The 72,089-nt window shown below is 36.1% G+C and overlaps 1 pseudogene; it reads left to right on the top strand.

Annotated features, from left to right (window-relative positions):
• The first annotated feature begins 16,370 nt into the window (after window positions 1–16,370).
• LOC136118396 (proteasome activator complex subunit 3-like) lies at window positions 16,371–71,294 on the top strand (annotated as a pseudogene).
• The last annotated feature ends 795 nt before the right edge of the window (window positions 71,295–72,089 follow it).

The following is a 72,089-nucleotide window of genomic DNA, read 5'->3' as shown; positions in this document are numbered from 1 at the left end:
ATCTTTTTTATCCATTCATCTGTCAGTGGACACTTAGATTGCTTTCATGTCCTGGCTATTGTAAATAGAGCTGCAATGAACATTGTGGTACATGACTCTTTGAATTATGGTTTTCTCAGGGTATATGCCCAGGAGTGGGATTGCTGGGTCATATGGTAGTTCTATTTTTAGTTTTCTGAGGAACCTCCGTACTGTTCTCCATAGTGACTGTACCAATTCACATTCCCACCAACAGCGCAGGCGGGTTCCCTTTTCTCCACACCCTCTCCAGCATTTATTGTTTGTAGATTTTTTGATGATGGCCATTCTGACTGGTGTGAGGTGATACCTCATTGTAGTTTTGATTTGCATTTCTGTAATGATTAGTGATGTTGAGCATCCTTTCATGTGTTTGTTGGCAATCTGTATATCATCTTTGGACAATGTCTGTTTAGGTCTTCTGCCCATTTTTGGATTAGGTTGTTTGTCTTTTTGACATTGAGCTGCACGAGCTGCTTGTATATTTTGGAGATTAATCCTTTGTCAGTTGCTTCATTTGCAAATATTTTCTCCTATTCTCAGGGTTGTCTTTTCTTGTTTATGGTTTCCTTTGATGTGCAAAACTTTATTATTTTTAATGAAAGATCTTTTTTAGTCCTCATTTAAATAGTATAGGCAGAGTGAAAGGATTTTTATAACCAGTTATTAGCTTATACATCTTTAATATAAGCTAAAATAAAACAAAAATGATTTATGGACTTTATTGACATCTATTATGATTATGTACTTTTAAATGTCTCATTAGTCTCTCTAAGTACTGACTTTGTAGCTTATAAACATAGAGCCTTGTCTTGTAGGTATCAAAATACAGTACAAGGTGACAGTCCCATACACTGTCCTAGCATCATGGTAGGTCCAGTTGTATAGGTGTGAAGGAAATGCTATAGGAGCAAGATAAGGGAGTCCCATAATTTATTTCATGCAGTTACTTGAGGATTTATTTGAGGAAGGTAAATTTTGAGCTGGATCTTTTTTTTTTTCTTTTCTTCTATACGCGGACCTCTCACTGTTGTGGCCTCTCCCGTGACGGAGCACAAGCTCCGGACGCGCAGGCTCAGCGGCCATGGCTCACAGGCCTAGCTGCTCCGCGGCATGTGGGATCTTCCCAGACTGGGGCACGAACCCGTGTCCCCTGCATCGGACTCTCAACCACTGCGCCACCAGGGAAGCCCCTGAGCTGGATCTTAAAGAACTCAATAAAAATTTTGCCAAATAGGTATAGAGAAGAGACTCCAGGCTTTTAGACACTAAATTGCATGATCCACTTGTGAGGTGATAAGGGGTTTATCAAGTTTAAGCTATGGTAACTGAAGAGAGAGCGATAAACCATATTTTTCTGGGGCATATATATTATGTTAAGGGATAAAACTGAGCTTCATGAAGTATCTGGGTGGCTTCATGTATTTGGGAGCAGATTTTTATTTTCAGAAGATAGTCCTAACAGCAGTGTGAAGCATATTGTGATGTAGGAAGAGAATCATGGTGTCCTTATAACTGCCTCCAAAAGTAAAGTATTTCTCCAGAGAGAAATATCAGCTCTAATCCTTAGAGCCACAGGAGGATATATCTGGAATTTTCAAGTATCACTTTGTCCACATTAGTGGATTAGAAATATAAATGTCTAGCTTCAGAATACCCATTTACTAATATATCATCATCAAACTTGTATGAAACCTTACATGAATATTCCCTTAGCCATCCTAGATTGACTTTCTCTTTGAGGTAATCAAATGGTTTATGCCTGAAATATCCCTCTTATTCCCTTTGCCCATAAAGAATTAAGCCATTTAATTTATAACATTATGTATCATCAACAACAAGTTTTAGAAAATTCACTTTTGTTACACTGGTATTGATGGTACAGTCAATTGTTTATTCAATTTATTTTAAAAAAGTACTTGTGCTTCTAACATAGTCTGGGCACTGTGTTATTTCAAATAAGTGTTTGGTTTACAAATAAAGCTTTTTTTAACTTAAGGAATTTAGAAAGTAATAGATGAGGTACATGAATAAACAGGAAATTACAATACTGTGAAAAATGCCTCATCGGGAATAAGAATCACATGTCTTTCTAATAGTAATTTATGACACTTTCAAACTATCTTTTTAATTTTGATTTCTCTTTAAACCAGTCTATTATTAAAACCAGGTATACAATTAAAAATACTTTATATTCCCTTAACATATGTACCTTGATCTATTGAAATGTGACTTTATTTAGCATTCAAAATATGTCATTGATTTAGAAATAGCAAGAATAATGAACTTTTACTTAATGATACTATGGAAAGAATAGGATTTATTAAAACATTAGGGCACAAGTAATTATCGATGAGCAAAGGTGGACATGCACATAAAATGCTGATTCTCTGACTGAGAAAAATAATATACGGATATAAAATATGTAAGATATTTATTGAACTCTGACCATTGGGTACATTTAAATTCTTTTGAGTAGGGTATGAAAGAGACTTATAGTAATGAATATATCAGTTTCTGCTTTTTAACTAAAGTATAAACTTCTTAAATTTTCTCTAGTTAGGCAAGAAACTGTTAATAAAATCAAGTTCTGAAATAGTTTGCTACAAAAATATCTTCAGACAACGAATAGTCAAGAGAATATCCTACTGGGAATATCGAAGCCTGATGCTGTTTTGTACAATGGCTGTATTTTACAAAAGTAGTTTTGACCAACAATAAACAATGCTTGTGAAATGATTGCTTACATTTTAATTTGCTAGCTAGCACTTTGTTTACAGTCTTCGAAATGGTAGGTTCCAAAGCCCCTTTTCAAAATGCGCCTAATGATCTGAGAGAACACAGATGTGGCTATTGTAACAAGCTGTGTAGCTCTTGATAGTTAGAGGCAAGAGTGATCTTGTGATAATCTGCTATTTACTGTAGACCAAAGTATGTCTTTGAGGAAAACTGCCATTATTGCCTTTACTTACTTCACAGATTAAGTCCAGTATCCTTGAAGCAAAAGTTATATCTGAAGAAGCTATATATGGACCCCATTCAAAGCAAGTAGACAAATAAGATGCCAGATATCAAACACTGGCATTACGAGAAAATTACTTAGTTTTCTAACATTTTTCTTGTGGCTTATGAATTTACAAATAGATTGAAGCAGTCAATCTATGTCATCTAATTGAAAATAAAGATATGTGCCTTAGGTAATAACACGGCTTATTTCAGAAAAACACTTTCAAAGAGGGTTGAATAGAACTGAAGCAAAATACCTTATAGGGAAGAAAGAAAGAACATGGGCTAAAAGAAAAAAAAAAACACAAAACAAATAAAACCAAAATCAAAACAAACAAACCTGCCAAAGGACACTAAGACAAAGAAAAGATAAAGCAATCCTAGGAATAGTAAATTTACTAGAACATGATAGATTAGGAAAATTAGGTTACAGAGATTAAGCAGAAACAAATACACAAAATAACAAAAGCAGGATTAAACATGAACTTCTTATGGATTTTGGGAGCCCAGTCATTTCTGCTACTCTATACCATAATGGCATTGATGGGTGTGCTGAGATGTGGTAGGGAACTGAGATGTTACCACCACTATATTAAAAAGATGATTAATTTTCATCACCAAAACATTGAACAAAAGACCCACATGATTGAAGCAGAAACAAATGAGGAAAAAAAACTGGCTTTTAATTCTTTACATGTATGAGTGGAACAAAGGTAGACTAATACCCTAATTTAGTCTATCTAAACTGAGAGTTCTGCCCAGGGGTGGCCTTTCCTGTGTTCCAGTTTCTGGCCAGGAGAGCAACTGAAGGAGGAGTCTTTCCTCAGTGTGGGCAGCAGTCTGCCTCTAGTAAGTAAAGCTTTTATCCTGACCTTCCAAACAGATTTTTTTCCCTAAGGAAACAACTGGAAATAAAGAATACAGTGTCAATTTTAAGAAATTATCAGTCTTTAATTTGCTATATTAACGTATTCAGTAAATCTTGAAAATGAATAATAATTTATACTAAACGTATCTTTTCATTTGAATAATTCTACTTGCTTGGTTGTTATTTATAAAAGTACAAGAAACTGTATAATGCACTTGATTGAAAAAAAAAAAAAGTACAATAAAAATCGCAATAAATGAGCTCCCTAAGGCTAAAACAATGTTTCAACACAAGAATATTCAGCATGGAAATATTGCTTCTGGCAGACGTGATGGAGCAAAAGTATGTTTTAAACTATATTTAATAATCTGCTTACTAAATTTGTTACATGGTACACACAGCATTTTCCCATTTTGTTTAATAACCTGGATATTTTGAATAAAAGCTTCTAATTTTATTCCCTCTTTTCAAAATATTTCTTTTTTGCTGTTAAGAAGTTTCACATTGAACTGTGTTTATCTTCTAGCATTTTTCTCAATAATGTAGTTTTAGATACATTTACTGAAATGACTTGGTATACTTTATAATATTGATTGTATTGAAAAAATTATTTTCACTATTCTTTTTCTTCAGTTACATCATAAGACTGTATTATAATACATGAAACTTGGTGGTAAAAACTTTATTTTTTTCTTGAAAAACAATCATTGTGTATTTTATTTTTTCAATGCATGGGCTCTTAATTTGATCGTTATCACATATTACTTTTTTTAACTTGAATTTTAATTAATTAATTTTTTTTATATAGCAGGTTCTTATTACTCATCAATTTTATACACATCAGTGTATACATGTCAATCGCAATCGCTCAACTCATCACACCACCACCACCACCCCCTGCCGCTTTCCCCACCTTGGTGTCCATACGTTTGTTCTCTACATCTGCCTCTCAATTTCTGCCCAGCAAACCGGTTCATCTGTACCATTTTTCTAGGTTCCACATATATGCGTTAATATACGAGATTTGTTTTTCTCTTTCTGACTTACTTCACTCTGTATGACAGTCTCTAGATCCATCCACGTCTCAACAAATGACCCAATTTTGTTCCTTTTTATGGCTGAGTAATATTCCATTGTATATATGTACCATATCTTCTTTATCCATTCGTCTGTCAAAGGGCATTTAGATTGCTTCCATGACCTGGCTATTGTAAATAGTGCTGCAATGAACATTGGGGTGCATGCCTCTTTTTGAATTATGGTTTTCTCTGGGTATATAGCCAGTAATGGTATTGCTGGATCATACGGTAATTCTATTTTTAGTTTTCTGAGGAACCGCCATACTGTTCTCCATAGTGGCTGTATCAGTTTACATTCCCACCAACAGTGCAAGAGGGTTCCCTTTTCTCCCCACCCTCTCCAGCATTTGTTGTTTGTAGATTTTCTGATGATGCCCATTCTAACTGGTGTGAGGTGATACCTCATAGTGGTTTTGATTTGCATTTCTCTAATAATTAGTGATGTTGAGCAGCTTTTAATGTGCTTCTCAGCCATCTGTCTGTCTTCCTTGGAGAAATGTCTATTTAGGTGTTCTGCCCATTTTTGGATTGAGTTGTTTATTTTTTAAATTTTGAGCTGCATGAGCTGTTTATATATTTTGAAGATTAATTCTTTGTCCGTTGATTCGTTTGCAAATATTTTCTCCCATTCTGAGGATTGTCTTTTTGTCTGGTTTATGGTTTCCTTTGCTGTGCAAAAGCTTTGAAGTTTCATTAGGTCCCTTTTTTTTTGTTTTGTTTTTACTTCCATTACTCTAGGAGGTGGATCAAAAAAGATCTTGCTGATAAGATTTATGTCAAAGAGTGTTCTTCCGATGTTTTCCTCTAAGAGTTTTATAGTGTCCGGTCTTACATTTAGGTCTCTAATCCATTCTGAGTTTATTTTTGTGTATGGTGTAAAGGACTGTTCTAATTTCATTCTTTTACATGTAACTGTCTAGTTTTCCCAGCACCACTTATTAAAGATACTGTCTTTTCTCCACTGTATATCCTTGCCTCCTTTGTCATAGATTAGTTGACCATAGGTGTGTGGGTTTATCTCTGGGCTTTCTATCTTGTTCCACTGATCTATGTTTCTGTTTTTGTGCCAGTACCATATTGTCTTGATTACTGTAGCTTTGTAATATAGTCTGAAGTCAGGGAGTCTGATTCCTCCAGCTCTGTTTTTTCCCTCAAGACTGCTTTGGCTATCCAGGGTCTTTTCTTTCTCCATACAAATTTTAAGATTTTTTGTTCTAGTTCTGTAAAAAGTGCCATTGGTAATTTGATAGGGATTTCATTGAATCTGTAGATTGCTTTGGGTAGTATAGTCATTTTCACGTTGTTGATTCTTCCAATCCAAGAACATGGTATATCTCTCCATCTGTTGGTATCATCTTTAATTTCTTTCATCAGTGTCTTATAGTTTTCTGCATGCAGGTCTTTTGTCTCCCTAGGTAGGTTTATTCCTAGGTATTTTATTCTTTTTGTTGCAATGGTAAATGGGAGTGTTTCCTTAGTTTCTCTTTCAGATTTTCATCATTAGTGTATAAGAATGCAAGAGATTTCTGTGCATTAATTTTCTATCCGGCAACTTTACCAAATTCATTGATTATCTCTAGTAGTTTTCTGGTGGCATCTTTAGGATTCTCTATGTATAATATCATGTCATCTGCAAACAGTGACAGTTTTACTTCTTCTTTTCCAATTTGTATTCCTTTTATTTCTTTTTCTTCTCTGATTGCCACGGCTAGGACTTCCAAAACTGTGTTGAATAATAGTGGCGAGAGTGGACATCCTTGTCTTGTTCTTGATCTTGGAGGAAATGCTTTCAATTCTTCACCATTGAGAATGATGTTTGCTGTGGGTTTGTCATATATGGCCTTTATTATGTTGAGGTGGGTTGCCTCTATGCCCAGTTTCTGAAGAGTTTTTATCACAAATGGATGTTGAATTTTGTCAAAAGCTTTCTCTGCATCTATTGAGATGATCATATGGTTTTTATTCTTCAATTTGTTAATATGCTGTATCACATTGATTAATTTTAGTATATTGAAGAATCCATGCATCCCCGGGATAAATCCCTCTTGATCTTGGTGTATGATCCTTTTAATGTGTTGTTGGATTCTGTTTGCTAGTATTTTGTTGAGAATTTTTGCATCTATATTCATCAGTGATATTGGTTTATAATTTTCTGTTTTTGTAGTATCTTTGTCTGGTTTTGGTATCAGGGTGAAGGTGGCCTCATAGAATGAGTTAAGGTGTGTTCCTTCTGCTGCAATTTTTTGGCAGAGCTTGAGAAGGATGAGTGTTAGCTCTTCTCTAAGTATTTGATAGAATTCACCTATGAAGCCATCTGGTCCTGGACTTTTGTTTGTTGGAAGATTTTTAATCACAATTTCAATTTCAATACTTGCGATTTATATGTTCATATTTTCTATTTCTTCCTGGTTCTGTCTTGGAAGGTTATACCTTTCTAAGAATTTGTCCATTTCTTCCAGGTTGTCCATTTTATTGGCATAGAGTTGCTTGTAGTAGTCTCTTAGGGTGCTTTGTATATCTGCGGTGTCTGTTGTAACTTCTCCTTTTCCATTTCTAATTTTATTGATTTGAGTCCTCTCCCTCTTTTCCTTAATGAGTCTGGCTAATGGTTTATCAATCTTGTTTATCTTCTCAAAGAACCAGCTTTTAGTTTTATTGATCTTTGCTATTGTTTTCTTTGTTTCTATTTCATTTATTTCCGCTCTGATCTTTATGATTTCTTTCCTTCTGCTAACTTTGGGTTTTGTTTGTGCTTCTTTCTCTAGTTCCTTTAGGTGTAAGGTTAGATTGTTTATTTGAGATTTTTCTTGTTTCTTGAGGTAGGCTTGTATAGCTATAAACTTCCCTCTTAGAACTGCTTTTGCTGCATCCCATAGGGTTTGGATCATCGTGTCTTCATTGTCATTTGTCTCTAGGTATTTTTTGACTTCTTCTTTGATTTCTTCAGTGATCTCTTGGTTATTTAGTACCGTAGCCTCCATTTGTTTGTGTATTTTACGTTTTTTTCCCTGTAATTCATTTCTAATCTCATAGCCTTGTGGTCAGAAAAGATGCTTGATATGATTTCAATTTTCTTAAATTTACTGAAACTTGATTTGTGACCCAAGATGTGATCTATCCTGGAGAATGTTCTGTGCCCACTTGAGAAGAAAGTGTAGTCTGCTGTTTTTCGATGGAATGTCCTATAAATATAAATAAAATCTATCTGGTCTATTGTGTCATTTAAAGCTTGTCTTTCCTTATTTATTTTCATTTTGGATGATCTGTCCATTGGTGTAAGTGAGGTGTTAAAGTCCCCACTATTATTGTTTTACTGTCGATTTCCTCTTTTATAGCTGTTAGTAGTTGCCTTATATATTGAGGTGCTCCTATGTTGGGTGCATATATATTTATAATTGTTATATCTTCTTCTTGGATTGATCCCTTGATCATTATGTAGTGGCCTTCCTTGTCTCTTGTAACATTCTTTAATTTAAAGTCTACTTTGTCTGATATGAGCATTGTTACTCCAGCTTTCTTTTGATTTCCATTTGCATGTACTATCTTTTTCCATCCCCTCACTTTCAGTCTGTATGTGTCCCTAGGTCTGAATTTTGTCTCTTGTAGACAGCATATATATGGGTCTTGTTTTTGTATCCATTCAGCGAGCCTGTGTCTTTTGGTTGGAGCATTTAATCTATTCACGTTTAAGTAATTATTGATATGTATGTTCCTATGACCATTTTCTTAATTGTTTTGGGTTTGTTTTTGTAGGTCCTTTTCTTCTCTTGTGTTTCCCACTGAGAGAAGTTCCTTTAGCATTTGTTGTAGAGCTGGTTTGGTGGTGCTGAATTCTCTTAGCCTTTTCTTGTCTGTAGAGCTTTTGATTTCTCCATTGAATCTGAAGGAGATCCTTGCCAGATAGAGTAAACTTGATTGTAGGTTCTACCCTTTCCTCACTTTAAGTATATCATGCCACTCCCTTCTGTCTTGTAGAATTTCTGCTGAGAAATCAGCTGTTAACCTTATAGGAGTTCCCTTGTATGTTATTTGTCGTTTTTCCCTTGCTGCTTTCAATAATTTTTCTTTGTCTTTAATTTTTGCCAATTTGATTACTATGTGTCTCGATGTGTTTCTCCTTGGAATTATCCTGTATGGGACTCTCTGTGCTTCTTGGACTTGGGTGGCTATTGCCTTTCCCATGTTAGAGAAGTTTTCGACTATAATCTCTTCAAATATTTTCTTGGGTCCTTTCTTTCTCTCTTCTCCTTCTGGGACCCCTATAAAGCAAATGTTGTTGCGTTTAATGTTATCCCAGAGGTCTCTTAGGCTGTCTTCATTTCTTTTCATCCTTTTTTCTTTATTCTGTTCTGCAGCAGTGAATTCCACCATTCTGTCTTCCAGGTCAATTATCCGTTCTTCTGCCTTAGTTATTCTGCTATTGATTCCTTCTAGTGTAGTTTTCATTTCAGTTAATGTATTCTTCATCTCTGTTTGTTTGTTCTTTAATTATTCTAGGTCTTTGTTAAACATTTCTTGCATCTTCTTGATCTTTGCCTCCATTCTTTTTCCGAGGTCCTGGATCATCTTCACTATCATTATTCTGAATTTTTTTTCTGGAAGTTTGCCTATCTCCACTTCATTTAGGTGTTTTTCTGAGGTTTTATCTTGTTCCTTCATCTGGTACATAGCCCTTTGCCTTTTCATCTTGTCTATCTTTCTGTGAATGTGGTTTTTGTTCCACAGGCTGCAGGATTGTAATTCTTGCTTCTGCTGTCTGCCCTCTGGTGGATGAGGCTATCTTAGGGGCTTGTGCAAGTTTCCTGATGGGAAGGACTGGTGGTGGGTAGAGCTGACTGTAGTTCTGGTGGGCATAGCTCAGTAAAGCTTTAATCCACTTGACTGCTGATGGGTGGGGCTGGGTTCCCTCCCTGTTGGTTCTTTGGCCTGAGGCAACCTGACACTGGAGACTACCTGGGCTCTTTGGTGGGGCTAATAACAGACTCCAGGAGGGCTCACACCAAGGAATACTTCCCAGAACTTCTGCTGCCAGTGTCCTTGTCCCTACAGTGAGCCAGAGCCACCCCCTGCCTCTGCAGGAGACCCTCCAACACTAGCAGGTAGGTCTGGTTCAGTCTCTTATGTGGTCACTGCTCCTTCCCCTGTGTCCTGATGCACACACTACTTTGTGTGTGCCCTCCAAGAGTGGAGTCTCTGTTTCCCCCAGTCCTGTCAAAGTCCTGCAATCAAATCCCACCAGCCTTCAAAGTCTGATTCTCTAGGAATTCCTCCTCCTGTTGCCAGACCCCCCAGTTGGGAAGCCTGACGTGGGGCTCAGAACCTTCACTCCAGTGGGTGGACTTCTGTGGTATAAGTGTTCTCCAGTCTGTGAGTCACCCACCCAGCAGTTATGGGATTTGATTTTACTGTGATTGCGCCCCTCCTACCGTCTCACTCTGGCTTCTCCTTTGTCTTTGGATGTGGGGTATCTTTTTTGGTGAGTTCCACTGTCTTCCTGTTGATGACTGTCCATCAGCTAGTTGTGATTCTGGTGTTCTCACATGAGGGAGTGAGAGCACGACCTTCTACTCCGCCATCTTTGTTCAGGGCCTGGTCCACATGTTTGGTGGTAAAAACTTTTCACTCACACTTTGTCATGTCCTAATAGCTGAAGAGACTGTAATCTTACAGTTTTTAAGTTACGTTTCAGCAGTGAATGGAGGTATATATGTGGGACATTGAGAATTACTGAGTGTGATGAGAGGGGCAAATCAAAGATTCTGGAACACATAAAGCCTCTAATGAATGTCAAGATGGATAAAGAATCTCATGGCTGTCCTCAATATCTTCTAGAAAGTTTATAGCTCAACATCAATTACCTTTGAGATGATTTGGACTTGTGTACACATGACTTAACTCCATGCAAATTTTGCTTCTGAACCATACCCTCTAGGAAAAGTATTGAACCCTTATAATCTTAAAGGGGCAAAGTAAAACATGGAGAAAAATAATTCCACTCGTTCTCTTTTCCCATTTACAAATGTTACAACAGCTTTTCATGTGCAATACAAATGGCTAAGAGACCCCACCCACACCCTCAATATGTGTTTTGATTTATCTGAGATACTGACTCATTCAGCCTATCCTCTCAAAGCTTTCCCTGACTCCTAGCTCCCTGATGTGCACCTTGCTTCAAGTTAACCTGTCCTAGGGTAGGGTTATGCAAAAGTGCAGGAAATCTCAGTTCTTATAGGCTAACAGTCTTTTATATTCCATGTTTAACCTGTTGGTGAGGAATAACTTTTATGAACAAGCTGTGTTCTTCCTGGTAAGGAAACAATTTTTCCTGTTTTGACCATCACAATCAACAGGTGTAAATCTTCAGGGCTGTACCCTACAGGCCTGTAAGCCTTATAATTGCCCAGCACTGAAGGGCCCAGAGGCAGCTACAGGGACATCAGTGATTTACTGGGTAGGGGATCTTACAAGTTTGAAAAAAAGGTCCTGAAGAGATACCTCACTGTGGACAGCAGACAGCAGGCAGGACACTGTAGCAATCTTCACTGCTCAGGGAGAAGGAGGCTACCATTTACAGGGGGAATTGATGTCAGGTTGGCTTTTCAGTTACCAGGAAAACCAGAGGCTGGGGCAGGGGGCAAGCATGTAGACAGTTACTAATTAAGCCTTATAATTAAGAGGATTGGATAGTCATGTGAGTGAAGCAGGGACTGGTCAAGCAGGAGATGTACAGAGAGCAGAAGAGCAGCCATCTTGAATATTCTGACCATACAGTAACAAATGAACATCCAAATCCCGGTATTTCTTTATCTCTTACTCCAGGTTTTAAACAATCTCAAAGTGCTATATAACTTTAGTTCTTTATGGAAACTGTTGTGTAGATTTCTTTGTAGCTAAATAATCTCTCTAAATCTAGCTTCTCCACTGACTTTCCTTGTGTAAATTTGGTGAATTGCGTCATTGAATTTGTAAAATTTATTCCATCTGGGGGCAAGCTCTCTAGGGCCCATAGTTGCATAGAGCTCTCACTTTGTTTCTGAATTCAACCACCAAGCTCTGTGCTAGGAATCTTGGCTTCAGGAGAGCTCAAAGCAGAAATTCCCAGCAGGGATTTTATGCCCTTCTAATCTCATAGGCAAGTCAGGCTATCTAAACTCTTATGCTAGATAAAAATCATTAATAAATAAAGTGACCTTGGGGGTTGCCATGGGAATTTCTGATTTCAAAAAGAACACCTTAAATCCCACCGTCCTTATGCTGGCCAAGAGTCAAAACCAGACATCCAGCCCTTCCAGTGAAGACAGAGCTTTTTTTCAATTCAGCTGTCAATCACCTCTATGCTATACAAGTGTTTGTTAGTTTATAAGTTAAGATTTCACCAAATACATTTTATACTTTCTAAAGAAATCTTAGTGTTCTGTCCTACCTTATCAATTTGACAGGGTTACAATTATTTCTATGAGATTATAACATACAGTCATACTCTGAGAACACAAAATTTTATATATATATATATATATATATATATATATATCCAATAATATAGTAATATCCTAACCATAGAACTTAGTTTAGGTTTAAAACGTTTCAGTCGGCTCTTATTTTTCTCTAAATTTTATGAGTTATTAATATAAAGTTAATAATTTAATAATAGAAATAAAATTAGGTCTGTGCTTATTGAAAAAGTGCCAAATGTACAGTAATTTTGCTTTGAAGAGTTTAAATTCCTCATCCAATTTCTTTTTCCTAACTTTTCTGATGGAAAGATGCCAGACTAGATCTGAGCATGGTCAAAACGATTTAACTGCACTGAAATTCTCAGTTTTTTCTTACTATATTATTTTTGCCTTTCTCTCTGAACAAAGCACCCACCATCACAGAATGTCATTGGTAAGCTCAAAAATACATGAAGTGAGGTAAATGCACCCCATATGCAATGCCAAATACTCATTAAACTCAAAATCCATTAAACTCAACTGTGGTGGGAAGCTGTGGAAGTAAAGGTGAAATGTTAGCTATTTCAGTGGAATAAAGCTGAAATGCTGAAAACACAGGAGTCCTTTTATCACAGATGAACTGCCACAAGAGATAATTGGACCTACTCTTATTTAATTGAAAGGCTTTGGAGGTGAGTTTCTTTAAAAGTAAACTGATGACACTGAAAACTGCAGTCTGTGGAGTTGATTGAAGTTTATCAGAAAGAATGCAGTTGGCCCATTTATTAAGTTACACTGGATCACCTTCCAGAGTTTTGTGTGTGTGTGATAGATGATTTTTATGAAAGAAATCTTACTATTTGAATTAATATGTTTGAAAATTCACATATGTCTGCTTAAAGTGATAAATAAGAATGAAAAAAGTGAATTTTAAATTGAACTTCTTTACAAAAATAATGTAGCTAAATTCCATCAATATGAGATGTTAGATGCCAACATGCAGTGTTTTATATCTTCCTATAAAGAGAATAAAATTTTGTATAAATTAAAAAAATACTTTCAATGATGACATTTTATTGCTCAGTCTCCAAAGAATGCTTTGAAATGCATAATTATTTTTAAAACTGAGCTTAATGTCAACCATTTTATTTCCTTTCCATGGAAAGTGAAAGGTCCAAATCTCAAAAGAGTTTTGGAACATTCGAAATGGTTTTGTCCATTTATAGTTCTGTTGCTATTATGTCTATGGAAATGTATTTCAAGTTTAAATAACAAGCCACATGAATGAGTCAGATGCTAAGTGAGGATTACTGCTTGCTCTGACTGTATTTTAACCTAAGTAGAAAAAGTGTCTCTAGAGGAGACTGATGTGGGAAAGCAGGAGTAGGGGTTTTAAATTTATTATTCTACCAATTTGTTTACTGATATTCAAAACATGTTAATCTGCTTTATGACATTTTCATAAGGTAAAATTTTAACAGTTAAGATATTAATTGGTTCAATGAGCATTGAAGTGTGGAAATTACAGTTGTGTTCCTTTATTTTTTTTAAAGTAAATATATCTTTTTATTCTTCAATTATAAGATGAAGTAAGTGACTCTCCCAAGAGAGAGGCCAAAGTATAGATCAAACTACAGTTTTTGTATTTGCTACTTGATTTTACAATTATTTGTGTAATTGCATGTTTTTCAAGCTAATATGTACTTGATTTGGCTTAAGAAACTCGTCATTTGTTCAGTCTTCTCCTATGAATGATTTTTTTCATAAACAGATTACATTTCTTAATGTTTATGTACTTTTTTAGCATAAGACAATGTAATAATACAAAAACTTAAAGGTTGATATTTGTTTTGACAAGGAAATGAATCATGTAAAGGTGTTTCTTATATGGGCAATTGCTGCTTTTTTTTTTTTTTTTTTCGGTACGCGGGCCTCTCACTGTTGTGGCCTCTCCGGTTGCGGAGCACAGGCTCCAGACGCGCAGGCTCAGCGGCCATGGCTCACGGGCCCAGCCGCTCCGCGGCACGTGGGATCTTCCCGGACCGGGGCACGAACCCGTGTCCTCTGCATTAGCAGGCGGACTCTCAACCACTGCGCCACCAGAGAAGCCCAATGTAAATTTTACATGAAAGCTTCCCTCGTCTCCACAAACTCTGCCCTGCCATTTAATCAAATCATTCCTCGGTACGTGATTGCAGACACTGGCGGCTTTGCATATAAACGTAGCAGGGTCCTGATGCAGGGGTTCTGAGCCTGGGATCCTCTCTTCCTCTGTGGTCCTGGCTTTTGTGCCTTATGTGGTCACTGGGCCTTGCTCCATCTACTTTAGAAGCAATAAAAAAAATGGGCAAGATTTGCAGATGCTTCCAAGTTTCCAAGGACCAGCAAAGATAGCAGTCTGTTTAGAAATTTGAATTTTATTCATATGTCTATCGTAGGACTATAGTTATCATTTTCGGGGTTTTTTGTTTCGTTTTCGTTTTCGTTTTGTTTTTTATTGGAGTATAGTTGCTTTACAGTTGTGTTCCTTTAAACAGATCTTCCTTTGCTTTTTTTGAAATTGAGTTTTATTATTCCTCCCAAGAGACATAAATGAAGAATATTTTTTAAAAGTGAACTAAATTGAGAGAAAGAGACTCGCTTTTTTACCCTAAGTATCCTCACAAACTCTATTATTTTTATTACACCCATAAGAAGGAACCCCAGAACTGTGAAGACAACAGCCAAATGCAGTGAATAAAATAGAGTTGTAGTCATATGTGATAATAATAACATGTGCACTGTGCTCAAAACATTACCTCAGTCTTCACAACAACCCTGTTTAAAAACACAAAACAAAACAATGCAGAACAGTTGCTTTTTTATCCCCACTTCAAATGTCAACAAACTGACATTTAGAGAAGTCTTGATATTTTGTCCTATGAGGCATCTCCAGTAAATGATGTTGCATTAGTATTCTGACAACTATTTCAGTGATTTTTAAGTTTCATAATCGCTAAATTAAAAAAATACTTATATAAAAATATAAATTAAAATTTTAAATTATAAAAATATTAAAAATTATAAATTATATATAGGGAGAGGAAGGCTGGGGTTAAGACTTTTGTTATATACACTTTCAATAGAATGGTTTAACTTTAAAATGAATTTTTAAGAGTGAAAAATTAGGAAGTAGCTAATCACTAAATTAAAATTCATCTCTCAAGCCAGAACTCTCCCCTGAATTCAGGGTTTTGAGGTTATATATCTCCCTGAAAATTTAGCACATATAAAATGATTTGTTATAAATGTTGCACAGAAAATAAAACTAGATAATGTGAAAAAGAGTTACCGGAATGGTTTGCGATTTGAGGTAGGATGTTCAGGAAAAACCTTTCTGTGATGTGATTTGAGCCAACACCTGAAGGTGGTGATGGAGCGACCTCTAATGAAAATCTAAAAAAGCATTCCAGAAAGAGTACTTAGCAGGTTCTGAAGCCTGGGGTCAAGAATATGCTCAGCATTATTTAGAAAAAGCAGAGCAGCCAGTGTGGCTGGACACAGCAAATGAGAATTTGTAAGAGTTAGAACTGAAACCTCATGGGAACAGTGTTGTGGTAAGAACCACACGTATGTTGTGGTTAAAAATTTGGGTAATATTCTCAGTGTAATGAAATATTTGGGGGGGGGTTGTTGTGCTGAGAAGAAAAATAATGACTTGATTATTCCAACTGATTGTGAAGAATAAGATATAGAGGAACCAAGAGTGGAAGCAGGAAGGGGAGTTTGGAGGCTTCTGTAGTGCTCGCATTGAGAGATGATGGTGACAAGGTGATTAGCAATGAATGTGGTGATACATGATCCAGGATATATTTTGGGATTAAAGCCAAAGGATAATTCTTGATGATGGTTGAGATGTGACAAAAAGAAAGGATTTAAGGATGATTATAAGATTTTTGGTTCAAGCAACTGGTACAGTTTACTTACATGACGAAGCCAGCAGAGCAGCAGATAGAAGTGGAGTTCAGAAATAAAGACATTGATTTTGGAAATGTTGGGTGTTCATTTGACATACAAATAGAGATGTTAACTAGTCAGTTGGAGGTATGCTTCTAGAATTAAAGAAATATAACTTTGAATTCCTGATTATAGATGGCAGTGAGGCCATGGGTATAGATGAAAGCAAGGAAATTATAAATAGGGAAGAGAAGAGGTCATAGCACTGACCTCTGGGATGTTTCAATAATTTGGATAAATTGAGCAAAAGACAGTGAAAAGCAGGAGACCAATGAGGTAGCAAGAAAACCAGAGTGTGTCAACTCTGAAGCCAAGTGAAGAAAGGTTTCAAGAAACGGGGTAATACACTATGTCAAATGATGCCGCTAACTCAGGTGAGATAATGACTTAGTGACCACTGGATTTAGGGTTTTAGTTTGTTTTCAGAGTTGCCAAGAGGATTACATAAAATGCAAAGATAATTAACAAATAAATAAGGTATTTAATTTTACTCTTTTCAATGTGAGAATAAAATCTAAGATACATGGGGAAGCCATCATTCCTAAGGTACTTATGAGAGCCATCATATAAAATTTAATGTTTGAGAGAGTATTTGAAACAGCCCTCAAGAGACAAGTAAGATTTTAACAGATAGAGTTAGTGTGGAACAAAAGCAAAGGGACAGGGAATAATGAACAGTTTGTGTGGAATAGAGTATAGGAGATAGTGGTTGTGATAGATTGTCTACAAAGACAGCCACCAATAATTCCTTCCTTCTCTAGATCCACTATAGAGAGATGATTCTGTTACCTTCTCCCCTGACTTGCTTTGCTCGTCTTGTGACTTGCTTTAAGCTTTAAGTTAAAGAATGTCTGTGTCCCCTGGGAACCCCGAGCCACCAGGGGAAAAAGTCTCACACCCCACTCCCCACCACACACCTACTGGAGACAGAAGACACATGGACATGTCTTAGAAGATGTGAGATTACAAAGAAATAGAGGACTAGTCAGTGTCCAGACTTTTTGTCACCTCTTACCAACCACCATGCATGTGAGGAAGGCCATCTTGGATTCCTAGTCCCAGTTAAGCTGCCCTAGCTAACATCACAAGGAGAGATGAGGCAACCCAGAGGAAGCCTGCTTCGCTCCTGACCCACAGAATCATGAGCAATAAAATGGTTGATTTAAGCTACTAACTTTTGAGCAGTTTGTTTTGCAGAAGGAGATAATTGATCCAGTAGTTGATTCTAAATTAGATTAAAATATTAATTGTATCATATTTTGTGAGTGTATGAATGAGGCCTAAACTCAAGGTGCATTTCTTATCAAGATGAGCTTTGAAGATATTTTTAATGAAAAATGAGAAAATTAGTCAAGGGAATCAGCTTATACTATATATCTCTGCTTATAAAATAGTGAGTTGAAAAATATCCTGAAAGTTTTTGAAGATAGAAAGGAGGAAAAATCACAATAAAAATCAACATAACTGGGGATGCCCAATTATTTTAAATTTGTGTTAAGTACAATCAGACTTAATTAGGACAATAACATTAAAAAATAGTCCACAAAATTTTGGAAATTGAGGGTGAAGGGTAATCCCTACTTAGCTTATGACAATAAAACTAATTGAAATTTTTAGTATCTGTAAAGTGTTTTAGGTTTCCCATATAAAATAAACTCATTTTATTATGGTCAAATACAGTTATTGCTTTTTGAAAAGCAGAAAATCTATTGAAGATTATTACCTATACAAAAAATGCAAAAATGAGACTTTATGAAAATTTTAGTGTAAATAAATCAGACTTTTAATTTAAGCAGATTTTATTGAACTACATTTGTTGAATGTCACCCTATGAGTAAATTTCACAGAGGATTTCTCTTATTTTCACTTTTCTTCATACAAAATGGCTCTTCTCCAAAACTGAAAAAAATATTTTTTCCTACACAGCATGTTGGACTGATATGCAGCCTTTGCTTCCTGAAAGTATATTATTTCCTACAATTGTACTGCTCTAAAATCTGCAATTTTTATGTGTTATTAAGTCATGCATCTTATAGAACAGCAAGATTAAGCATAATCACAACTTAGGCTTTCATTATTTTTGTAAAGAATCCCAATATGCTATCTCAGAAAAAAGCTTTTATAAAAATAATGTGAAAACTTACACTGAAGTGATCATCTAACCAGAGGGAAGAAATCAATGAGATATGATGAAAACATCATGTTTCATTTTTCCCCCAGACTCAATGCTCCTAACATGTTCTGACAATTGGATTTTTATTTTGAACAAATAATTCAGAGTCTTCATAAAGAAAACAACTCAACTGAATAAGAATAAAAGTTAACTTTAGTGCAATTTTTAAGAATCAATATGATCCTTCTGGCAAAGAGGGAACAACCCACTCACTCTAGCAAGGTGCATCAAACTAGGACACTTTTAAGTAAATTGCCCTTGTCGCTAAGGAAATGGCAACAAAATGATGTCAGGATCTATGGAATCATGGCATTGGCAAGGAGAACAAAATTAGGAGGGTAATTTTTCTTTGCTTTTCTGTAAATGGGCTTAGAGCTGGGTAAAATTGGAGTATTTGGGGGTAAGGGAAAGAGCAGAGGTGTTCTGTCCTGTAAATCATGGCTTTCATTTTCCAGAACAAGAACGATGTCTTCTATGAATGTCCTCCATAGCATCTTCTTCAAAGAGAAAGTTTTTTTTCTACGTTGAAAAATCTGTTGTTTAGTTTAGCCACCCTCATTAATGATCTTAGCTAGATGTTCTGGACAACTTGCTGCAGCTTCCATATCAGCAGTTGCTGCTTCACCATGCATTTCTATGTTATGGAGATGCTTCTTTCCATAAACTTTATGAACCAACATCTGCTATCTTCACACTTTTCATCATCTGCAGCTTCCTTACCTCTTTCAGCCTTCATAAAATTGAAAGAGAATTAGGGTTTTGCTCTGGATTAGGCTTTGGCTTAAGGGAATGTTATGGTTGCTTTGATCTTCTATCCAGACCACTAAAACTTTCTCCACATCAGCAGTAAGAATGTTTTTCTTTCTTATCATTTCTCTATTCACTCACACCCTCATGTGTCATTTGAATCTTGAGCAAAGTGTGTTCTCTTTTCTTATACTTTCAAATGACATAACCTATTCATTGTGAATTATAGATGACAAAGTGATTATATAAAATTATCAACTCACAAAATGAAATCATTTAATGATTTGTAACGGTACCATTTGGATATTTCCCTTTGGTGCATAGCTCATCTACTTTTAAAAATGCCAATCATAGTTTTTTATATATTATCTAAAATCCTCCGTGGGTTGATGTAGAATTTGGATTAAGTCCAAACTGCCAGCTCCCAGGCACTACAAGTCATAATGCCTGCCTCATTTTTCACCCTCAAGCCACTGTCCATCTTGCTCACTATGGTCCAACTATACCAGACTTTATGTTTCTTCAATATACTATGTGTATTTCTAATTAGGACCTTTTGCTCCATAGATCTTTCTGTGGTGAATGCCTCAATTAAAATATTATTTCCTGAGTTGAATTCCTACAGAGAGGATTTCCTACAAATTAATATGCCTCCTCAGACACTTCATTACCATCTTTTATTTTCTTCTTATAACTTATTCCTAACTGAAATTACCTTCATCACTTATTTGATTATATATTTACTATATGTTTCTCTTACAATAAATTGCAGTCTTCACTGGAGCATGGATCTTGTCTGTCTTGTTTCCCTTGCAGTATCAGCAAACTTAATTTTTCCAGACATACAGTTAATGCTAAAAATATGAGTTAAGTAAATTATGCAGAAAGTCAAAATAAGATGATCATTAAGACACAGAGGTGTTAAGAAGTGAAACTGAAAGGTACCAAAAGAAATCTCCCACTATTTATAATTTTTGTTTTTGTTTTTGTTTTTTTCGGTACGCAGGCCTCTCACTGTTGTGGCCTCTCCCGTTGCGGAGCACAGGCTCCAGACGCGCAGGCTCAGTGGCCATGGCTCACGGGCCCAGCCGCTCTGCGGCATGTGGGATCTTCCCGGACCAGGGCACAAACCCGTGTCCCCTGCATCGGCAGGCGGACTCTCAACCACTGTGCCACCAGGGAAGCCCTATAATTTTTGATGAGCCACTCTATGCTACTAGATTTATTTTCTGAGCTTTATATGATGTTATAAGAAATTACATGCTTTCAGATGCTAACAGTGAGTACCACTGAGAGATAAGGATTAATTGTGTATAATAATATCTTATAAGTTGAATTATGGTCAAGTTCTGAGGCTCAAAACTAGAATGAGTTCTATCAAAATAATTGACAATTTAGGACATTGGTCCACTAAGCCTATTGCCCCAAGGATCTCTTGGACTAAACGCATGGGTGACAGATATGATACATCATAATTATTCAGAATAGATATTCACTCATGTGTTTATAATTTTAAGAGTATCTGAGTAGATTACCCTATCAATATTTGGCCCTACGTGAACTGACAGAGGTCTACTATTAGATGTTAACCCCTTATATTTAAAATATTTTCATCTTTAGCAGTAATATTTGAAAACTGTCAGTATTTGTGGATATAGAAACATATTATATTTAGATCTAATATTCATATCATAAGATATGATGAAGAGCACCAGGTTAGCTGAGAGAAGAGCTCCAAGAGAATGAGAACTTGGCAAGGGGAACTGAAAGTAATTTGAGAGTATTGATATTTGGCTTTCTGGTATGGGTGGTTCCAAAAATAAGGTGGTAGCATAAAGGTTCCTGAAAGGTGAGCACACATCTGCTCAAAGATGAGTAGATTATCAGCAGGAGGAGATGAATATTAAAATTTTCAAAATAAGTGATTGCAATAATTCTAATAGGAACAAAATAGGATACATTTAGGGCCAAAAGAGAGAGCATATAATTTATCTTCTGATTTTAGAAGTGAACACATTAAATATATTTATGGAAACTCATAGTTCACAAAATAGTCTATTGTGAATTATAATTATTTCATTGCAGACTCACAATATTCTTTCAAATAATATTATATCCCTGTTATAGAGTTAAAAATATTTAGATTCCTAGATATTAAACACTTGGCCCAATTTACACCATTAATGTCTCTAAACCATATGTTCTATACTACTCTATTTTTTTAGTTTTAGAAAACTATATCTGATGTAACTACAGAAAGAAGAGAAGGAAGCTTTTAGTTCAATTGAGGGAGATAAGGATAATTCCGAATTGTGACTTTTGTCTTTGTATTGGTGCTTACTATCTCTGCTTACTACTTTGAAGAATAATATTCAAAGTAGTTACACTGTAAAAATAAAGATAAGAAATCAATACATATAAGTTTAAAAAAATGAAAGGCTGTGAAAGGAAATTCCATGAAAATGGTTCATTTATTGAGTAACTCCTAGTCCTGTAGGCACACAGAGACAAACTTCATCAGAGAGGCTTCTCTTTTCTTATAAAATAATAAAGGCATCTTAGTGGCACTTTGGGGCTTACCCTCTCATTTGGGATATAGTGATCAAACTAATCATTGTTTTAAAATTATAATATTAAATGATTTTTAGGTGAATTACCTTAATTTATTATTTAAGAGATACATTTCAATTATGTAAATGTATTATTAATATGCTATGTTTGATTATATGTTCTTATTTAGGATATATTAATTTTATATAAAGAAAAATACATAAGGGTATGGAAACAGGAGATAAATCAGCTTGAAAACAGTAAATTAGGACAATTTAATACCTTTTTAACAAAAAAGATCCAAATGTAAAATAGATTATGCTTAAGAGTTGGTCATTTATTTTCTTCATTTCTTTAGGGAAGAGGGAAAACTATAAGGAATTACACACTAACTGTAAAATTAAGCTACAACAAAGAAACAACCACAATTAAACAAATTAAAACAAGGTAAGACACTGGTAAGGATGATTGGTTTATAAACCTTACAGTGTCATAAATAGTGAGAGTTGTCACCATATTAAAAGCCTGTTTGAACAGGTGTGTGTTGTGAGGAGTATTCATTTGACAATGTATTTTGCAAATACACATTTATGGTAATGTCCTGTAACCATCCCGGGATGGAATTAATTATTGAACCATTAAGGCTTACTGTTAATACTATGTGTTGATATTATTAACAAAAGTCTGGTTGTATCATTACAAGATATTTTTTAACAATTTGAAATGTTCCTAAATAGTATATGGTAAATTAAGTTAAAGCTGCAGTCTTGGGCGCTCTTTAACATAAATCATAGCAATATTCTTTTGGATCTGTCTACTAGGCAAAGGAAATGGAAGCAAAAGTAAACAAATGGGACCTTATTAAACTTAAAAGCTTTTGCACAGCAAAGAAACCTTCTTCAAAAAGACAACCTACAGAATGGGAGAAAAATTTTGCAAATTATATGACTGATAAGGGATTAATATCCAAAATATATTAATAGTTCATACAACCCAATATCAAAAAAAAAACCTAAATGAAAAATGGATGGAAGACCTGAATAGACATTTTTCTAAAGAAGACATACAGATGGCTAACAGACTCACAAAAAGATGCTCAACATCACTAATCATCAGAGAAATGCGAATAAAAACCACAATGGGATATCACCTCACACCTGTCAGAATGGCTATCATCAAAAAGACCACAAATAACAAATGTTGGCGAGGATGTGGAGAAAAGGTACCCCTTGTTCGCTGTTGGTGGGACTGTAAATATGTTTAGCTGCTGTGAAAAACAGTATGGAGATTCCTCAAAAACCTAGAAATAAAACTACCATATTACCCAGCAATTCCACAGCTGGGTGTATATCTTAAGAAAATGAGGGCTTTCCTGGTGGCGCAGTGGCTGAGAGTTCGCCTGCTGATGCAGGGGACACGGGTTCGTTCCGCGGTCCGGGAAGATCCCACATGCTGCGGAGCGGCTAGGCCCGTGAGCCATGGCCACTGAGCCTGCGCGTCCGGAGCCTGTGCTCCGCAACGGGAGAAGCCACAACAGTGAGAGGCCCGCGTACCGCAAAAAAAAACCAAACTGCAGTCTTTTTTCTGCTTTAAGGCAAAGTTTATAATAAGGAGAGTTGCCTGATATTTTGTAATATTGCTTAATAGAAAAATCATACTACATGACCTAGAAACTTATAAGAAAACACCTGTAAATTTAGCTGCAATATATTAGTCTCAATGAGAAATAAAAGCATGACAAGAGTTACTATGTATCTCCTTATTTTTAAAACTTTAAGATGGTGTGTGTACATTATGTGTTAGTCCTACAATATGTTGGCTACTAGGTGAAAGAAATCTAAACTTACTTTTGGATAATTAAGCTGTTAACAACTTTAATCAACATATAAATTCACAATAGTAAAAGGGAATGAGGAAATTATTATGTTCAGAAATAAAATTCTAAATAAATAAATCCCAATTAATCATTTTGCACGTATCTCTTTTTTGCTAAGGTATTAAAATTGTATTTAAATTTAACAATTTAACTTTTATATTAAATATATAATACTTATATGTCCCTTGATGTATCCCCAATACATCCCAACTGTCGTTATTATCATTATTCAATGGCAAATCATTTTTAGAATATATTAGTGTTAAATCACTTTTGATTATGTGGGGGTTTTTTTCTTATTGAATCTGCATCTCCAGTATGATATTACTCTATGCCAAGATTTTGTAAAATGACTAAGCTAGACTTATTGGGTCAAACTTATCAATAGAAACATTTAGTAAGTAACTCAATATCAGAAAAAAGAAGCCCCTTATTGGCCTATCAGAGCTGAAGGATTTTTCATCTTTTTCTATATTTGTATTTGATTAAGTGTTGATGCTGCTAAATCTGACTCTATCTGATTTTAGCTCTTTTTTTCAGTCTCATTCTGTACTGAGACACAACTCTTCATCTGTGGGGCTTTATAACCCATGGTTTCACAGCTATCTAATTCATAAAAAAAGCTCCATGTATAGTTTTCTTCCAAAAGAAGTCTTGCATTAAATACTAAGTGGTCATGTTAATATAATCCTACCACACCTTTTCATCACTTATTGAAATCCTTAAATGCTTTTTTAGAGTTAAAGTGGTACCTCCTCTGAATTGTCCACGACTCTTGTCTGTCCATGATGCAAAATTCACTTTCGTGCTTCTACTTGGGTTTTCTTGAAAATACTTTCATAGATATAATCTGAGAGGAGCTCACTTTCTAGCCTAATCTAGCCACCAATCCACCCTAGTGATGGGCTGCACAGATACTCACCAGGCAGAAGGAGGACATTGGCTGCTGGTTTACTGCCAGCTACTCCTCTCAGGACATTTATTCTTCCATCCTCTTCTGCCTACGCACTCGACTAAGGCAAAAAACAACACACAGCCCCCTGTTACCTTGCAGCAAACCATTGCTCTCACATAGGCTTGCCAGGAATATTAAACAGCAAAACATATGATTGTTATTATGATCTTACCAGTGTAAACATGGATTAATCTTAACCAAAAATGATAAATATGAACAGATAACAACATTATCCTAGGCACAGAAAGAGAGATAACAGGTCGAAATGTGTGAATTGTATTAAATAACTATTTCCTACATATGTAATTTGGGACGTGTAGAGTAAGTTTAAAATATATGGGTAATACTATCAGTTATATGTAAGAAGATGCAATATCCATAAAAGACATGACTTTAATTATAAAAATTTAGGAAAACATATACCAAAAGATCAATAGTAATTATCTCTGAAAGTGATGAGATGACAAATGAAAAATATCCTTTTCAATTTTTACTAGATACATTTCAATATACATTTGTTTTTGTTTTAGTATGCTTTAGGTTTATGATAAAATTAAGGATATCTTAAAAAATAAGAACATCTGTTCATCATAAAAGAAACACATCAGAGGTCTGGAGATATATTTTCAATACTTGTAACTGAAATATGTTGGCATGCTAAATATAGAAAAAATTCCTGTAATCAAAAGCAACAACAGGGACTTCCCTGGTGGTACAGTGGATAGGACTCTGTGCTCCCAATGTAGGGGGCCCGGGTTCGATCCCTGGTCGGGGAACTGGGTCCCGCATGCCTGCTGCAACTAAGAGTTTGCATGCCATAACTAAGGAGCCCATGAGCCACAACTAAGGAGCCTACCTGCAGCAACTGAGACCCAGTGCAACCAAATAAATAAATAAATATTTTTTTAAAAAAAAAAAAAAAAGCAACAACAACAAAAATAAAATGACAATTCAGTGAGCATGCATATCATTGAAGAGGAAATTATTTGCCACTTACTGTGTAAATGCATGTCTTAATATATGATAGAATATAATATATATATGTATATACACATTTACTGACAGTTATTTTTCACATATAATTATTCATATTATGTTATATAAATGAATCGATATATATCATTTATATTATATGTATAACATATATATGTAATAGTGTATATATATATATATTGTACACTATGTATTATATATAATGTTATATATAATTGTGAATATATACTGTACATAATATACTATATATTATAGATATTATATATATTATTATAATATATATTATAGAGCCCATGCTGCACAACAAGAGAAGCCACCACAATGAGAAGCACCAAGCACTGCAATGAAGAGTAGCCCTCACTCCCTGCAACTAGAGAAAACCCGCATGCAGCAAGGACCCAAAGCAGCCAAAAATAAATAAATTAAAAATAAAAGAAGAGATGAGTGGTAGGTACATTTATCCTTAATTTATATAACTCATAAATTCTATCTATTACATTATACTTCAAAAATAAGAAAATACATTTTAATAAATACATCAAACATAAATAAACATAATTAATTATAATTGACTAAGAGGGTTATAGTTTTTTCAGTAACTTATTAAAGACATTTTAAGTTGGTTGTAATCCATTGTATGCCAGTTATTCACCAGAGATATCTGATGTTGGAAACTAGTAATTATGCTATTATTCCTGTATTACTTTCCATCTTTGCATAAATATATTTAATGATTTAAAAAATACTTTCTGTTCATTTGGATGCAAAGGTGAACAAATTATTGAAACAATATCACTTGACCAGAATTTCTACATGTTCCCAAACCAGCATTATGCAAAAGTACCATTATCTCACATAGTATCCTTTCTGTAAATGTCAGAGAAAATAAACTTGAGGTCATATTCAGCTTATATTTTCCTAATTATTCATTATTTTCATAAATATTTTTGAACCTTTTCAATTTGCAGTTTTATAAACTATGTAAAACTAAATTGTGCATCCATCCTCTACCAGGAAGCAGGAAGATATATAGGATGTTCCATATCACCCTACAATCTGGTACATCCTATGCTATTGGAGGTTTTAGTCTTAGGGAAAGATACAGTAATCTATTTATGGCAAGCCCCAATGGGAGGAAAAATATGTAAGATCTGAGATTGTGGAGTAAGTTTATACTATCTTCAGTAGATACTTGTATGTCCTTTTAAAACTCTTGGCATGTCAAGGCCTTGGCAGAAAGAGAACATTTGATCATGGAACACCAAGTGGCCATACACCTAAAACTTCTGATATGGGTTCTGTTGGTCTCAACAAGTCATAAAAATGGACATATCTAGCAGTAGTCCATCACAAGATGAAACTGGTATACCCAGGATTGAGCCTGATCATGACCAAAAGGCATGTGTAAAATGCAAGAGCAGATGAGTAGATCAGACCCCCATGTCACCCACCGAAGTTGTACCAGTTCCCCTTACTGTTTGTTCCTGTCCAGTGGGGAGGTTCCATATGGCCAACTGAAGGAGGAAGAAAAAGCCCAAGTTTGATTTTCAGACTTTTTTTTTATCAAAGGGTAGTTGATTTACAATATTTTATTAGTTTCAGGTGTACAACATAATGATTTGAAAATTTTGTAGATTATACTCTATTTAAAGTTATTATAAAACATTGGCTATATTCTCTGTGCTGTATAGTATATCCTTGTAGGTTATTTATTTTATATATAGCAGTTTGTACCTCTTAATCCCCTATTCCTATCTTGGCCCTCCCCATTTCCCTCTCCCCAGTGGTGACCACTAGTCTGTTCTCTGTATCTGTGAGTCTGTATCTGTTTTGTTATATGTATTCATTTGTTTTAATTTTTAGATTCCACATATAAGTGATATAATAGAGTATTTGTCTTTCTCTGTCTTAACTAATTTCACCAAGAATAACAAGATCCATCCATGTTGTTGAAAATGACAAAATTTCATTCTTCTTTATGTCTGAGTGTATACATATGTACACACATACACACACACACACACACACACACACCCCACATCTTCTTTATTTATTCATGTGTTGATGGATACTTAGGTTGCTTCCATATCTTGGAATACACAATAGTGTAAATCATATTTCTTTGAACATTGGGGTGCGTGTATCTTTTTAAATTAGTTATTTCATTTTCTTTTTCTTCTTTTTTTTTTTGCGGTACGCGGGCCTCTCACTGTTGTGGCCTCTCCCGTTGCGGAGCACAGGCTCCGGACGCGCAGGCTCAGTGGCCATGGCTCACGGGCCTAGCCGCTCCGCAGCATGTGGGATCTTCCCGGACTGCAGAACGAACCCGTGTCCCCTGCATCAGCAGGCGGACTCTCAGCCACTGTGCCACCAGGAAAGCCCTCATTTTCTTAAGATATACACCCAGCTGTGGAATTGCTGGGTAATATGGTAGTTTTATTTCTAGGTTTTTGAGGAATCTCCATACTGTTTTTCACAGCAGCTGAACATACTTACAGTCCCACCAACAGCGAACAAGGGGTACCTTTTCTCCACATCCTCGCCAACATTTGTTATTTGTGGTCTTTTTGATGATAGCCATTCTGACAGGTGTGAGGTGATATCCCATTGTGGTTTTTATTCGCATTTCTCTGATGATTAGTGATGTTGAGCATCTTTTTGTGAGTCTGTTAGCCATCTGTATGTCTTCTTTAGAAAAATGTCTATTCAGGTCTTCCATCCATTTTTCATTTAGGTTTTTTTTTTGATATTGGGTTGTATGAACTATTAATATATTTTGGATATTAATCCCTTATCAGCCGTATAATTTGCAAAATTTTTCTCCCATTCTGTAGGTTGTCTTTTTGAAGAAGGTTTCTTTGCTGTGCAAAAGCTTTTAAGTTTAATAAGGTCCCATTTGTTTACTTTTGCTTCCATTTCCTTTGCCTAGTAGACAGATCCAAAAGAATATTGCTATGATTTATGTTAAAGAGTGTTCTGCCTATGTTTTCTTCTAAGAGTTTTTTGGTTTCCAGTCTTACATTTAGGTCTCTAATCTATTTTGAGTTTATTTTTTTATATGGTGTGAGAAAATGGTGTAATTTCATTATTTTACATGTAGCTGTCCAATTTTCCTAGCACCACTTTAGAAGAAGCTGTCTTTTCCTCATTATGTATATTCTTGCCTCCTTTGTCCTGGATTAATTGACCATAAGTGCATAGGCCTGTTTCTAGGCTCTCCATTCGGTTCCATTGATAAAGATATACATTTTAAAATAAATTTATTTATTTATTTTTGGCTGCGTTGGGTCTTCGTTGTTGCATGCAGGTTTTCTCTAATTGCAGCAAGCGGGCTTCTCATTGCCGTGGGCTCTCCTGCTGTGGAGCACTAGCTCTAGGCGCGCAGGCTTCAGCAGTTGTGGCACATGAGCTCAGTAGTTGTGGCACACAGGCCTAGCCGCTCCGCAGCATGTGGGATCTTCCCAGACCAGGGCTGGAACCCATGTCCCCTGCATTGGCAGGCAGATTCCCAGCCACTGTGCCACCAGGGAAGCCCAAGATATACATTTTTAAAACATATTTTTTATTTTTTCTCAAAGCCTTGATGAAACTGCTAAATGGTGTTTCAGAGGGCTCTGAGGAGCTCTGGTTCTTTATGTCTCAGCACAGAAAGAATTCGGTGAGAGCCAAAGTGATAGATAAGAAGTGACTTATTAGAATAGGACGCTTGTGAGGCTTACAAGTGGGTGGGCTAGAGGGTGCCACACCCGGAGAACTTAGTGGGCTACAGTTTTATAATCAGAGGAAAAGTGGGGAGGGGGAGAAAACCACTTTCTTCCTCATTCTTGAGGAGACGTCAGGCTTCCATCATCAGCTCCCCTTCCATGTCAGGCGGGGAAGTTTTCTTGTCCCTACGTGGTCAAGCTGGGACTGTCACTGTGCAATGGAAATGGTAAAAAGACAGTGACATATGTTACAAATGGTAAATCATCTCAGGTTACAGTATAATGTCACCCTTTCCTTGTATTTTTGTTTTTAGTGTGCACAAAGGAGCATGTCCTACCGCGCTCACTGACCAGGATGTGGTTCTCATGCTACCGTTGTTTATGGTTTTGGGGCAAGTCTCATGCTTCTGTTGCATGACTTTGTTGCTAAGCATGCCTGCTTGGTTTTGTGGTTAAGCAAACCTGCTTTCTTGAGTGATCATTAACTTATAGGGGTCTCCCATACTTTTTTCTTTACCTACAATCCCTTAGTAAGATTAACTATTTAATTACCTACTTTGTCCCTTTACTCTGTCCCTATCATTACTTATTATTAAAATAAATTCAAAAAAATAAATAAATAAATTCAATAGTAGTAATAGCCTCAGAGTATCATCCAGAAAAAAATTAATATAGGGTAAGCCAGACGTTAAGAACAAAAATATTAGCTATTATTATGTCAAATTTTTATTCTTAATATTTCCATATATTTTGTCTATAATTCAGTTTCTCTGGTTTTAATTATTTCAGTGGAAATATCCTCATGCCCTTTTTAAAACACAAATAATAGGAAGAGTCCAAGTTACTGAACTGGATTTTCTGGACTAAGTAAACCAACTTTGTGAGCCAGTTATACATAACATTTTTTTTTGCAAGTCACATTTAAAAAAATGTTTCTAACATGTACGTTGCCATTTTATTTTCTTAGCAGTTTCTTTTTGTGAGCAACATTTTTTTAAAAACCTGACATTGTATAAATTATCATTGAAACTCTCAATTCTGTTGCCACTTTGTTGAAAATCAATTGATCGTATACATATTTCCTTCTAGATTCCATGATCAATTTTCCTATTCTTCCACAAATACCACACTCTGTTTGTGTGTGTGTGTGTGTGTGTGTGTGTGTGTGTGTGTGTGTGTGTTTATTTATTTATTTATTTTGCGGTACGCGGGCCTCTCACTGCTGTGGCCTCTCCCGTTGTGGAGCACAGGCTCCAGACGCGCAGGCTCAGCGGCCATGGCTCACGGGCCCAGCCGGTCCGCGGCATGTGGGATCTTCCCGGACCAGGGCACGAACCCGTGTCCCCTGCATCGGCAGGCGGACTCTCAACCACTGCGCCACCAGGGAAGCCCCACACTCTATTTTTATTGTTAATTCTTAGTCCCCTCCTCCCCAAGCCCTCACTTACTTTTTACTTCCCCTCCCCCTCCTCCTCTTTTTCCTTCTTTTATTCCTATAACTTCTAACTTTTCTTTTGGAGAGAACTAAACAAAGTAACATAGCAATTCATCATAAGATATTTTCCTACAAATATCTTAATGGGATAAACATTATCAATTCCTCTACATGAGAAATAATATAAAATATAAATTATAAGTTTGTGCTGGAATTAGATTGCCTGGATTTGAATTCCAGCTTCAACACGTGCTAGTTGTAAATTCTGCCTTACTACCTTTTTCTGTATTTTTTTATATTATTTATAAAGTGGGAATTATTATAGTAACCACCTTATAGGGTTGCTTTGAGATTAAATAATGTATTTAAAGACAGAGTACAATTCCCGACTCAGAAAAAGTTCTCAGTGAATGCTAGCTATTTTTGTTTAATACTCTTAGAGTCTTCTGTTTCTTTGGCATTAATAAGCATATGTAGAAATAAAAAAGGCCTGCTTGTCAAAGCCCATTGGTTATTGGTGGATTATTTATTGTGGTACTGAAAATAAGCAGCAGTTAATTTTTAGATGGAAATTCTCTTTTCCTGCTTCTTTCCTGAACTCCCATGATATTGTGTCAGACTTCTTTCTGTGCTTTCTAAAGCAATTGGGGAGTTTATTTAAAGAACAACACATGAAAATAAGGCAACCAGATCATGGATATTTGAATTTTTTCCCACAGGATGCCAGGACCAAAACACATACCATTGTTTTCCTAAGCAAATGGACTCTAGGACAGCTGCTAACAATGGAAAGAAACATTGAAGTTATTCAAATTACTGGAGTTCTCTGGTGATCAGATTCTCTTGCTTTTCAGAAACAGCAAAGGATTTTTTAAATTTCCTTCTAATGCTGTGAAGTGTCTGCTTTTTCTGTTTTTCTTGCAGACTTTCAACTTGTTTCTACAAGATAGCTAAGAGACCCATTGCATCATATCGAAACACTCCATGTCACAGTATCATATTATATCTGTTCAACTGTAATGACTTATCTTCTATGTTCAGAGCTTTCCCCTCAGAGACTGCTGGCTTGTTTATAGTTTAGCTGCAATTGGGCCAGGTGATGACTCTTAAAACAATGACAGCACAGCCATGTGGTACCAGCATGATGCCTTACAGATGGGACTGTAGTCAGGATGCTTGTCAATTTTTATGGAAAGTATCAAGGCCAACCTTATAGTCCAATAATTTTAGAAACAATACAGTATAAAGTTTAAGGATGTATGTAGTTTGACTGGGTTAGAATCTTAACTCTGCCATCTTCTAGTTGCTGAAATTCTCTGATCATTGATTTTTCTCATCATTATAAATAGACATACTGACAGTACTTATAACAATAAATGTACTTTTAAAAACAGTTCTCAGTAAGCCTTAGCTATTATTACTATCTGTCTTATGCCTACTGTTAGATGCAAATGCTAAGTTCTGATGCCTGATTTTCCTACCAGGTGGAGAAATACCCATAGAGTAAAACTCTTGACCCTTCTAAACCTATTCACACACTCCTCCAGAGAAGAGGAGTGAGTTGATTGGTGAGTTTAAGAGCAGGAGCTAGTCATGAAAAACAAAACTCCTTCCTTGTTTTCTCACATAGAATCTGGATGCCTTCAAGAAAGAGTTATCATACTCTGTTACTCTATTCTGCAAACATTTTGAGAGAAGGCCACTCTAAGCGAAGCCTGCACTTTTTCAGAACTGCCTAATGACTAGTCAAATTAGTCAGTATTTATTAGATCAGTGAATCTGTCTAATTCTCTGAATCATTCCTAAAATCTCAGTTTTGCCAGTGTATCACCTAAGTCACTTGTTCCAATATCAGCTAATCTCTTCATTTTGAAATTGGCTAGAGGGAAAAAAGAAGAGTGAATTTTAGACTCCTCAAAGCTCAATATCTCCTACTCTACAGTATACTTTTAGAGGACCAAGTTTTTTGTTTTTTTTTTTTTTGCGGTACGCGGGTCTCTCACCGTTGCGGCCTCTCCCATTGCGGAGCACAGGCTCCGGATGTGCAGGCTCAGCGGCCATGGCCCACGGGCCCAGCCGCTCCGCAGCATGTGGGATCCTCCCAGACCGGGGCACTAACCCGCGTCCCCTGCATCAGCAGTCAGACTCCCAACCACTTTGCCACCAGAGAAGCCCAGGACCAAGTTTTGATTATCTTTGATTCCCAGTTATCTTTGAACGACAGCTAAGTTTCCCGGTATATAATATATTTTGTAGTTTATATATAATATTTTGCATAATAAGATCCTATATCCAGGTAGGATACAACCATTTAGCTTCAATTAGCACTCTCTTTTTTTCATATGCCCTAACTGTATTGTACTCTGTCACTTTGTACTTGTCATCAGAAAATAGTACCACCTAGATACATTGAACTAAATATCTGCTCTGTCTTCAGCTCATTCTTAGAGACACTGCTCAGAATTCAATTTCTCTTTGAAGTTTCCCTGAGCAGTGGAGTCGGCAAATATTTATTGAGCATTATATGTCTCCTGCACTGTACTAAACACTGGATAAAAAAAAAAGTTGATAAATATGACAATGTATTTCCAGCATAATGGGGTAGACAAGCCCATTATAAACATACTTATGATCTAAACCAATACGTATTTGTAATATGCTGATGTAAGTTGAAGGAGAAAATGATAAATCCTTAGTGGTTCAAGTACAACTGACGGATGTTGGAAAATATTCAGAATAAATATAATTGGCTTTGAAAGATGTTTTAGAAACAAGAGAGATGTATGGTTGTGAAACATTTCAAGATGTCCAAGTGATTGTTACTGGCAGAATATAAACAAGATTAAGTCTGAAGAGACTTCCTGAGATCTGGAGTTTTAAAGGTTCACTGAAAACAATATCGGAGGGATAGGGTAATGACAGGAAAGGAACAGAGAAAGAACAGAGTGCTCTGAGAAGTGAGTGGCAGATGAATAAGAGGAAACTTGAAGAATTTTGAATAAAAAAGCAAAGACAGATTTGTTAGAGGGAGATGTTGGAAAAAATATTTGTAGGATGGGTAAATTTGAACATATTTATTGACTGAGAGAAAATTAAAAATTAGAAAAGTGTGTAGTAAATAATTTAATTGTATCCAAAGAGAAAGCTGGCTTTTGCCCTAAGCTTCTGAGAGTTACACTCTAAGCTCTTGAAATCTCCTGTCTTACAGGATTGTCTTTGTTGGCCTGGAGCATTGTTATAGTCTAACAATGTGATTTAGGATAGGGCTTTGAGTCACACATCATCACTTTGACCTCCAGAGGTATTGTAGAGTGAGGTTGCCATATAGGTAGTTGACCTGGTAGCCCCAATAAAAATCTTTGAACATCAAAGCTCAGATAGACTTCCCTGGTTGGCAATGTTCCATGTGTTTTGTCACACATAGATGTCAGGAAAGGAGTACACTTCCACAGACAGAGGACAATGGAAGCTCCGTGTTTGACACTTTCCTGGATTCTGCCATTTGTGCTTCCTCCCTTGGCTGATTTTGATTGTATCCTTTCCCAGTAATAATTCATAACTTTGAATATAACAACTCTCAGTAAGTTCTATGAGTCCTTCTAGTGAATTATGAAACCTGAGGGTGGTTTTGGGAACCCTCCATCCCTGAACTTACAGTTGTTGTCAGAAGTGAGGATAGTCTTATAGACTGTGTGTGCTCCTTCTGTCTTTGTAAAAAAGATGTTGAAAGCTAATAAGAATGAGGATATAGCAGATCAAGGTGGTGAAAAGAATGCAATAAGGATAAGAATTACAGGGCTTATATTTGTCCAGATGAGGGACACCACAACTTGACACCTTGAGGGTAAGGGAACATGGCATGGGTGTAGATGTGTGTGGGTGAGAAGTAAAGGAATGGAAAGCTCTGGTTGATTCATACTAGAGGGACCCATTGTTCTTCATGAATGGAAGAGAATTTGTCTAATAAGTGGTTTTAAATAAAGGTTTAAATAAGTGTGAATTTTTCAAAAACCTGCAAAAGGAACTAAGAAATGTTGTGGTCAGCCAGAAGAGCTCAGAAACAACCAAAAAACTGTAAATCAAGCAAATCTAGAAAATGTGAATATTTACCCACAACATAGCTTTATTCCTCCTTTTCCGTTTCTGCATAGTCAGCTGTGAGCTTTATCAAGGTCTTCTGCCAGAGCAGGAAATCATGGCAGCAGTGGGAAGGAAGAAGGCACTCTGTGAGCAGAGTGCTCATTGAGAGACACTTCTTCAGAGGGGTAGAGAGGCATTTAGATAAGAAGCACTTGGGCCTTGTTTTCAGATAGTTACAGTTACTATGCTGATACCTCTGAAAGGGAAAAAATTAGATAATTGATTCTAACTAGTTATGGGCAATAATATGGCTACTACACAATGGACAGGGAAGAGGATGTCTGGATTTAGTGGATTTTCTGGACTTCATCCAAAATTAGAAGTAAAAAGAAAACTATAACAAGCCAAAATAAGAATAACCATTAATGACACAGCCTTCTTAGGAGTGCATGTTTAGGTCTGTCTGCCAAATAAATATGTCCAGCTAAAGTGCTGGATGAGGGCAAAGCAAACATTGAGTAGGAAATTGGAGAAAGGAAGCTATGACTCCTAACTCCAGCCACATAACCAGTTGCAGGCACGAGGACTATAGTAACTATATGTATTTTTCTTCCTTGCCTTGATATTTAACTGTATGAAATATTTTCTTTTTCCATTCCCCACTATCTGATAACAGAAATAAGTTGTGTAAATAACATTCAGCTCTATAATTCAGCATTTAAGTTATAGTACATAAACTATTGTGACTAGGCAAAGAAAGAAAGAAGTTACCCCTTTTAGGAAGAATGTAAGCATGTGTGTGGTTGTACAAAGAACAAATACATCACATCAGGCAGGCATGGTGCTGTTATCCTCTTCATTCAGAAGTGAACTGCGTGTCAATGGGTCGCATATAAATACAGAGTTGAGATGGTGTAGACTATGCTGGGTTGTCTGTCATCAATTTATTCCCTTCTCAGGTCTCCTCTGCCTCACAGAAAATAGCACAGAGCTTAATTTTGCAAAGTTCCCTTCCACATATGGTTTCAGGCTAGAGTTTGACAGTACACAACATTCACGAGTGATTTACAAGGTGAAAGACAAAACTACTCCCCAAGGACAGTTGAATTGAAGTGGCTTTCTGGCAGACTTTTGAGAAGACACAGCTGCCACAGACTGAGGTAGATGGTGAGAACTTAGCAAAGATTCTTAAAAATTGCAGTAACTTTATTTATTTTTTTAAGAAGATGTTGGGTAGGAGTTTATTAGTTAATTTATTTATTTTTGCTGTGTTGGGTCTTCGTTTCTGTGCTAGGGCTTTCTCTAGTTGTGGCAAGCAGGGGCCACTCTTCATCGCGGTGCGCAGGCCTCTCACTATCGTGGCCTCTCTTGTTGCGGAGCACAGGCTCCAGATGCGCAGGCTCAGTAGTTGTGGCTCACGGGCCTAGTTGCTCCATGTCATGTGGGATCTTTCCAGACCAGGGCTCGAACCCGTGTCCCCTGCATTAGCAGGCAGATTCTCAACCACTGCACCACCAGGGAAGCCCTGCAGTAACTTTATTTTGAGCTCTTGAGAACCACACTCTTCAGGACTTGAGGTGGAGATATTTATTAGAAGCTTTTATGTTCATCATTCCTCAGCTCTTCCCAGTTGTGTGAGCTCGTAATTCCCTTATTAAACTCTTTATTTCTGGAATACATGTCCTTGCTTTTATTTTCCTAACCAAATCCTGACAGAAAGAGCAGATAATCTCATTATGTAGATATGGAAATGTGCTAGAATCTTCTTTAGTGGGTTTTTGTATGAATTGAACCATGTGAAATTTGTCCCAGTGTTTAAGAAAATTAAGTTTATTTGAGATTACTTAAAAATATTTATGTTGGTCATTCACTTGGCTTAATATTGAATTCTCCTGTGATGGCACAGAATTATTGGCAAGCTGATTGCCTTTATGAGTGTTAAAAAAAAAAGCAAATTTCAAGAGAAATCCAGAAAAAAATAGGTAGTGTTTATATAATATATATGCATATATGACATATATATTTAGCATATGAAATCCTTTCAAAGTGTAAAAATAATGACTTCTGGGAGAATGGATTCTTAAAAGCTGTAAAGCTGCTATGGTTGTTTTTAAAGTGGGTGAAATTACTGTGCCTTAAAGATCAGCACTTCTTACTTATACATATGTCCTGCCTGAAATACAGGCGGGGCCGGCAATTCTCAGGGATGCTCAACCAGTACCTCTTTCTCTTCCAACTCCTCTGCAGCCCCCACAGGTTGAAGAAGCAAAGTGGGCACTTGCTCTGCAAACCTAGACTTAACTTGTTCCCCCTCCTCCCATGCATGCTAGAATGTTCTGATGCTAAGTGTTTTGTTAGATTTGGGGTGAGTAGTATAAAGACCTTCAAATTGTTAATATTAGCTGTGTGTTTCATCTCAATATTTACTTGAAAATCCTGCACTGAGGTGTGTCTGCTACTAGCCTAGTTATTAAGAAAGTAAGGCATTTTAAGAAATTGAATAGCAGGTTAACTTTTAAGTGGAAAAAAATTGAATCTATAGCATGGATAAACTTTTTGATTGTCTATACCATTAGAAAAAAAAATACTGGAGCAGTCTTAACTGTCATCAATAGCAATGTGGTTAAACAGAATAAAGAAGATGCATGGTATAAAATCCTACTCAGAGGCCAACCATAAGGAAAGGATTCATTTGAACCAATATGACAAAAGCATAAAAAAACACTGCTAAATTGAAGAAGTTTATTATGATTCATTAAGCACAATATCATACAATTTTAATAAATCATACAGCACAATGATTTATGAATATGTAGGTTTGTGTGTCTATGTATAGAAAAATAATGGACGCATACAGAGCATAATGTTAATAGTTGTATTCTCTGAAGCTATCGAATGAGTCATGTATTTGGGGAGGTGTTGTTGCATTACCTGTAATGTAGATGTTTTTGAAACAGAAAATATGTATATGATATAGTTGTGCAAATAAGTATAGTTTCTGATTAAAAGAAAGAGACAACAGCATGAAATTATGTAAACTCTTAACAATCATCATCTCCAGCTACTGAGATTATGGATAATTTATCATTCCTCTTTGATTTCTCTGATTCTACACCCAACCAGGGGGAGGGGAGTTTCCACAAGTAATTTTTGACACCATCTGGGTGTCCTAAAATTTAATGCAATTTTGGTATTATTTACCTGGAGGTAGCATCAGATCCCACAGGTTAAGAACTCAGTCCTAGGGCTTCCCTGGTGGCGCAGTGGTTGAGAGTCCGCCTGCCAATGCAGGGGACGCGGGTTCGTGCCCCGGTCCGGGAAGATCCCACATGCCGCAGAGCGGCTAGGCCCGTGAGCCATGGCTGCTGAGCCTGCGTGTCTGGAGCCTGTGCTCTGCAACGGGAGAGGCCACAAGAGTGAAAGGCCCGCGTACCGAAAAAAAAAAAAAAAAAGAACTCAGTCCTAAAAGAATGCCCCCCACCCCCCTTCAGCCAGCCAGTTGCAAGTCCAGGTTATCACCTGTGCTTCTGACTAACTGGCTATAAATAGGGGTTTCCAATGACCCCCGCTAGAGCAATTCACAGAACTCAGAGAAATATTCTACTTACCAGATAACTGGTGTATTATAAAAGGATATAACTCAGATACAGCCAGATGGAAGAGACGCATAGGCGAGACATGTGGGAAGTAGCTCAGAGTGTCCATGCCCTCTCCCAGTGCACCACTCTCCCTGAATCTCCACATGTTCACCCACCCAGAAGTTCTCTGAACCCTCTCCTTTGGGGATTTTATGAGGCTTCATTACATAAGCACTATTGTTTAAATCATAGGCTATAGGTGACTGAACTCAATTTCTTCTGCCTCTCTGCACTCAGTAGGTGGATTGGAGGGCTGGGGAATGAAAGTTCCAAGGCTCTAGTCATGTGATTGTCTCCTCTGGTGACTAGCCTCCATGCTTAGGTGACGTAGGGGCTTTCTAAACTAAATCTCATCAACAGAAGAAAAGACACCTTCATTGCTCTCTTCACAAGAAATTACAAGGGTTTTAGGAGCTCTGTGCCAGAAACAGGATGAAAACAAAATATATATTTCTTATTATAAATCACAATATAACATATCCTTTTAGAGATTACCTGGAAGTTTTCTTTGTCAGTGCATAACACACACAAACACACACACACAAACACATCTCCTATTCTTTATCATTTATATATTTACCATTCACGTTTTGAGTTGAAAATATTTAATCACTAAATTTGACATGTCTATTTACTCTTTCAAATGATTAATTTTATGTTTTCTTTGTTCAGAAAGCAAAATTCTTATCTATTTCAAGGCTTGAATAGATTGGGTACCTTTCTGATACAAACCAATGTTCTTTAAAAAGTACTTTTATTTACTCTTAAATGTACTTAAGAATTCTTGTTTCATCTCTGACATGTCAAGAGCTTGGAAGTGGTCATTCCAGTCAGTAACATTTTTCTTTCTTACAATAAGAAAAACCTGAACAAACTCAAAGGTAATGACTTTTATTGTACCCATCAAACCATTGAGAACATAGAGCAAACTGTCACCTTGAAATCTGGGGAGATAGGTACATCCAGGGAGTCACGGCCGAGATCAGTTTACCTGGAACAGAAGCTGCTGGAGTCATGAGCTTGTAGAACACTTAAGTGATAATGACAAATTGCTGGAGGCTGAATGTGGACTGTCTTAATCTTGAGAAACTCCCAGGGGAGTGCGGTCTTAGGGGTCCCTAACACATTTTTGGGTTCTCCCAGTGAATAGTGAAAATACCCTATTGTTTCTGGCAGGAGAGGGTGGGGGAAGTAACTATTTTCGAGATATGATCTATTGTCTATAAGAACCACTTTATATATAAAGACACAGGTTAAAAGCAAAGGAATACAGAAAGATGAGCATGCTAACATTTTTTTAAGGCAATAAATAGTAAAACAAAAATGTTGCAGGGATAAATTAGACAAAAGACAAAATAACTACATCCCAAGATTTTTTCCAGTCAGATCTTTCTTATAAGGCCTTAATAGTTTTATTTAAATCTGCAGAATATAAAATGATATGTTTAAATTACTATGTGATCATATCCTATATTTTCTTACACCATAATTACTTGGCTTTAATGGACTATTAATTCCTATAAATTTTCAGAAAATGTAATTACTTGAAGATCATAATGTAAATAAATATTCAAATTTACCAAGTCTCAAATGAATTAATGCTTTCCTATGCACTAAATATTTAAAATACATCTAAATAAACAATGTGATGGTAACATAATTGTGTCATAGCATGATAATAATATGAGGTATGGCTTGTAAAATAATTTATTGTACCAGTGTACATGACAACCGGTAAGACATCCCACTTGTTCCTGTCTTCAGGCACATCGGATTTTTTTTTTTTAATTAATTAATTTATTTATTTTTGGCTGTGTTGGGTCTTCGTCTCTGTGCTTGGGCTTTCTCTAGTTGCAGTGAGCAGGGGCCACTCTTCATCGCGGTGTGCGGGCCTCTCACTGTCGCGGCCTCTCGTTGCGGAGCACAAGCTCCAGACGCGCAGGCTCAGTAGTTGTGGCTCACGGGGCTAGCTGCTCCGTGGCATGTGGGATCTTCCCAGACCAGGGCTCGAACTCGTGTCGCCTGCATTGGCAGACAGATTCTCAACCACTGCACCACTAGGGAAGCCCCAGCACATCGGATTTTGATTATGACCCCTAAAGTCACAAAAAATAATTTTCTATCTCATAACGTGTAACTCATTTGTAAAATGTTAATATATTCTATTGGGTTTTGCCACTGTTGCTAAGTTTATTCAAAAGAGTTATCAAATTATAATTAAATGAACAGGGATCTGCGTGGCCTGTGTAAATATTGTAATTGGTTCATACATATGTAATGCCATTAATTAATGTGCAGTACCAGGTAATTTTGAAATAAGTATTGTTGTCTCTAATGGCCATTTTATACATAAAATATTTTATCTCCCAAGAATATATTCTGAAAAGAAATCCAAAGTTTATTTGAATAGAACTTTCCTTGAAAAGTAAATACTAGGAAAATACTAGAAATTATATTTCATAATGTGGATGAAAATTGCCAACGACTTTGATGCATCACTCTTAATAGAACTGTTCTCCTTTACCACCATAGTTGATGAGGAGGTGCTGCCAGACTTTCCACTCCTGTGAAATGGCTACAACCGTACCCCATTAGAAATACCCATAGGAAAAAAAAAAAAAAGAAATGCCCACGGAATGTGGCAAGTTGTACCAACTCTCTGTCAATTACATTTCTTTACGTCAATTTAAAAAATTTCTCTTCACGAAGAGAGTTGATTGGTCTTCATTTAGAAACACATAATACACATTTTTCAACTTAGAAATAGACTACATAAAATAAGACCTCACATTAACTATAAACTTATAATTCACATTTACCCCTTCTCTTTTTTTATCTTGATTTTTATCCAGTTTACTGCTAAAATGTTACATTATCTTCATTTACCTTTTCATTTCTATATGTTCTAAAAGTTCTTTATGAGCAAATTAACTTTCAATTTAAAAAGATTTAAGAATAGGATGTTTTATTAATTGACATCTATTGTCTGTTCTCTTGGTACAGATGTTAAGAGAGCAAAGTGACGGATGGATGCATATTTTCTTCTTTAGTAGAATCACTAAAGATTTTATCATAAAAGGTAACCCCTTCATACACTGTTAAAGCCATTTGACTTTCAGCAAGCCTGCTCATTCATGACTCTTCATCTGTTTTTATCCAATATTTCAATTAGCTCAACAGAATAATAATTCAGTGATTTCAAAAATAATGAATTGTGTCCTCATTAAATTGTTTGACTAAGAGTATAAAGTGAAAAGGGGGTGAACAAATAAATATGTTAAATTCAATCATTAAATAGATGAGGTAACAGAAACTTTGGGGATTGAAGATTAATTTTCCTTTAGGATCATATCTTGGCAATTTAGAATAAGCAAATCTAACCAGGAAACTTCTGACATTAATATAGTACCTATAAATTATTCATTCATTTGCAGATTTCATTTATGTCAAATCTTGTTAGAACAGTTAATTTTACATGAAAGTTTTTCTCAGAGGAAGTTCTTAACAGTTGGACATTAGCATTTTTGAATGAGTCAGCATTTTTTATGTAACAAGATTCCTGTCTTGTTATATTTGCATAATTTAATCATTGCACAGTATAGCATAGATCTAAGAATGTCATTTTTCTTGGATTAAATATTAAAATTATGTGCATAGTAGGGCGGTCACTTATAAGAGAATAAAGAACAGGACATTAGTAAGCATATATAATCAATTTGTTTTATTAGAAAAGTAACAGGACTGAAATATGGCCTTAATTAAGCCACTGGTTTGTAATCAAAATGTTAAATCAGTCATAGGAAGTGAGAATTCTATCATCTAAACATACAGGTGAATAGCATATATTATTTAAAATACTTTGTTGACTATAGTGACATTTTATAGTTAGTATTATAAATTAGTATAATAATTTACCTTGCAAGATTACTCTTCCATTAAATTTAGATCTATGTCCTCTGGTAATACAAATGTTTGTCTTAGTTCAAGAATCTTTTATATTTAGCACCTAATAACAATCTTAAGATTTCCTTTGGTTTCTTAAAAAAAAAAAAAAAAAAGATAATGAGGGTTAATGCTCAAGAGTTTTAGCAAATGGTACTGTGAGTCTGTCTTCCACCTCTTCTTTTACTAGCTCCAAACGTTATCCTCTTCTCAGATGCTTGTTTGATATTAGATGGGAATTCAGTCCTGATAAAGACAGCCTTAACATTTCCCACAGCTTGACTGAACTTTAGACAGGCTTCTTCTTGCCTCTAGACCCCTGACCTTCCGCTTGCCAGGGCTTTACAGAATTCAGATGGCCTAACCACAGAGACCCCTCCCCTCCCTTTTCTTAAGAGTATTTACTTAGAAAACTTGTAAATTTTCTCCCTCTCTCTGTCTCTCTCTCTCTCTAAATACATATATATATTATATTATATTATATATATTTAAATATATAACTAAATCATTTAAAAAAGCTTCTTGTTGTTTAACAACCCAGGACCTGGGACTTTCTCAAGGACCTGAGAACCATCCCTTTGAAATGTAATCATCAAAGAAGAAAGTGTCCGTATCTTCTATTCTCAGTAGAAAGGTAAGAACCTGTTTTAGGTGGGCACCTCCCTCAAACTTGTAAAACTACATCCTGTCATGAAGAGATGAGAAAGTTTACTTTTCCTTTGGGTAAAGCCAATGAGAAAACAGATGGCTTAGTATCTCCACCCCAGCTCTTATAAACTCCCCTACCTTTTGTTTAGGGAAGTTGAGTTCATCCTGTGCTCGTTTCTCGTCCTTATTTCAGTAGCCTTGAATAAGGTCTGCCTGACAATATCTAGTATGATTTTTGCTTTTACCATCACAAATAGCTGTCTTTGTTCCCCTTGGAACCACACATGACAAGACTTGCAGATTGGATGTGCTAAATCACTCTTGTACCTCAGTGTTGGAAAGCACAGTGATTAGAGAAGAACGAATTTTACTGCAAGAGACTTCAGCCAGAGACTGGAGGCCTTTTTACTCTACACAGTCAGCTCACGGTGGGGAGAGACTGATTTCCTTTCTCCACTTGCGGGACTGAAGATACCTAGAGTGGTCCATAATAAAGACCCGACCCTTAATGTATAAATAAATACATGAATAATTAAACAAACATACAAATAAATGACTGCCCTCTCACAGGGCCTTGCAGCACAATAAAGGGATATCAGATGGACAAAAACAAGCCACAAAAATCCATAAAGTAGAGCTACAGTACAGAAGCAGATGGTAACATGATTTATCAGGAAAACAATTTAATGAGTAAATTGATGCTACCTTTAAGTAGTACTTAATAGTAGTAATATTTAGTACATTAAATACTGTACTACAGTTAATGATCTGAAGTAGTAGACTAGAATATCAAATGGGAGAATTTTGCTGAAATAAGAAAAAAATTGAAAGAGAAAGAATATATGTGAGAAAATCTTAGCAACTTATTTGAAAAATACAAGAGAACTAACATGGAAATGAAAAAGTTTAAAAACTGAAAATGTAATATATGAGAAAAGGAATTTAGTTAATAGAAAAATATTGTTTTCATCTGGAGAAAGATTCATGTCTAAGCTTGAAAGTTTCATGGAATTCCTGGAAAAATAACAATTCTAAGGTAAAAAGAAAACATCATGTTTCCAAAATTGAAATAGGTAAATAAGAAGGAAGAAGATATTAAAGTATCACCACCAGACATTCTGAAACACTTGAAGCAGAAGACATTAGAATATTATCTACACTCTATTAAAAGAAATTTGATGAGTAGAACTCAACAATCCTACTCCCAACCAAGACATCTTTTCATTGTTAGTGTGCAAGATAGATATTTCTGAATATGCAAGAATTTAGATTACACCACAAGTTTTCCAAGACAGAATGCTCATCAAACAATGACTCCAAACAAGAACAGAAAGGAATTGAAATATAAGTCCATCAAAGTGAGAAAAATTTAGAAGGAGAATTGTGTTGAAATATATTGGGTTGGCCAAAAAGTTCTTTTAGGTTTTTCGGTAAGCTCTTACAGAAAAACCCGAATGAAATTTTCGGGCAACCCAAATAAAATTTTCACATTACTGGAAGAAATGTGAAGTGTTACATCCTCCTTGAAAGCAGCCTTGTGACAGAAGAAGTGATGGGATACTATATACAACTCTACACACATGAATTTGGCAACTTAGATAAAATTAACTATTTTCTTTTAAATTGGAAAATATCACAACCCATCCAATATGAAAAGATGATTTAAGTAAATTGATTCTAAAAGACTTTACTTTTTTAGAGTGGTTTTAGGTTTACAACAAAATTGAGAGGAAGTTACAAAGATTTCCAATATACCTCCTGCCCCCACACATGCATAGCCTCCTCCATTATCAACATCACTTATCAGAGTGGTACATTTTTTAACAAGAATGGACCTACACTGACACATCATAATCACCCAAAGTCTATAGTTTACCTAACAATTCACTCTTGGTGTCGTACATTTTATAGATTTGGACAAATGAATAATAACATATACATCATTAGACTACCACAGAGAGTATTTTGCATTCCCTAAAAATCAGTTGTGTTCTGCCTGTTCATCTCTCTCCCACTACAACCCTGGCAACAACTGATCTTTTATTGTGTCCATAGTTTTGTCTTTTGATCATGTCAAAACAGTTGGAATCATACAATATATAGTATTTTCACACTGGTGTCTATCACTTAGTAATATGCATCTAAGGTTCTACCATGTCTTTTCATGGCTTGATAGCTCATTTCTTTTTAGCACTGAAAAATATGCCATTTTCTGGACATACCATAGTTTCTCCATTCACCTACTGAAGGACATCTTGGTGTTTTCAGTTTTGGCAATTTTGAATAAGGCTGCTGGAAATATCTTTGTACAGGTTTTTGTGTGGACATATGTTTCCAGCTCCTTTGGGTAAATACCAAGAAGGGTGATTGCTGGACAGTATGGTAAAAGTATTTTTAGTTTTGTAAGAAACTGCCAAATGGTCTTCCAAAGTTGCTATGTTGTTCAGCACTCCTACCAGCAATGAATGAGAGTTTTTGTTGCTTCACATTCTTAACAGCATTTGGTGTTTTCAGTGCTTTGGATTTCAGCCATTCTAATAGATCTGTAGTGGTATCCAATAAGTGTGTAGTGTTAGTTGGTTTAATTTTTATTTCCCTGATATATATAATGTGGAGCATCTTTGCATATGCTTATTTGCCTTCTATATATCTTCTTTGGTGAGGTGTTTGTGAAGGTCTTTGGCCCAATTTTCATCTAGGCATTTGTTTTCTTATTCTTCAGTTTTAAGAGTTTTTTTGGTATATTTTGGGTAAGAGTCCTTTATCAAATGTGTCTTTTTCAAATATTTTCTTCCAGTCTATGGCTTATCTTCTCCTTCTTTTGACATTACCTTTGACATAGCAGAGGTTTTTAATTTTGATTGTCTAGATTATCAATTCTTTCTTTCATGGATCATACCATTGATGTTGTATCTAAAAAGGCATCACCATATCCAAGGTCATATAGTTTTTCTCCTGTGCTATCTTCTAGGATTTTTATAGTTTTGCATTTTACATTTAGAGCTTTGGTCCATTTTGAGTTACTTTTGAGGAAGCGTGTGTCTACATTCATTTTTTTGCATGTGAATGTCTAGTTGTTCTAGCACCATTTGTTGAAAGGACTATCTTTGCTCTATTGTATTGCCTTTGATCCTTTGTTAAAGATTAGTTGACTGGTATTTATAGGGGGGTATTTATGGGTTCTTTATTCTATTACACTAATCTATTTATCTATTCTTTTGCCAATACTACACTGTTTTGATTACTGTAGCTTTGTAGTGAGCCTAGAAATTGGGCAAAGTCAGAACTCCAGCTTTGTTCTTCTCTTTCAATATTGTATTGGCTATCCTGCGTCTTTTGTCCCACCATGTAAGCATTAGAATCACTTTCCTGATACCCGTAGAGTAATTACTGGGATTTTGATAAGGATTGCATATAATTTACAGATTTGGGAAGAACTGACGACTTAACAATATTGAATCTTCCTATCCATGAATATAGAATATCACTATATTTATTAATTCTTTAATTTCATTCATCAGAGTTTTATAGTTTTCTTCATAAAGATTTTGTGTATATTTTGTTAGATTTATGCATAAGTATTTCTTTTTTGGAGTGCTAAAGTATATGGTTTTGTGTTTTTAATTTCAAATACCTCATTCATTTTTGGTTTTGTGTTTTTAATTTCAAATACCTCATTACAGAAAAGCAATTGACTTTTGTATATTATTTTTTTATTCTGAAACCTTGCTTTAATCTCTTATTGGTTCCAGGATTATTTTTGTTTCTCATATTTTCTGCATATATGATCATGTTATCTGTAAAAGAAGACAGCTTTATCTCTTCCTTTCCAATCTGTGTATCTTTTATTGTTTTTTCTTGTCATATAGCATTAGCTAGGAATTTCAGCATGATATTGAAAAGGTGAGAAGTTGGCCTGGCTGAAACCTTGAATTTCACCTTGTAAGATCCTCAGCACAGAATCCAGCTCAGTCAACTCAAACTGCTGATCAACAGAATAATAAATAATGAATACATAATGGAATAATAATTAGGTATGGTTTTAAGTTGATTAGTTTGTGGTAATTTGTTATGCAGCAAAGAAAACTAATACACTGATAATAAATCAGCTTTTACTTACAGAAATGGCAGTTTCATATGGTTAATCAAATAGATTTGCCTGTTAATCCCAATATTGACCAAGGCAATAAAATATTTCATGTATTATCCCAGGATATTCCTTATGAATATCCTTAATTCATTAAACTGAATTATGCTGTTGCTCTTTTGACTCTTAACTACTAATTTAAAATTATTTCCAAAATGTCATGATAGACTTTTTAACAATTTCTTAATGTCAGGTGGCTACAGTATTGCAGAATATATATATATATATATAACATCTTTATTGGAGTATAATTACTTTACAATGGTGCATTAGTTTCTGCTTTATAACATAGTGAATCAGTTATACATATACATATGTTCCCATATCTCCTCTCTCTTGCGTCTCCCTCCCTCCCACTCTCCCTATCCCACCAATCCAGGTGGTCACAAAGCACTGAGCTGATCTCCCTGTGCTATGCGGCTGCTTCTCACTAGCTATGTATTTTATGTTTGGTAGTGCATATATGTCCATGCCAATCTCTCACTTTGTCACAGCTTACACTTCCCCTTCCCCATATCCTCAAGTCCATTCTCTAGTAGGTCTGTGTCTTTATTCCCATCTTACCCCTAGGTTCTTCATGACATTTTTTTTTCTTAGATTCCATATATATGTGTTAGCATACAGTATTTGTCCTTCTCTTTCTGACTTACTTCACTCTGTATGACAGACTCTAGGTCCATCCACCTCACTACAAATAACTCAATTTCGTTTCTTTTTATGGCTGAGTAATATTCCACTGTATATATGTGCCACATCTTCTTTATCCATTCAACTGATGATGGACACTTAGGTTCTTTCCATCTCCGGGTTTTTGTAAATAGAGCTGCAATGAACATTTTGGTACATGACTCTTTTTGAATTATGGTTTTCTCAGGGTATATGCCCAGTAGTGGGATTGCTGGGTCATATGGTAGTTCTATTTGTAGTTTTTTAAGGAACCTCCATACTGTTCTCCATAGTGGCTGTACCAATTCACATTCCCACCAGCAGTGCCAAAGTGTTACCTTTCTCCACACCCTCTCTAGCATTTATTATTTCTAGATTTTTTGATGATGGCCATTCTGACTGGTGTGAGATGATACCTCATTGTAGTTTGGATTTGCATTTCTCTAATGATTAATGATGTTGAGCATTCTTTCATGTGTTTGTTGGCAATCTGTATATCTTCTTTGGAGATATGTCTGTTTAGGTCTTCTGCCCATTTTCGGATTGGGTTGTTTGCTTTTTTGTTATTGAGCTGCATGAACTGGTTGTAAATTTTGGAGATTAATCCTTTGTCAGTTGCTTCATTTGCAAATATTTTCTCCCATTCTGAGGGTTGTCTTTTGGTCTTGTTTATGGTTTCCTTTGCTGTGCAAAAGCTTTGAAGTTTCGTTAGATCCCATTTGTTTATTTTTATTTCCACTTCTCTAGGAGGTGGGTGAAAAAGGATCTTGCTGTGATTTATGTCATAGAGTGTCCTGCCTATGTTTTCCTCTAAGAGTTTGATAGTTTCTGGCCTTACATTTAGGTCTTTAATCCATTTTGAGCTTATTTTTGTGTATGGTGTTAAGGAATGTTTTTAATCTCATACTTCTACATGTACCTGTCCAGTTTTCCCAGCACCACTTTTTAAAGAGGCTGTCCTTTCTCCACTGTACATTCCTGCCGCCTTTATCAAATTTACGGTGACCATATGTGCGTGGGTTTATCTCTGGGCTTTCTATCCTGTTCCACTGATCTACATTTCTGTGTTTTTTGCCAGTACCATACTATCTTGATTACTGTAGCTCTGTAGTATAGTCGGAAGTCAGGGAGCCTGATTCCTCCAACTCCATTTTTCGTTCTCAAAATTGCTTTGGCTATTTGGAGTCTTTTGTGTTTCCATACAACTTGTGAAATTTTTTGTTCTAGTTCTGTGAAAAATACCAGTGGTAGTTTAATAGGGATTGCATTGAATCTGTAGATTGCTTTGGGTAGTAGAGTCATTTTCACAATGTTGATTCTTCCAATCCAAGAACATGGTATATCTCTCCATCTATTTGTATCATCTTTAATTTCTTTCATCAGTGTCTTATAATTTTCTGCATACAGGTCTTTTGTCTCCTTAGGTAGGTTTATTCCTAGATATTTTATTGTTTTTGTTGCAATGGTAAATGGGACTGTTTTCTTGATTTCACTTTCATAGTTTTCATCATTAGTGTATAGGAATGCCAGAGATTTCTGTGCATTAATTTTGTATCCTGCTACTTTACCAAATTCATTGATTAGCTCTAGTAGTTTTCTGGTAGCATCTTTAGGATTCTCTATGTATAGTATCATGTCATCTGCAAACAGTGACAGCTTTACTTCTTTTTTTCTGATTTGTATTCCTTTTATTTCCTTTTCTTCTCTGATTGCTGTGGCTAAAACTTCCAAAACTATGTCGAATAAGAGTGGTGACAGTGGGCAGCCTTGTCTTGTTCCTCATCTTGTCTTGTTGCTGAAAGCATCTGGAAATGATTTCAGTTTTTCACCATTGAGGACTATGTTGGATGTGGGTTTGTCATATATGGCCTTTATTATGTTGAGGAAAGTTCCCTCTATGACTACTTTCTGCAGGGTTTTTATCATAAATGGGTGTTGAATTTTGTTGAAAGCTTTCTCTGCATCTATTGAGATGATCATATGGTTTTTCTCCTTCAATTTGTTAATATGGTGTATCACGTTGATTGATTTGCGTATATTGAAGAATCCTTGCGTTCCTGGAGTAAACCCCACTTGATCATGGTGTATGATCCTTTTAATGTGCTGTTGGATTCTGTTTGCTAGTATTTTGTTGAGGATTTTTGCATCTATGTTCATCAGTGATATTGGCCTGTAGTTTTCTTTCCTTGTGACATCCTTGTCTGGTTTTGGTATCAGGGTGATGGTGGCCTCGTAGAATGAGTTTGGGAGTGTTCCTCCCTCTGCTCTATTTTGGAAGAGTTTGAGAAGGATAGGTGTTAGCTCTTCTCTAAATGTTTGATAGAATTCACCTGTGAAGCCATCTGGTCCTGGGCTTTTTTTGTTGGAAGATTTTTACACAGTTTCAATTTCAGTGCTTGTGATTGGTCTGTTCATATTTTCTATTTCTTCCTGATTCAGTCTTGGCAGATTGTGCAATTCTAAGAATTTGTCCATTTCTTCCAGGTTGTCCATTTTATTGGCATAGTGTTGCCTGCAGTAATCTCTCATGATCTTTTGTATTTTTGCAGTCAGTTGTTACTTCTCCTTTTTCATTTCTAATTCTATTGATTTGAGTCTTCTCCCTTTTTTTCTTGATGAGTCTGGCAAATGGTTTATCAATTTTGTTTCTCTTCTCAAAGAACCAGCTTTTAGTTTTATTGATCTTTTCTATCGTTTCCTTCATTTCTTTTTCATTTTTTTCTGATATCATCTTTATGATTTCTTTCCTTCTGCTAACTTTGGGGTTTTTTTGTTCTTTCTCTAATTGCTTTAGGTGCAAAGTTACGTTGTTTTTTCAAGATGTTTCCTGTTTCTTAATTGTATTGCTATAAACTTCTCTCTTAGAACTGCTTTTGCTGTATCCCATAGGCTTTGGGTCATTGTGTCTCCATTATCATTTGTTTCTAGGTATTTTTTGATATCCTCTTTGATTTCTTCAGTGATCACTTCGTTATTAAGTAGTGTATTGTTTAGCCTCCATGTGTTTGTATTTTTTACAGATCTTTTCCTGTAATTGATATGTAGTCTCATAACGTTTTGGTTGGAAAACATACTTGATACAATTTCAATTTTTTTAAATTTACCAAGGCTTGATTCGTGACCCAAGATATGATCTATCCTGGAGAATGTTCCATGAGCACTTGAGAAAAATGTGTATTCTGTTGTTTTTGCATGGAATGTCTTATAAATATCAATTAAGTCCATCTTGTTTAATATGTCATTTAAAGCTTGTGTTTCCTTATTTATTTTCATTTTGGATGATCTGTCCAATGGTGAAAGTGGGGTGTTAAAGTCCCCTACTATGAATGTGTTACTGTCGATTTCCCCTTTAATGGCTGTTAGTATTTGCCTTATGTATTGAGGTGCTCCTATGTTGGGTGCATAAGTATTTACAATTGTTATATCTTCTTCTTGGATCGATCCCTTGATCATTATGTAGTGTCCATCTTTGTCTCTTCTAATAGTCTTTATTTTAAAGTCTATTTTGTCTGATATGAGTATTGCTACTCCAGCATTCTTTTGGTTTCCATTTGTATGGAATATCTTTTTCCATCTCCTTACTTTCAGTCTGTATGTGTCTCTAGGTCTGAAGTGTGTCTCTTGTAGACAGCATATATATGGGTCTTTTTTTTTGTACCCATTCAGCCTGTCTATGTCTTTTGGTGGGAACATTTAGTCCATTTACATTTAAGGTAATTATTGATATGTATGTTCCTATTCCCATTTTCTTAATTGTTTTGGGTTTGTTATTGTAGGTCATTTCCTTCTCTTGTGCTTCTTCCCTAGAGAAGTTCCTTTAGCATTTGTTGTAAAGCTGGCTTGGTGGTGCTGAACTCTCTCAGCTTTTGCTTGTCTGTAAAGGTTTTAATTTCTACATCAACTCTAAATGAGAACGTTGCTGGGTAGAGTAATCTTGGTTGTAGGTTTTTCTCCTTCATCACTTTAAATATGTTCTGCCAGTCCCTTCTGCTTGCAGAGTTTCTGCTGAAAGATCAGCTGTTAACCTTATGGGGATTCCCTTGTGTGTTATTTGTTGTTTTTCCCTTGCTGCTTTTAATATGTTTTCTTTGTGTTTAATTTTTGACAGTTTGATTAATATGTGTCTTGGCATATTTCTCCTTGGATTTATCCTGTATGGGACTCTCTGTGCTTCCTGGACTTGATTAACTATTTCCTTTCCCATATTAGGGAAGTTTTCAACTATAATCTCTTCAAATATTTTCTCAGTCCCTTTCTTTTTCCCTTCTTCTTCTGGAACCCCTATAATTCGAATGTTGGTGCATTTAATGTTGTCCCAGAGGTCTCTGAGACTGTCCTCAGTTCTTTTCATTCTTTTTTCTTTATTCTGCTCTGCAGTAGTTATTTCCACTATTTTATCTTCCAGGTCAGTTATCCGTTCTTCTGTCTTAGTTATTCTGCTATTGAACCCATCTAGAGTATTTTTAATTTCATTTATTGTGTGGTTCATCATTGCTTATTTCACGTTTAGTTCTTCTAGGTCCTTGTTAAATGTTTCTTGCATTTTGTCTATTCTGTTTCCAAGATTTTGGATCATCTTTACTATCATTATTCTGAATTATTTTTCAGGTAGACAGCCTATTTCCTCTTCATTTCTTATGTCTAGTGGGTTTTTATCTTGCTCCTTCATCTGCTGTGTGTTTTTCTGTCTTCTCATTTTGCTTATCTTACTGTGTTTGGGGTCTCCTTTTTGCAGGCTGCAGGTTCGTAGTTCCCATTGTTTTTGGTGACTGTCCCCAGGGGCTAAAGTTGGTTCAGTGGATTGTGTAGGCTTCCTGGTGGAGGGGACTAGTGCCTGTGTTCTGGTGGATGAGGCTGGATCTTGTCTTTCTGGTGGGCAGGTCCACGTCTAGTAGTGTGTTTTGGGGTGTCTGTGGACTTATTATGATTTAGGCAGCTTCTCTGCTAATGGGTGGGGTTGTGTTCCTGTCTTGCTAGTTGTTTGGCATAGGGTGTCCAGCACTGTAGCTTGCTGATCGTTGAGTGAAGCTGGATGCTGGTGTTGAAAAAATCTCTGGGAGATTTTCGCCATTTGATATTATGTGGAGCTGGGAGGTCTCTTGTGAACCAGTGTCCTGAAGTTGGCTCTCCCACCTCAGAGGCACAGCAGTGACTCCTGGCTGCAGCACCAAGAGCCTTTCATCCACACAGCTCAGAATAAAAGGGAGAAAAACTGGAAAGAAAGAAAGGAAGGAAGGAAAAAAGAAAGAAAGAAAGAAAGAAAATAGAAAGAAAGGAGGAAAAATAAAATAAGATAAAATAAAATCAAGTTATTAAAATAATCAAGTTATTAAAATAATTATTTTTTAAAAAATTATTTTTAAAAAAAGGGACGGATAGATATTTTTAAAAAAAGGGACTAATGGTGGAAGCAAAGCTATAGAGACAAAATCTCACACAGAAGCATACATATACTCACTCAAAAAAAGAGGAAAAGGGGAAAAAATAATAAATCTTGCTCTCAAAGTCTACCTCCTCCATTTGGGATGATTCATTGTCTATTCATGTGTTCCACAGATGCAGGGTACATCAAGTTGATGGTGGAGCTTTAATCCGTTGCTTCTGAGGCTTCTGGGAGAGATTTCCCTTTCTCTTCTTTGTTTGCCCAGCTCCCAGGGGCTCAGCTTTGGATTTGGCCCCGCCTCTGCGTGTAGGTCGCCGGACGGCGTCTGTTCTTCGCTCAGACAGGACGGGGTTAAGGGAACCGTTGATTCGGGGGCTCTGGCTCACTCAGGCCCGGGGAGGGAGGGGCACGGAGTGCGGGAAGAGCCTGCGGCGGCAGAGGCCGGCATGACATTGCACCAGCCTGAGGCGCGCCGTGCGTTCTTCCGGGGGAGTTGTCCCTGGATCCCGGGACCCTGGCAGTGGCGGGCTGCACAGGCTCCCCGGAAGGGGGTTGTGGATAGTGACCTGTGCTCGCACACAGGCTTCTTGGTGGCGGCAACAGCAGCCTTAGCGTCTCATGCCTGTCTCTGGGGTCCGCGCTTTTAGCCGTGGCTCGCGCCCGTCTCTGGAGCTCCTTTAAGCAGCATTCTTAATCCCCTCTCCTCGCACACCAGGAAACTAAGAGGGAATAAAAAGTTTCTTGCCTCTTTGGCAGGTCCAGACTTTTCCCCAGACTTCCTGCCGGCTAGCCGTGGTGCACTAACCCCCTGCAGGCTGTGTTCACACCGCCAATCCCAGTCCTCCCCCTGCGCTGTGACCGAAGCCCGAGCCTCAGCTCCCAGCGCCGCCCGCCCCTGCGGGTGAGCAGAGAAGCCTCTCGGCCTGATGAGTACCAGTCGGCACCGCTCCTCTGTGCGGGAATCTCTCCGCTTTGCCCTCTGCACCCCTGTTGCTGCGCTCTCCTCCGCGGCTTCGAAGCTTCCCCCTCCACCACCCGGAGTCTCCGCCCGCGAAGGTGCTTCCTAGTGTGTGGAAACATTTCCTCCTTCACAGCTCCCTCCCACTGGTGCAGGTCCCGTCCCTATTATTTTGTCTCTGTTTATTTTTTCTTTTTCGCTACGCAGCTACGTGGGGGAGTTTCTTGCCTTTTGGGAGGTCTGAGGTCTTATGCCAGCGTCCAGTGGGTGTTCTGTAGGAGTTGCTCCACGTGTAGATGTATTACTGGTGTATCTGTGGGGAGGAAGGTGATCTCCGTGTCGTACTCTTCCGCCATTTTCCCCCTCCCAGAATATTTTTTAATGTAGGAAAAATTCTTATAAGCGATGAGGTAAATAAAATGTCAGTTATGTTATTGCTCAGCCTACATATTCATCGTTAAGTCTTGTCTTGAAAAGTAGGATAAAACTGATCAGTTAAAACTGGGTAAAAAGGGGGAATGACTCAAGAGATATGAAAAGTGTGAAAGTTTCTACACTTTCTTGTTCAATTTACTTATAACCCTCTAGCAGTATAGTCGCTAAAACTATCTAATGGTAAGATAAACTAAAGGGAAAGCCGAACCTGTGCCCTATGATGAAACTTGGTTTTGCCTGGTAAAAGCAAAAGGAAAACCTCCTGCATTCTGGACAGTTAGGTCCCACAGGTTCACATTTCTAGGGAATTTTTTAAAAGTAGCTCTTCAAAATTTATTCTTCATTGGTTCAGCACTGATAATAAAAAATGTGTTTCTTTGATAGTCTTAATATTCACTCTGATAACTGGTATTTGTCAGTTTAATAACTTTCATTATCCTAGTGTTTCCATAAGTATAAACAGAATGAGTGGATACAATTGTATTGTAAAACAGGTGGTTAAAACATAGTCTTGATACAATGAAAGACTTCATATGCACAAGAACTAGCCTTTTAAGGAAAGAATTTTAAGTAATAAAAATATTACTTCCCATAGAAATTATTTGATTTGAAAATAAGTAGTAAAAACTAAGGCACTTATACACACTTTATGACTTTGCCACTCTTACTTGGCAATATGGCTGAATTTTCAATCCCAAGTGTTATTCTCTTTTGCTGAGAGGATAGATGGAGAAAACCCCTTTTAAAAGATCAGTTTTCTTTGCTTCTTCAATAGCATTTGTTGATTACATTTTCCATCAATCATTCACTGCTCTATGGAATGTTTTATCGTCCAATAAGTAAAACATCTTTGTCTCTAAAATGTAATTTCTGGAAAATGCTCTCAAGATTTGGCTTCCCCATAGCTGACAAAAACTGAGGAGATAGAACACAAGTGTAGTCTCTTTTTCCCAAGTGGATTTCAATACAATTTATTTTAATCATCCCCTGTAGGCTTGCTCATTTATCTCGTTGATTAGTGCAGTTGACACTTCTATTCCGGAATATCTTTTATGGTTTACTATACCTTTAGACTTCACTCCAATTTGTAGGATATCTATTTTGTCAAGACAATGGATTATAAATAAAACAAATAGTGCTATATGAATTTTAAAATAGTCTCAGTCTAGTGTCAGTTCAAAGCAAAATGATTACATTCCCCAAACCATAAAATATATTTTAGAAGTTCTCAATAACTATTTGTTAAGATAGTTTTAAGCTATTTTACTGTAGACTTTTAAATAAGATTCTAGCTGCCGACATAAATGAAGGAATACAAAAAAAAAAAAAAAAGAGGTAATTGATTTTTTTGCAAAGCATGGGCATATTTTCCATCCATAGGGAACACACAGACAACTCCCAGAGATACCAATTCAAGAGCAGGTAGTGAGGATGTCAGCCAACAACGCTGAAACTAAACTTGACATGTCTAAAAAACCCCAAATATCAAGTAGAATCAAAAATGATATTATACATTGCATTTTACCCTCTGAAGTAAAAATATTTTTCTGACCTGAGCAATTTGCTGATAGAGCAAAGTATGTTTGAAGGAATTTTTTTGTTGGTATATATTTTCCATTACTTTTTTGATTAAAAGTTAGCTGCACGAACAGTTACTGAATGCCCAGCATCTAAAGAGGGAAGCAGGGAACAGATGTTTAATAATTTATTCTTATAATTCTCTATCATGAAAGATTTTGGTTACTTTTCTAGCATTAAAAAAAAAAAGAAAATATACCAAATGCCACTGAATGGCATTTTTAAATTGGTTAAAATGGTGAATTTTCACTCTAATGGTGAATATGTGTTTTGCCACAGTAAAAATAAGTTAGTTCATATGCCTTTAGTGAAACCACGTTTTTCCCAAGTTCAATAAGGAAAAACTCACAAGTTATACCTATAGGCCTCTCTTAGGACTGAAATCTGCACTGTCGAAAACATTTCCACCAGTGTCCACATGTGAATATTAAGCAATTAATATGTGGCTACTGCAACTAAGCAAGTGAATTTTTTATTTTATTTATTTGTTTATTTATTCATTTATTGTTATTGTTTGTTAATTGTCTGCTCTGGTACATATCTACCCTCTTAACTATGCAACTGGAATATGTAGTGGGTTAGTTAATGGAAAAAATCAGTTAGGGGCTTCCCTGGTGGCGCAGTGGTTGGGGGTCCACCTGCCGATGCAGGGGACACGGGTTCATGCCCCGGTCCGGGAGGATCCCACATGCCACGGAGTGGCTGGGCCTGTGAGCCATGGCCCCTCAGCCTGCGTGTCCAGAGCCTGTGTTCCGCAACGGGAGAGGCCACAGCAGTGAGAGGCTCACGTACCGCGAAAAAAAAAATCGGTTAAAGAAGAGAATTATAAAAAATGAAGTATACAAGCACAATTTTAATAATATATTTAAACTTAAAACATAAACATATACTCGTCCATTAGTTGGTTGTTGGTTGTAGGAACTAGGCCTTTTCACCATAATGCACTTTCTACCACTACTAATTTCAGTTTCTTTAAAGTGAAGTGACAGGTTTTTGAACAAATCCAAGAGCAGGATCTTTAGAGATTTTTATGTTTTCCTCAGTTCTTCACTGTTTTCTCATCCATACCTAATTCCACTTTTAAAACTCAAGTGTTTCCAAAGCATTTCGCCTTTTTTCTCCTCTTGAACTATCAGTTAACCTAATTTTTAATGAATCACACAGCTACAATTAAAAGTGGCATGAACATTTTGGTGACACACCTGATTAACTCTTGGTGTGCCCACAACCCAGTGAGGAGATAAATGTGAGTCCAGCCACAGCACTGAATAGGAATAGGCCAGGTCCATAGGCATCAGTACTCTTCCAAGTGCTGGCGAAGAGATGGTTAAGTGGAGGCTGTCTAAGATAATTTCTCTGTCCTAACAAGGAATGACAGACATTGGCATTTGGACTCCAGAAGGTAGGAGGAAAGATTCTGTAGCAGGAATGCCTGGATGAGGCACTGCCATGGCCAGTAAAAGGGTACCATGATCAGAGAGTTTGTCCCAGCAAGGAGTGAAGGGGCATAGAAAACTTCTGTTTATTAAGCACTTCTCTTGTGCCCACCCCCTTACAGGCATTATTTCATAGATTCGTCACAGTGTCCCTCATTTTCAGATGAAGTCATTGAGCATATTCCCAAAACATGTAGATCTGGAATTAGGAAACTATTCTGTCAAATGTCAAAACCAGTCTGTTCAACCAGTATTGGTTGAATGGCTATGCTCACCAAGTGATTCTGACGCAGAAGGTTCATGAAAACACAATGTCACCTTCACAAGGAACTACTGAGATGGCCAGCCAGAAAGGGAGGGAGCACTGCTGAGTAGGGAATGGTGTGGTTTGAGAGGGCTGGAGTGATTTGCTGGAGCCAGCTCATACCACCTTGCAAGAGCCAATTGTTAAATCAAAGAAATTTTATGAGTTGCTTCTTAAATACAGTCATTATTTACAAAAAAACATATAAACCTGCAATTAAATACATTATACAATGAACAAAGGCAATAAACACTCAAAATTCATCACTTCTTAATTATGTTAATTTTTCCACATAATTATCTTCTATGTTCTTAAGGTTATTTGTGTCTATTGCATCTGTATGGAGGAGATGCTATATGCATTAGTTATCTGGTGTTGCAAAACAAATTACAGTGGCAGCTCAATTATGAAACCTGTCTGATGGTTTCAGTAGTCAGCTTTTCCTCCCTACTAACTGCACCACAGATTGTAGTTCTTAAGGATTTGTTGCAATTGGCTTTTCTAGTTAGAGCACTGGAATTAGTAACAGAATATTAAAAATGCATTAAACAGGACAGTAATTTTCATTTACCCTTTGCATATTTCCATCTTGCACAGTATGCAACAGTTGTGTTTCATAACAGAATTCTTACTGAGCAGATACAATAGCTACCAGGGAAGCAGGACTAAGAATTCACAGTTGAAATGACACTGTTGTAATAATCTTTACTGAGTTTTGTTGAAATAGGGAATAATTTGTCTTAGAACATGCAATACATATTTTCCTTTGGGGGGAAGAAATTGAGAAGTGATTTTTATAGTATGTTTTTTTTATTAACATAGTTAGCAATCATTGAAATGGCTGATTGTCAAAGTAGGCAAAGAAAAAAGTTAAATCAATTATCTGACTCCTTTCTACATAATGAGATCAAGACTGTATTCACATTGATCTACTCACCAGGATTAACTAAGAGCCCCAAAGCAGGTCTCTATGTATACCTGGATCGGAAAGCCACTTTCTCTTATAAGTGCAAGATAATTTCCTCATTAAAACTTCAAAAGAACAAGTTGTAGAATTATGTCTGGTTGAGAGATGTTTTTTCTCCTTGTGCACAAAATAATTTTCCATGTACTGTCAGAGGTTCAGTGATACTACAGTAACATGGAAATGACCAGGATTATTCCAGGGCTTTTCATTTTAGTCTTTCTTAAAAGAAAAAGTCTGCCAAATGTCAAGTACTGTTTCTGCTGCTAGGATGGCTTTGTAAAATTTTAACAAAATTATTTTCTCATAAATATAAACCCTGGACACACACAAACAAAAACTACCAGAGGGATTTGGAGAACAAAACAAAGTAGACACATTTTGGATGGCAGTTGAATCTCGGGGGAAATTTTTGGTGAGTGACTAATGGTGGCTAATGACCCAAGAGAGAAAAAGTCCATCATCTTTCTGGCCTGAAAAGAGTGAGAGAAAATTTTGGGGACTCCTTGGCCCATGCAGAGTGAGAGGGGTTACTGATCAAAAACAAATGACAAAAAAAACCCTAAACTATGGTAGTCCCAAATTCTGTATATTAACTTTACCTGTCTCTGGCTGACCACAAGCCAAGCATGTGCAGACAGACTCAAAGCACTGAGTATAAAATGATTAATGAGTTGCCCCTCCACCATCACCACCAACGTAAAACAGATTTTGCCTTGAAAACAGTTTGAATATAACCAGGTTAATGGCTTGCTTAAATAAAAATGTGACAATCTTCACAAGAATATATCAGAATGCTGATTCTCCATTACATAATATTGACAATGTCAGTGTTACAACCTAAAATCAATAGGCATACAAGAAAAAAAAATGACCCATTCTGAAGGAAAAATAATATCAACAGAGGCCAATGCAAGATGACTTGATATTGAAATTATCAGAAAGCAGCTACTAAACTTACGCTTAATGAGGTAAAGAAAAAAAACAACACAATGAGGAATGAAAAGACAAGAAATTTCAGTAGAGGAATACAAAAAACAAAAGAGAACTGAGTGCACATTTTAGAACTGAAAATTATAATAGTTAAATTTAAAAATATCTGGCTGGAAAAATGGAGATATACATGCTGAACAACCACTATGGTGACCACCACAAAATAACTGCAAAGTGACTTCTAAATTTAAAAAAAAATTCTAGAAAACTCAAAACATAGAAAGAGAAGAACAACAACAACAACAAAAAAAAAACAAGGGGAGAATGCAGAAACCAAAAATGTCATTTCATACCATCCAACATACATTCTACAGTTTTTACTTTACATTTTATCACTATTCTCATCCTCCACTGGAATATAACTTATGTGAAAGCAGGGATCTTTTTCTGTTTTAATGTATTTATTTATACATTTTTAAACTAATTTCAATTTTAGATTCCCTGAATACCTGACACATATTAGCTTCTTAACAACTATTGGTTGGATAAATGAATAAGTTCCAGATTTAATGTAATTTTTATCTATTAAGGTAGAACTAATAATCTAATGTGAGCCAAATATACCCATTTAAGATAATAAAGGAAAATCATTTATATTCTTCACCTGAGTGCTAAATTCAATTGCATGTTTTCTGAAGCTTCCTATTATTATAATCACATATTCTTAATTTTTGAATTGTAATATGATTTCTGGATGGTTGGCAGCTCAAGTTATCATTTTAAATCTTATTAAGAAAAGCCTGAGTAGAGATGAGTGACCCTCAGTGGAGTCTGGTAGAACTCAGATTAGCAAGGGTTCCAGATGCTTTATGCTGATACAAATGCTGTATGAATTTCCTAAGCTCATTCAATTGAGCTACACAGTTCTTGAGGGACCCTTGTTATAATATTTTGACATTCTAACATGTGGTCCCAGAAGCAAAAATTCAATTGCAGGAGTATCTTAAGAAGTTGGGTAGGAGGGTTACTTGAAGTTGGTGATTTTGTGTGTATTCATAATTACTGGTTTTATTATTCTGACATTTGGAATTGATGCATATGTTTTCCATTAAATAGTATAAGTATATAAAATACTTTTCAAGGTATCTGTCACATTATTTGTCTTAAAATATAAGTAAATATATAAATAGCACTAGATGAAGTTAAAACAGTGCTTTAATTACTTCAGACTAGCTTTATCTGTTTATGTGGACAAGCAAGCCTTAAGATTACCTCTGGGTTTGCTATGGGTCTTGATTGAAGAGATAGAAGACAGAGAGAGACAGACAGAGAGACACAGAGACAGAGACAGAGAGTTTGAGCGAGACAGAGACAGAGAGTTTGAGTGAAAATAGTTTCCAATATTTATTTCTACGTTCCAACCGATTACCACGGTGCAAGAACACATATGACTAAACTATTACAAGGTGTGCAGTCAAGCCACCAGCTGTAGCTTCTGCGTATCTGGAAAAATTAGAATAGATAGAGAATGAGAATGACCCAAAAGAAATGGATTATTCCTACAACCAATCATATATTAAGCAGTTCCCTGAAATGACTAGTTTTCACTTTTTTAAAAAATTAATTAATTTATTTATTTTGGGCTGTGTTGGGTCTTCGTTGCTGTGGGTGGGCTTTCTCTAGTTGCAGTGAGTGGGGGCTATTCTTCATTGCAGTGCACAGGCTTCTCCTTGCGGTGGCCTCTCTTGTTGCGGAGCATGGGCTATAGGCGCGTGAGCTTCAGTAGTTGTGGCACATGGGCTTCAGTAGTTGTGGCTCACGGGCTCTAGAGCTCAGGCTCAGTAGTTGTGGTGCACAGGCTTAGCTGCTCCACGGCATGTGGGATCTCCCCAGACCAGGGCTCGAGCCCATGTCCCCTGCACTCGCAGTCAGGTTCTCTACCACTGTGCCACCAGGGAAGCCCTAGTTTTCACTTTTATGTAAGACAAATTTTAATAAGTTAAGAAATGGAGGAAACATCATGGGAGTTCAACCATCTCACTGGACCTTTACCAAAACCTTTGTGGGGGACCAGGGGACAAAAACAAAACAATAAAAGTCTATCACACATGGCCTAAGTCTTAAGAAACTCAAATGAAAAATTTTACATTAAAAAATAAGAGACAACCATTCATTTAGTAAAGAAACATTAACAAGGCCACTTGGGAAGTTTCATTACACAAGTCAGAAATATTCCTTAAAAAAATAAACTACTTTAGTAAGTTAGTTCTGAAAAACTTGTTCATTAATTTAAACATGGGTCTGGTGGAAACTGCTCATCTCTCTCCAAAGTTCAACTATATGCCTCACTTGGGTACCAAAGAACTCACTTTCAGGATTGATCATTGGCATGGCCGCCATGTGCTGCCTGCTATGGGCACGATGCTCAGCAAGGCACTTCCGCTGTTCTCCAAGGTGTCTCTGCAGCTACTTGGGTTTCTGCAAAATCGGGTGGCTTGGTTACAATCACAGGAAGGCAGAAGGATATATCTTTTTTGTGACATTGCTTCAGAATCACATGGAATCATTTCTGCTGCACTTTCTTGGTTGAACTAGTTAGAAAATTCTGCCCAGTTTCAAGGGAAGAAGATATTATCAACCCCTAATGACTCAGGAGTGGTAAAATTCTGGAAATATGGTGGTGGCCATCTTTGGAAAATCCAAACTTCCACACCTGGCTCCTTTATGATCTACCCACAATATTTCTGACAAAATAAGCTCTTTAGCCCTTAGTGAAAAATGTTAAAAGCTCATGTTTCCACACTTATATTATTCGAGCAATTTTAGATGCTTAAGTTCAACATTGATGAAGTAAGTTTTAATGTTTCAGTTGTTCTTCTGCTAAATTTATTCACAAATATTTATAATTGCTGGCTTATATTTACCACTTTACATAAATCTAGGAAATGTCTTCATTCAAGTATGCTAATTTTTATTATGCTGAATAAACAATGTATTTAATTACTCCTAAAAATCATAAAATTCTTTATCAAACTACAGCATAATTAACCAAACTATTGACAATGATTTTTTTTTTTTTTTTATAAATTTATTTATTCATTTATTTATTTTTGGCTGTGTTGGGTCTTCGTTTCTGTGCGAGGGCTTTCTCTAGTTGTGGCAAGCGGGGGCCACTCTTCATCGCGGTGCGCGGGCCTCTCACTGTCGCGGCCTCTCTTGCTGCGGAGCACAGGCTCCAGACGCGCAGGCCTCTCACTGTCGCGGCCTCTCTTGCTGCGGAGCACAGGCTCCAGACGCGCAGAGCTCAGTATTTGTAGCTCACGGGCCCAGCTGCTCCGTGGCACGTGGGATCTTCCCAGACCAGGGCTTGAACCCGTGTCCCCTGCATTGACAGGCAGACTCTCAACCACTGCGCCACCAGGGAAGCCCTGACAATGATTTTTTACTTCTCTTCCTTTTGACTTTATTTTTTTACTTCTATACCTTTTAATTTCAGATTGCCCTATTCTAACTTATATTTAAATTAGAATATTTTTAGAAGTTCATTTTTTGGTTTTATTTTAAAGAGATAGAGAATATCAATTTGTTATAACATAATATCTCTTTCTTAGGCATTTCTTGGACTTTTCTTTGAAAATAAATGAGGAAAATATGGAATTGTTTATAAAAGTGTTTTTCTTTATTTATATTAAGTTAGTGGCAGTTTCTGATTGTTTTCCAGATACGTAAATATATTTTGATAATTATTCCTAACCATAGTCTGAAAAATTCCAATGAATATTGTGAATATAGTAAAATGAAACATACACAAATCTTCCAATATGTACAGACATTAGAAACCTATCTCAGTACAAATGTTGGCCATCACTATCAATTGACAGCTAAATTGTTGGTTTAGGGCTACCTTTTGGCTGAGACAGCTAAATGAGGCACCTGAATTCTAGTCTACTGTATAAGATATACATGGTCCTCAAAAGTAAGGTCATATATCAATAAATACAAGTATTAAGAATTATATTGATAACAAAAGCAATCCTTGTCATATATAAAGTCTATTTTTCTGTCACAAACACTATTTTTCTAGTCATTTCTATGTTTACCTCAACATTAGTAATGAAGCAAGTCATGAATATAAGCAGTGATTAGAAAGAAAGCCTAAAATAATTGTCTTAATTCCTTTCATTTTCCAATTAAAACTAATAGGATAATGTATGATGACAGTGCAAGCCAAAAGGAATGGTGCAATTGTTTTTCTAAATGGATCAGATAAAACTTGTGACCAGGTGAAGACTTTTTACTTGGTTTGCTTCAGTTTTGCCTTTTACTGCTTTCATTTCAGCAACTAAAAGTTTGTGGTTGGCAGCCAAAACAAATTTATCTTCTGTTGAATTTCATTTTATGGAATTTCTAGGATGAGGGTTGGTTTCCAGTGTGCAGAGAAGTGATTATAATAGAAATATTTAACCTATGAAAGTGTTCTTTGAAATTGCAAATTATAGGAAGCCGATTAAATTGACCACCATTTGTTGTCTTCCACAAATAATAAATTTTTATCCAATGAAGCTTCAATTGCTTAAATATTTTTGGTAATCTCTCCTCAAAAAATGTTACCCAAATATATGAATAAAGCACGGGAACTTACTGGTATTTTCATATCTCTTGTGGAGAAAATTATTTTTCCTCCTTGTTTATTTAATTTTCTAAAAAATTAAATATATCTTCAATACATGGAAAACATTGTCCTTGATATAATGGGACTGTTAAAATTAATTGATTCATATTTAACCCATTTATAGAAAAATATCCTAAAAAACAATTTCAATATATGTTTTCACCAGTTGATTTTACAAGGTATTTTATACTGACTATTGAAAAATTAGAATATTTAGTTCTCTTGATTTTCTATATTTAATTCAAATGTTAAAAGTAATTTTATCTTTGAGAATAGCTCTCACTTTTCTACTCTATTTCATCATTTTGTGTCAACTTTCTCCAGAATGTTTCAAACAATAAAGTATGTAACTCAGCCTAAAATTTATGAAAGTACTCGTTACAAATTATATCACTGATATCCCAACATTGCTGAGAAAATGTATATTTAACAATTATTTTATTAGAAATTTTAAAAACACGTTTTTCTTCTATTTTGTATCTTATCTTATTATACAGTTGAATAAAATAGTGTACTATGAAACCCTAATTCAATAACAATTTCTGTCAGCATTTTATGCTAAAATTAAATCCAGATTATTCAAGTATCCATTTGGTATGGTAAGTATTTAAAATTATACCAGATTCTTCTACCAGATAACATGCCTTGAGGCTTTCTTAACAGATTATAAATTCTGGTGCCAGCCTACTTGGGTTTAAATCCTTGCTCTACAATTTCCTGTCACCTTAGAAGCAACATTTTACCAGTCTCCTTCAGGTACTGTCTATAAAATGGTGAGAGTGAAAATGGTACATCACTTATGATATTGGCCTGGGAATTAAATATTTTATCTAAATGTTTAGCATATGATCTGTCTTTTAAAAAGTATATATGTTACTTTTTTAATGATTTTTCTTCCCAGGACCATTAGGACCGTTTGTTCAGGTGATGCAAATGATTTTAGAGTTGGTCTTATCAAAAATAATTGTTAGCGATGTAAATACTAATTTTCTACAAAAATTAATTCTCTCAAAAGCAAATAAAAATGACATTTAAACTTTCTTTTTCTTAATGTTTGTTCTGTAACTTTCCTATGTTAACTTGAAAGAGGAAAAGCATCACTTTATCCCATTGTTTCTGCCTCAAGAGTACTGACTTTCAGAATACAGAAATAAAATACTGATTGCAGGTTTTCTAGCGATTCATTTTACTGATTCAGCACACTTATTTGATAATAAGCACATATTTATTTTCAGTTTGCAAATTTTATAGTGCAGTTCTCTAAGTACTCTACATGAGACATCTCAATATAATAAATGGCTTTTAAGCAAGCACATCAAAGCACAACTGACTTTTTTCCTTGTATTTATTCATTTACTTATCCACTGGAGGGAAATAAAGCACACGATACCTGTCCATGGTGCATTTCAATGGTTGGGTTACTAGACCTTATCAAGGTTCTTTACTATCACTTTATTCTAGTAGCTATATTCTTCTCTCAGACTCAGAGTAAAGCCAAGAGATAATATTCCTTCAATTACATGGTTTTCAGTATGCTGATAACTTCTAATCTCAGCTAGATTGTTGATAACTAAAAAAAGAAAAATTAAATCCAGGCATAGATTCACTTTACAAATGTCCATTTTGGATAATGAGGGAGACATCTCATATACTGTACTTTGAAATAGTCTCAATTATTTTAAACTAAAGTAGTTTTATATGATTACTGATTTATATAAATTAGTCTAAAAAGTATGAGAATAATAATTTCCAAGTATTTATAATTCTTTATTAATTTATTTATTCTACACATCATATTGTGTATTAATTATGTTCAGATGACTCTGCTACCCGAATGCTGTGAAATAGGAGAAAAATAATATTAGCGAGATAATAATAACATAGTTTAGATAAATAAAGGACCAAATTAGTAATAGCTTTTTTTCCTTACTTTTTTGTTTCTTAAAAGGAAAGATTGAAAAGGATTTAGATTATTCAGTTCATACCAGATAAGTCAGGCCTTAAGAAATTACTGTGCTGTCCTCAGTAAAACAATGTTGAAAAACGTCATGACAATGGGAATGATTAAATCTCTTTTTCAGTTTTAGATGTGTAAGTTTAGAGTAGCACAAAATCAAACAAATGAACATAATTGGCAAATAAATATACCACACTGGAGTGTATTTTGTAAAATCTATGTTCCTTTTATAATATATGTTTATTATTGAAATTTTGAATGACAATATCACTTTTCAAATGACAATATCACTTCCACTTTACCAAATAACTTGACTTTTTGAGTCTTGTAAGAATAATAATTCCTAAATCAATTAGAGGTACTCAAACATGTTACTATGCTAATAGCAAATGTACATTTTCCTTTAATAAGTAGACATACACTTAGATTTGAAATGTATTAATTCACTGTGCTGCTTCTCTTATCTAATCCACCAGCCCACTAGTTTCAGCTCAAATATATGTACCCCAAATGGTTTATCATTTGTATTTGGAGATATATGTTGTTGTCACTTTTGTGTTACAAATGATGTCTTTTATACGAAATTCTACCATCACATAATATTACAAATATGACTTAAAACTGTTAGCAAGCATTTAATTTTAATTGCTTTGTCCATATTGCTATTATCTCCCTGCAGAATTATTGTTACTACAGTTAACAGTATAAGAATATTATTTCCAGAATGCTTTTGCTCATAAGTGTCACTTTGTGTGCTGATTAAAATAATTGTTTTTATCAGATTTGTAATATTTTAATTTTTCATTGTGATGTTTCAAACATAGAAAAAACAGCAGAAACAAATATTACATATACCTATCAGTTCATTATTATGATTAAACACACATTATATTACCTGTAGATGCTTTTATTTCTCTTTTAGAAAAAAAACTTGCAGACATAGACTATAAGTCCACATACTATTCTTTTCCTCTTTCTCATTCTCCAGAGTTAATCAAATACCTGAAACTGGTGAATATCATTTCCATATTTCTTACTATTCTTTTATTTTGTATGTTTAATATATAATATACACATGACATACAGAATTGCTTTGCTTTGCTTTGCTTCTTGAAATGTTACAAAGAAATGGACCCAAGAAGCTATCTTATGTAGGATTTTACGTATCAGTGTTGAAGAAGTGAAATTGGTCAGTACTATTCTGTCCATGTATTTCCCTTTTTGGTGTTAGTAAAATAAAACTACACTAAAAATATATATTTGGGGTTCAGGTTCTGGATAAGATGTATATACACACTACCTGTGTGTCCTAATGAATACTGAGAACCCTCATAAGCAAATAGAACAGGCAGAATAGAACAGAAGATTAGAATCCAAAATACCATCAAAGCTGCAGTGAATCTAGTATTTTTTTCTCTTCTGATATCTCATGGTTTTAAACTTAAACACCAGAATATGCCACTGGGGCACAAACAGAGAGAGCTCAAAGAGAAATCCTCTAGTCTGGCTCAAGGAGTGTGAAAAGGAACCCTTAACACTCAGAGTATATAATTTTATATCTTTTGTTTTCTTTCTTTCATTCTCCTTCGCTCTAACCCTTAAGCAATCCCATTGTGACAGCAGCAGCTGGCAGCAATAAGCTCCTGCAGGAGTCAAAATTCTAATGGAGATGAGCCTTCTTTGTCCTTCTATGGAACTGTATTTATAAAAGAATGGGTGGAAATCCATTTTTTTCTTTGGTTGGTTGGTTGGTTGGTTTTTTTCTCTATCCTTGTTTTGCTTGGCTCTGCATGCAGGAGCAGTTTTGGGAGTGCCCAGCAAGGCAGAGTATATAAAACACCAGATTTCTGAATAGAGTTCCAGAGAGGAGCCCAAAGAAACCAGGAAGTACAAGGATATTGTGGAGAGGAAAGTGCTGAGGAAGGAGATAAACTAAGCTATTTATGACTTTCTGGGCTCATCCTCAAACTCCACATGTGTACATCTGATCCCATTCAGTACACCAAACACTTTGAGAATTGAACAGAGAGACCATCACCCAGGTCTGGATATTGACTGGTGCACACATGGAACAGTTCCGAATAGTGCAAAAAGGGTTGGAATCAGAATTGACTTTAAAACAGTAGCCCATGGAAGGCTATCAACGTTCGCCACAGGATTTAATCAAGACCCAGAGTCTCATTGTATAACATTTAATAAGTCTAAGGTAAAATTCAGAAATCCTTGGAATTTGAAGAACCAGGAAAATCTCATTTCATATGGAAAAAATAAATCAAGACACACCCATGATGAGATGACACATATATTTGAATTATTTGGCAAAGACTTGAAAGAAACTATTAATTTCACAAAGCTCCAGAAAACAATTTAAAAGGTATTTGAAACCAAAAGGAAAATTTGTTTCAGCAAGGAAATATAAGGTACACATTACTTGGGAAAAAAAAACGCCTCACTATATACAGGGACTAATTGGCAGAATAGAGATAACAGAGGAAATTGAAGATAAAGATACATTATTCAATCTGAACAACAGAGGGGAAAAAAAATAATGACAAGAGCCTTATGTCATGTAACAAAATATTTATATTATTTGTGTCTTTGGAGTATCAGGAGAGGAGATAGAGCAAAGTGTGGAAAAATTTTTGAAAAAAATCACAGAAACTTCCCAAACTTGGAGCCAAGATATAAACTTACCAGTTGAAGAAGCTTAGTGAATACCAAATAGGGTAAATACAAAGGACTCCATGACCAGATACTACTGAAAATGAAAGATAAAGAAAAAAGTCTTTTAAAAATTCTTAGAGAAAACAAACAAACAGAAAACAAACAAAAAAAAAACCACTGTCTATAGGGAACAATAATTTCAATGACTGCAGATTTCTCACTAGATACCATGGACTCCAGAAAGTAAGGGTACCACAGTGCTCAGTGCTGAAAGGAAAAAGCTTTAAAACCAAGTTTCAGTATTCAGGGCAAATATTATTTAAGGATAAATGTAAAATAAGAGCTTTCTCAGATGAAGCAAAACTAAAATAACTCATTGCAGCAGAACTGCTCTAAAAAAATTACTTAAAGGAATTTCTTCAAAAAGAGGATGTTATGGGTTGATGTGTCCCCCTCCTCCCAAAAAAAGGTATATAGAAGCCCCCAGATTTCTTACAGAGAGAATCAAGTGAAAATGTGGTCATTGGGGTGGGCTGTAATCCAATGTGACTGCTGTCCTTATACAAAGAAGAATTTTGGACACAAAGACAAGGATAGAGGGAAGACAATGTGAAGACCCAGAGAGGCATGGAACAGACGTTTCCTTACAGACCTCAGAAGGAACAAACCCTACCAACAACTTGATCTTGGACATCTAGCAACTAGAACTGTGAAACAGTAAATTTCTGTTTTTGTAGGCCAACCAGCTACTTTATGGTACTTTGTTATGGCAGTCCTAGGAAACTAATACAAAGGGGAAATGATAACAGAAATTTGGAACATCGGAAATGAAGAAAAAAAGCAATTGCTTAAAAATGTTAGGAGTGACAGGGAGTATAATGACATTCTGAAATGATGGAAAATAGAGAATTTGTTGCCAGCACACCTGCCCTAAATGAATAGCTAAAGGAAGTTCTCTAAAAGAAGGAAACTTGGAACATCAGGAAGGAAGAAAGAACGTGGAAATGGCAAATATGTGGGCAAATTCAGTTTCCTTCTCAAGTTTTATATTTGATGGCTGAAGTAAAAATTGGAACACTGATACATGTAAAGGGAGTAATTGAGATAATTATAGAGTGTGAGCAGGCAGCAGGCAGCAGGAGAGCAAGTGGGAGGAAGGAACTGAGGGTGGGACTCAGCAAGCTGTGTGTGAGCCAAGCGAGGGCAGCCACCTCCAGGGAGCACTGAGATTCCTCTAGTCCCTCTGACGCTACCCACCATTCAAAGGTTGATTCTTTCAGAGAGCAGATCACAACTGAGGCAGAAGACTTGGTGGAAAACATTTTCTCAAAGATGTTGTTAGAACTTGACAGTTTTTTGAAAGGACCAATCCTAAACATATATAACCTAACTCAGATCCACTCAGACATGAGTCTGCTGGTCCCTGACTATTCTTCTCACCAATAGCCACAATGGACTGGAAGATCCCACTTCCAAGAAGCGAAGATTGGGTGAGTGTGGAGGCCTTCCAAGGAACCATGGTATTTGTGATGCCCAATGTGATGCTAAAAAGCAACCAGGAGTTAGTGGAGAGTTTTGAGACAGTGAAACATGAGATCTGGCCGCTGATCCTGAAATGAAGCACCATAAAAATGTGGGTACAACTCCTAATTCCTGTGTTAGAAGATGGGAACAACTTCGGGGTGTCCATTTAGGAGAAGACAATTGCAGAGCTAAGAATGTTGAGAGCTGCATCTCATCTGGATCAGATTTCTAGATATTATGTTACAAGAGCCAAATCGGTTTCCAAAGTAGCTAAATATCCCCATGTGGAGGACTTTCCTGCACCCTGACAGGTATTGATGAGAAAGAATATAACAGCTTTTAGCTCATCATATCAGAGCTAAAGAATCAATATGTCATTCTACATGACATGATCCTGAAAAATATCAAAAAGATCAAATGCAGAAACACTGTACAGAGGCCAAGGCCAGGGGACTCTGTGAGTCTGGCTCAAGACCCACATCACCTTAGTTTGTTACGTGACTATGGTGATGGGGAGATTGGCTGGAAATAGTAATCACACTTCTCTGTGTTTTTAGTTAGAGTTTAATGAAACTGTCATGTAGTTCTGTGACAGACTTACCTCTTTTTTACAGGCCTTCTATTTCCTTCCCCAATACCTCATAATAAAATAAAGTCAATAAACCTGTCCTAATTTCTGGAGAACTCCAGGTTTGTGTGCCCAGTATGTTAGCACAAGAATACATATGCTTTCTCTCTTCCACTTTTCCTTCCTTTAGGGGAGACAAGCTAATATCTTGGGCTTCGTGTTTTCTTCCTTTTGATGGTTAGTTGGTTAGGAACTGAGGGAACTAGAAGAAAATGCTAGGTATTTTTTAAAAATTGGAGTCAAGTGGATCAGCTCTTCTCTTCCTGAGGAAAGATTAGTGTCTCTTGCCACTGTGGGACATCGGATCCTGCCTGCCACAGTTGCCCTGATGATGACTTAGGGTTTCCCATCTACATACATTCCACTTTGAACCTGAACCTGAGCATGACAAAAAACACCTTGGACCTTCAGCCAAATCCCTAGCTCCTTCAGATGTTTTTATAACTAGGATTTTTACATGCACATATATCCGTAATACACCTACACATAGTCATGCACGCACATGCCTTCCTACTCTGTTAGCTGTCACCTCCTCGCCCCTGCCCTGGTAAATTGGAGCGGGAGGTGTCTGCAGCTGTGAAGGTCAGCTGCTGCCATTGTTGCTGCTCCTTTTGGGCTCTCTTTTTGGAGTTTTACTTCTAAGGAAAGCAGTCACTTGTGTGCATATGTGTAAATGCCCACACAGCACGTACATATTCT

This window comes from Phocoena phocoena, chromosome 2 (genome assembly GCF_963924675.1).
Source record: "Phocoena phocoena chromosome 2, mPhoPho1.1, whole genome shotgun sequence".
NCBI lineage: Eukaryota > Metazoa > Chordata > Mammalia > Artiodactyla > Phocoenidae > Phocoena > Phocoena phocoena.
Note: the sequence above shows the minus strand (reverse complement) of the source record. Positions and strands in the feature narration are given on the sequence as shown.